Genomic DNA, 72,089 nt, shown 5'->3' on the forward strand with positions numbered 1-72,089 from the left:
AGAGTTTGCTGTTTAATCGCCACATTATTTGTGAATTTTCTAGTTTTCTTTCTGTTATTTTTGCCTGTTCTATTGTGATTTTAAAAAGGCAGTTTTTAAAAAATTATTTATGTGTATATACAGGTGTTCCTATAAGCCAAGAGTGTCAGATCCCCTGGAGCTGTGTTACAGGCAGTTGCAAGCTGCCTGATGTAGGTGCTGGGAATTGAACTCATGTCCTCTGGAAGAGCAGTACATGCTTTTAACCACTAAGCCATATCGGCAACCACCAACAGGTTATTATTATTTTTAATGATTTTAATCTCCTTAAATGTATTATGTATCTTGGAGAATTTTCCATGTGCAGATGAGAAGATGTATATTGAACTCTTGGTGGGAATGACATCATGTTTGTTTCTCCTGGGAATCATTGGCCTAAGGTTCAAGGGCCCATGTCCTTCTCTAGTTGTTCTATCTGAAAGAAGTCTGTCAAAGATTCCTGCTGTAACTGTAGAGCTATTGTGGTTTTTTCCTCACTTATTTTGCTGACATTTGCTTCATTCTGTGGGGTTCTGATACTTAGTAAATATATGTTTATAATTGATATGACTCTATGGTGAATTGATCTTATTAATATTTGACATTCTTTTTTTGTACCAGATGGTGACTTAAGGTCCATATTGTTTGGTATTAATAAGGCTATCCCAGTTATTGTTTAGTTACTATTTATATGCAATATATTTTTGTATTATTTCACATTTAGCATATTTTTATCTTTGAATCTAAAATGAGCGTTTTAAAAAATTTGTTGTGATACCATTTCCATGTGTTTATTTATCTAATTGTTTATATGGAGAGTGGGTTTCACTAGGTTGCCCCTTCACTATTTGATTTTGAATATCTAAGTTCAGATGAATTTCCCACCTCAGTCTCTCAAATAATTGGTACTATATAACCAGGTCACTATTTCTGGATAAGGACTTTCTAAAATCACTGACTTTAAGCCAGGCAAAGTAGCACACTCCTATCATTCCAGGAACTTCAAGGTAGAAACATGAGGGTCAAGAGTTCTAGGCTAACATGGTGTGCTCACTAGTTTTATGTCAACTTGACATAAACATTAACGTCAGTTAAGAAAATCCCTCCATACAATTGGGCTCCAGGGAAGCCCAAAAAGTCTTTCTTAATTAGTGATTGATCTGGGAGGCCAGACAATGGAGGTACCAGCCCTGGGCTGGTGGTCCTGGGTTCTATAAGAAATCAGGCTGAGCAAGCTATGGGGAACAAGCCAGTAAGCAGCGCCTCCCATGGCATTTATATCAGCTCCTGCCTCCAGGTTCCTGCCTTGCATGAGTTCTTGCTCTCACTGCTTTTGGTGATGAACCATTATATGGAACTAGGAGTGAAATAAACCCTTTCCTCCCCAAATTACCTTTAGTTATGGTGTCTCATCATAGCAATGGTAACCCGAACTAAGACTACACAGATCCTATCAATAATAATAATTATGATAGTATTATTATCATATTATTAATAATATAATAATAACAAACAATAGCAACAACATCAGTAATAATAATATGATTTTTACTTTTTAAAAATAATTTATAAGTCAGAACTACCATGTGGAAAGTTTCTATTATGTACTTTTCCTTCCTGCTTGCAGACCATGTTTCCTTTGTCTCTTTGCATGCTCCATGATTTGTTGTTGTTGTTGAAAACTGGACATTATAAACAATATAACATCCCAACTCTGAAAATCAGAGTCTTTGTTGCTGCCTTTGATAGTTTCCTTCAGTTTGCAACTTCTGCTTGTTCGATTAGTAACTTTCTTGAATTTATCCTGTAAAAGCATCTTGTGACCGCAAAGGTCTGCATAGGTAGCCTGGTGGCTGTTAATGATTGGACAGAGTTCCTTAAATGCTAATTCATCTCTCAACCGTTCCCAGGGGCTCTGTGTGAGTCAGGTTTTGGTTTGGTCAACTTCACTTTCCCCTGGCTTAGAGCCTGGCGGTCAGGTCATTCAGAGCTTAGTGCTTACTTAGTGCTCTTAGGTTTTCCCTGGTCACACACACTCCATATTCAGGATGAGGCTGTCTAGATTCCTAGAAAAGTGCCGGAGCGTGAGTGATTCTTGATTTTCTATTATAATCTCTGCTTCAATTACCTGTACCTGTTCTTGACCAACACCTGCAGGGGAAAGGGGCGGGTGAAATAAAAACCAACTAGACAGGTCAAAGGATGGTGACACTCAGAGAAACCTGTCTGGTCCCCTTAGTCCCTCCTGAGGTGTTGGTTTACATTGTAATTGCTTACAGAGCTGCGCCTTTGCATGGTGATTGCAGGGCTGCCTGTTTGCTCTGTGATTGCAGGGCTGCCTGTTTGCTCTGTGATTGCAGGGCTGCTGGTTTGCACTGTGATGGGTTGCAGGGTTGCAGGAGGGGGGAGGCCGGAGGTGGGAAGGAGGGTTCCTTGTGATTCTGGGGCTACTGATTTTCAAGGCTTCTGTGGAGCTGGGGGAGGGGGATGGGAATAGTGTGAGTGCAAGCAGCAGAGAGCACAGGTGTGCTGGATCTTCTTATTCAGTTAGTTCCCTCCTCCCTCCCTTCCCCCTCACTCCTTCCCTCCTTCCCTCCCTTCCTTTCTCTGTCCCTTTCTTTTGATACAGAGTCTCATTACATAGCCCCAGACTGACTTCAAACTTGTGATCCCCCTGCCCAGGTTCTGGGATTACAGGTCTCTTTGGGTTGTTGGAATCTGCAGAATTTTGGGAGATGTCTTGTTTTTTTCTGACAAGTGGCATTTCAGAGGTTCTCACTGTGCCCTTCTCTACCACCACACTAAACAGGGCGTTTTCTGTTTCCCCTTTCTGGGATGGATAGAATTTTCTTTGGCCAATTTGAAAGCAGTGTCTTTAATTTAGCTCTTCTGTTTCTCCAAACTTACCAAGAACCATACTTACATTTCTTCTGTTTGACCAATTTAGAAACTTATCAAGCCGGTGTTTGCCCTTAAGCAAGAGAAGATGGGCTAACAACCTGCATTCTGGTCTCTGGTTTCTATTTTTTCATAACGGTATCGTTTTCAACTGTAATTCTAGAAAGCTGTCCTTAGCTGGTAATAGCCTCTATCAGTATATTTTTTGGGGGCTACATGAAGGTACACACTACCTTGAACAAAATGATACCTTCATGTTTTACTGAGACATTCAAGTCAAAAATAAGATACCGAGGCTGAGAAGGCAGCTTCATGGACACGTGTGCATGCAAGTATGAGCACCTGAGGTCAAATCCCCAGGACCCACATCCGCTGGATGAGGTAGTACACACCTGTAATCCCAGGGCTCTTACAGGGAGCTGTAAGATAGGAGTATAGGGGGATGGTCTGGTGCTGCTTATATTCAAATGCTAAATTCTGCACCCAAAAATCTGGTTGCTCCAAGAAGAATAGATCCTCAATATACCAGCCTTTGTTGTGTAACCCTTGCTCCCCAATTTAAAACTATTGGTTAAATAAAACTGGCAACAGCCAATCACTGGGGAGGATAGAGAGAGGTGGAGTTTGAGTTACCATGCTAGGGTCACAGATAGGGACCATGAGGAGAAGGAGAAAGGAGAGAGGGAGAGAAGGCGCCTGGGGGAGAAGACTCATGACGGACCAGGAGCATGTACTGAGTGAGATGCCTCCCAGGGTGCCAGACTGCTGGAGGAGAAATAACCCAGAGGATTTCAAACAGCAAGTATTTGGGGAGCACATTTGGGGTAGTAGCCAGAGTAGCTTTGGAGATTTAGATTAGGGGTGATCCCCCCCCCCCGTAATTGGGCAGAGCCTAATAAGTAAATATCATAGTTTGAAACACATTCATTTGAAGCTAGACAGGGGTTAAGTTTAATTGACAATATTTTACACTGGTGCCAAAAATGCTGTAGTAAATTTTATTCTGTTCTCCCCCCCTCCCCCCGCTCCCAGCCCCCACATAGACCTTATAGTTCCCAAATAAAACACACAAAACCTCTAGATTATCATAAGCCTTAAAGCACTAGAGCTGGGCAGACATCAGCCCTCTAAGCTGTTTTGTCTACTTCTCTCACTTGCCTGGTTCTGCCTGGGCTGCTCCTACTCCAACAGGCCAGCCCTCATAGCCATGTTCTCACCAGCCACCTCCTCCACAGCAACTTCTTCCCTCCCTCCTCATGGTCCCTGCCTGAGACCCCAAGCCCAGGAACCTTTGTCCTGCCCCATCTTTTCTGCCCAGCCTAGGCTATAGGCATCTTTACTAACCAATCAGGGATAACTTGGAGGCAACCTTTACATATCATCATTTGGTGTACATGAGCCTCATGGGGGCAACCAGATTTTGGGGACCAGTATTTCGCATTTGAATATATAGCAGTACCAGACCAACCCCCTACTTAGGAGAATTTCTGGAAGCTCCCAGGTAAGCTAGCTTAGAGGAGACAGGCTGTGCACAAAAGACTGCCTCACAAAGCTGGAAAATGAAGGCTGACACCTGAAGTTGTCCTCTTGACTTTGTAACTATGCTGTGATACATGCAGGAACACACACACACACACACACACACACACATGTAAATCTAATTTAATTTTTTTTAAAAAAATTCTGGTTTGGGGATTTATTTATTTATCCACTAGTGTACTTATTGAGACGGTGTCTCGCTGTGTAGCTCTGGCTGTCCTGGAACTTACTGTGTAGACCAGGCTGATTGCGATGTTTGCTTCATACTTACATATCCCCCTGCCTCTGTCTCCCAAGTGTTGGAATTAAGGAATGCATCACCATGCCTGGCCTGGTACTGGGGGTTTAAAATAGATCCAACCCATCACCTCCACACTTTCAAAACAACAACTCCACTTTGAAGAGCCTCTCAGAACATTTGCACGTGTAAAGAGTGCAAACTCACAAGGCTCATTGAAGCTGTGTGTCACAGAGAAAGCTGAGAGACCACCTCTGTGTTTACAGACTGCTAGAGTCATGCTCCTTCTGTTGTATGGCTTCTCACATCACACAGGCAGTCTGCACTGAGAACGTTTCTGCTATGGCAATGAGCAAGAACACAAGCTGGTGGGCGTGGCATAAATCCACTCCTGATTTCCCAAACTCTACACATGATACATTTCCTAGCATTGTTCTCTGAGAAAGCCTGGAGTCAAAGCTTGTACACTCGTGCCCAGCACCCCTCACACCTACACTGTGGCCCCTACGTGTCTTTTTCCATGACAAGGGAAAGGGGCCCTGAATCTGACCTACTTAGAACCTGTCTTACCTAGGGCTTTACTGCTGTGAACAGACACCATGACCAAGGCAACTCTCACAAGGACAACATTTAATTGGGGCTGGCTTACAGGTTCAGAGGTTCAGTCCATTGTCATCAAGGTGGGAATGTGGCAGTGTCCAGGCAGGCATGGTGCAGAAGGAGCTGAAAGTTCTATATCTTTATCTGAAGGCTGCTAGAAGAATACTGACTTCCAGGAAGCTAGGATGAGGGTCTTAAAGCCCACACCCACAGCGCCACACCTTCCCAACAAGGCCATACTTCCAAATAGTGCCACTCCCTGAGCCAAGCATATTTAAACCATGTCACAACCTAAGGCGCAAAGGGGCTGAGGTGGGCTCCTGCACCCCAGGTGCTAGAAAGCTAGGAAACCTAGCAATTTTGTGTTTTACACGGTGGATGTTTGCCACCAATGAGGGGATGTGAGTTTGATTCCTAGGTGAGAATCGACTGCTGTAAGTGTTCCTCTGACCATAACACACTCACCTCAGCACCCGAGCTCTCCTTTCTCTCATCACAGAATAAATAATTATAAAACAAAACTGTGTTGATGTCTACAGAACTTGAGGTCAGCCCTAAGGGGCTCCTGATGGTTCAAAGTGAGAAAAATTGACTTTAATGATCATGACAACTGTTAATGGATTCATCCTGAAACATAAAAACATAAAGCTTCTAAATGACCTAAAGAAAGAAAAGAAATTAGCTTCTTAATTACCTCTGGGGGTTGCTAGGATACCAAGTTGTTTTTCTCGACATCAATAATAAAAAGAACATTTATTCTGCCTTTCCTGAACACACTGTGTTTCTAAGTCATCAAACAGTTGATAAGGATAAATTCTTTTCACAAGAATTTCAGTCTGCAGTGGAGGGGGTGGGAATGAGCTAGGTATTCTTTGTGTGGCCACATGGTCACCAAGGAGAACAGCCAGTGTCAAGAAGACATTGAGCTACAGTGTCAGTATGTGCCACTGAGACCCAGGGCTCTCTGGTATCCCTGTATCTCCTGGCCTGATAACTTGGGGAGTACTGGATTCTGTTCAACAAATGTTCTTCTCATATGGTGCATTTATATCCAAAGAGGGGTGTGGTTCTACTGAGGAAGAGGAGTCTGGCAACAGAGGAACTTGTAGGGTGTGATTTTCAATACGCAATCAGCTAAATTCACGTTTCGAGAGATTCTACAGGGCAAACGCCTATAAGAAGGAAGAGGATTTAACTATTATAGCTAAGCTAGATTAAAGGAGATTGTGATGTCCTGGTCTCATCACACTTGGCAGTTTGTAAATACAGCTTTGGAGAGAAGCAAGCATGTCCACAACCCTCTTTGGAAAAAGGGTCTCTATAAAGGCTATTACATAAAAGTAAGGTCACTAGGGAAGATGACCCTGAGTGATCCAGTGTCCTTATAGAAGGGGAGTTTGGATCAGAAACAGATGCCAAGGGGAAAAGGTATGAAAATACCCAGAACCAGAGCACTGTGTCTTCCAGAGACATTGAAGACAACCAGCCAACCCCTGTTGGTGGGACAGAGTTGTCAGAGTGCCACCATCCACCCCTTGAACTTGACAATACCTTTCCAGTTGTTTGAAGCTATCTCATTTGTGGTACTCAGTTACAGCCCTCAGGAACTAAGAGACTGAAGGAAGAAGATAGGTTTTCTGCCTTCTATAGGTTTCCAGGGTCAGGGAGGGTTCCATGCTATGGCCTAGCCTGTGTGTCAGAAGTCAGGTAGGCACTGATAAGGACTAGCTATAACCAAGATCACCTTTGATGAGGCAGTGAGGGGTTGGGACTGTAGGTCCAGGGGCGAGGGGAGGAAGATTACAGCAAGATTGTATCAGATGCTACATGGCAACTTTCTATGTGAAGAGAGAGAAGTTACAGAGGGGTGTGGCTTGAGTTTGAGGAGAGAGCAGCAGCTGGAGGGGCTGCGATCTGACAGACAGTGCTTTCAGTGTAGTGAGATAACAGGGGTGGGTCAGGCGGTTTACTAGACAGCTATTCTACCTCCAGGTACATATTGTTTGTCCTACTGCGATTGTTGGTATTTGATGGCTTACAGGATCTAAAATACCTAGAAGGCAAGCCTCTGGGCACGGGATGGGATGGGGTTTCTAGATTATATTAATTAAGGTTCAAAGGTCTATCCTCTTTTTTTTTTAACTTTGTAATTATATTTATGTACAGAAAACTTAGTGTACATTTAACCCGATTTAGTGGCGAGTTCCTTAGCCTTTGCCTTTTCCAGCTTGGCAATGCGAGCCACAGACTTAGGACCCAGGACGCTGCCTCCCCAGTGGCGACGGATCTCGTCATATCTGTCATTATAATTGGTCCTAATAGCTTCCACCAGCTTAGCCAGAGAACCCTTGTCTTCCGAGTTAACCTGTGTGAAGGCAACAGTGGTGCATGTTTTCCTGTGGACCAGGCACCCCAGCCTGGCCTTTCCCTTGATGATGCAGTAGGGCACCCCCATCTCTCGACACAGGGCAGGCAGGAAAACCACCAGCTCAATGGGGTCTACATCATGGGCAATCACCACCAGCTGAGCCTTCTTGTTCTCCACCAAGGTAGTGACTGTATTGACTCCTGCACAGAGGACAGGTGGTCTCTTGGTTGGGATGTCGCCTTTGCCAGCAGCTTTCTTCTCAGCACGGGCCAGTAGCCTTTTCTTCTTCTCTTGCTTTGTCTCCGGCCTGTACTTGTGGGCAAACTTAAGCAGCTGAGTAGCTGTCTGCCTGTCCAGCGCCTGGGTGAACTGGTTAATGGCAGGAGGGACTTTGAGCCACTCATAGAGGATGGCTCTGTGCGGCTGCAGCCTGATGTAGTGGGGCCATTTGACGAAGCGCACTAGATCTCTTTGGGCTGGATGTCCTGTCCAATGCCAAAGTTCTTGGGCCTCTTCTCGAACAGAGAGTTGACCACCTTCTTGGCCTCCTGCTTCTTGATGATGGTGGTGGCCAGGGCTACCTTCTTCCCTTTGGGCATCTTGTTTGGCTACTGGAGAGTGCAAAGGTCTATCCTCTTTGTGGGTAGTACCATCCTATGGGTGGGGTCCTGAACAAGATAAAAAGTAGAAGGCAAGGCAAGCACCAGTGTCCATCGCTCCAATGTGGACTGTGGATGCAGGGTGAAAGGCTGCCTCCTGCTCCTGCTGCCATGCCTACTCCTGTCATGACTGTTGATAAACCCTTCCTCCCTTAAGTTGCCTTTGTCAGCGAGTTGTCATAGCAACAGGACAAATAACTAAAGCGCATAGTCTTTGGGGATATAGTAGGAAACAAAACAAAGCCAGGACAGTGACTTCTGTGTCACGGCTGGGCTAGGGTTCCAGTCACTACACTGTCCACGAGCACACAGTAGGTATTCTCAAAGCACACAGTAGGTATTCTTGGAGTTGCCGCTCTGGTCTCAGTGAAGGGAAGAATGAAGAGCCCCCAGCCGAATAACAGGCTATAAATTCATATATATATATACATAAAGCGTCTATCTGGGAAACTTCAATGAAGAGTAAGCAGAAAAGTTGCCAAGGAAGGATAAGGGAAGAAGATTACAAAGTGCAAAAGCAGCTGAAATGCTTTCAAGTGATTCGTAATCAGTCGCATCTATTCTAATGACCACCAATTAAGCCGTCTCCTGCCTGCTCTCAGAGAGAACGCACTTGCCCCAACAGGCCAGATGAAACCGCCTTCCAACACCTTCACTACAGTGCCTGGCAGGGATGGTAATTGCTGAGAGAGAGCAGACTGCATATATATATATATTTTTTGTTCCAGATCTTCTTTTCTCTAGAGAAAATTTCACACAATTATTGGAACCTAGGTATGTAAAATAGGTATAGGAATCAAACATGTGTTGATGACAAACCATTAGAAAGCATTTTAAAACCGTTCTTTGATGTATATATGTAATTTTGCCATTGATTAAAGATAAAGGTAAATTTGTATGCTAATGTAATGGATAAGCTGGTTTACTTTTACATAAAGAAATCTTTGAACAGGGTGTGGTGGTGCACACCTTTAATCTCATCATTTAGGAGGCAAAGGTAGGTGGAATCACTGTGAGTTCAAGACAAACTTGGTCTGCTTATTGAGCTCCAGGCCAGCCAGAGCTATAGGAGAAAGGCCATGTCTCAAGAAAAAAAGAAAAAGCTCGGTGGTGGTGACATTCGCCTTTAATCCCAGCACTTGGGAGGCAGAGGCAGGCGGATTTATGAGTTCGAGGCCAGCCTGGTCTACAAAGTGAGTTCTAGGACAGCCAGAGCTATACAGAGAAACCCTGTCTCGAAAAAACCAAAATAAATAAATAAATAAATAAATAAATAAATGAAAGAAAAGAAAAAAAGAAAGAAAAAGAGAAAAAGAAAGGAAGAGAAGGAAGGAGGGAGGGAGTAGGGAAGGAGAGAGAGAGAGAGAGAGAGAGAGAGAGAGAGAGAGAGAGAGAGAGAGAGAAAGAGAGAGCAGATGAAAGCATTAAATCATCAGATCCAAGGCCCTTGTCACAGGATAGAACACTGTTCATGCCTGGTACTATAAACCCGACCAAGAACCTGTGCCAGGGAAGCTCATAGACCCTGGGGTTGAACCTACTGTTAACCATACTGAACTGTCTTCCAAATACTTGTCTCTGCACTCTTGGGTTAGTGCAGCTCTTAGACGACGTCATCAGAGATGTTTCTTTTTGCTAAAGGTAGAGGTTCACAAGTGGTCAAAGTGCAGAGAACCGGTAATGGTAGAGATAACCCTAACTGGGATATCAACATCACAGCCCCTCCCCCAAGGCTTTGGATGGCTTTAGAAGAGCAGGCATAAAGTGAGAGCCAGAGGTCAGCAGGGCTGCTGCAAAAGTATCCCCAGCATGTGGCACTCAGGATGTCACAGTAGTGTAGAAGACCTTCCGCACAAGGCTGGCTCAAGATCAAGCCAATCAGCATCCCAGCAGGAATGGAAGATTGGCTCCACCCCCTCGCTGAGATGCTATTGGCAGTTGATGATGCTGATGAAAGAGAATCAGTTTTCTTCAGGAATGTAGGAGTGTGGCTCCAGGTGGGCCATTGCACTCATGTGCGTACAGGCAGCATCAACCGGATTCAGTGGGTTATTTAAAAAAAAAAAAAAAAAAAGACACAAAGTTGGGAGGTATCTGGGAGGAGTTTAACGAGCATAGTGGGATGAGGACATGATCAAAAGACATTATACACACATATGATATTCTCAAAGCATAAATAAAAATATATTTAAAGAAAGAACTGCATTTGAAAGCTGGGTGTGGTGGCACATACTTATAATTCCATGGCTTGGGAAGTAGCTTCAGGGGGTCAGGAGTTCAAGGTTAGCCTCAGGTATATGACAAGCTCCAGGCTAGCCTGGGCTACTTGAACCTGTCCCAAAGTTAAATACTGTCTAAACATTTGATACTACAGAGCATCTACAATTCTTTCAGAGTGCATAAATGTTTTTTATTTTTATAATGGTCAGTCCTGTGTCTACTTACCATATATACCCAGCACAGAATAGCAAGGGTATGTCTAGGGCCATTTCAGAAACTGTTGGAAATTCTGTCTTAATTCCAAACTAGCATTCATTTAGCAATTTTAAAAAATAAAAATCAAGTCAACAACTTGGACAGCAATTTTTAAAATCAAATACTCTAATGCAGCACAAAGAAAATATATACTAATTTAATACACGGTGAGGAATGGCAAGAGAGAAGTATTAAAAGTCATTGTCTTCCATAATTAAATGTTCGTATAAGAGCCGAAAACTTTGTACATACAGTATAAACACTACTGTTTATAATGTACAATAGTCTCCTATCTGAGCTGAGGTGTCTCAGGCAGTGTTCCTTGGTGTTACATGTGTGTTCAGAACCAAGGTTGCCATAAGGTTGTTGACTATCACACAGAAGAGTGCTCTGAGGAACACCCTAGATTCATTAAGTGTTTGATTTGGATTGACTTTTGGTAAATCACTGTCTCCAAATGTCTAGGGAAAGCTATTTGAGTTAGTTGACTCTATAAGAGACCATAAAGGGGTCAGCTTGCTTTTGGTCTAGCAGAGTGGTTCTCAACCTTCCTAGTGCTGAGACCCTTTAATACAGTTCCCCATATTGTGGTGATGCCCCAACCATAGCATTATTTTCATTGCTATTTCACAACTGTAATTTTGCTACAGTTATGGACTGTAATTTAAATATCTGACCTGCAGGATATCTGATATGGGACCCATATGAAAGGGCTATTTGGCCCCCCCAATGAGATCATGATCTGTTTCACAGGGCTATTTAATAATAGTAATAATAACAATAACAACAATAATTTTATTGTTTTTGAGACATGGTCTCACTCTGTAATCCTAGTTAACCTGGAACTAATTATGTAGACCAGGTTGGCCTCAGATTCAGAGATCAGCCTGCCCGAGCCTGCCAGAGTCCTGAACTAAAGGCGTGCACTGCCATGCCCAGTACAAATTCTCAGTGGCTTGTCCCTTAAATAGAGCTGAGTTCTTCCCCTCTCGCACTCCCTGCCAGAAGTAATCAATTGTGGGGAGCTACAGGCCAACATCCTAATCACACTTTAAGAATTCTCTTCAATGGCTTCCTGTTTATGATGTTATTTTGGGGGTGGGGTAGGCTGGAGGTAGATACTGTCACCAAAGCCTGCTATGTTTCTCTTTCTCAACTGTGCACCTGTACTGATCAATGCCACCGTGAAAGGAGCTTCCTTTGTCTTTACAGTCAGAGGGAGCATGGAGCATGGGCTTCTACACTGCTTCTGGTGACAGCAAAGACCACAAACATGGGGCCATGGACCCAGATAGAGCTTTTGGAGGCAGCACGGACCCTGGCATCACCTCAGTTGGCAGCGCAGGCCTCTCACATCAATATGGCCCCAGGCGGCAGCACTGCCTGAGTATGACTTCAGGTTGTGGCATAGATGAAGGACATCCTAATGATGTTAGGTGGTAATACAGCCACGGACATCAACCTGGATCCTGACTGTATCAGGACCACTGATCCACACCCTCATCAATATCACAGACCACAGTTGGTCCTTTGAGGAGGACCAATGCAGAAAGTGAGCCATTCTTTATCCTGAACCTCTGTCATTGCCCAGACCCCTGTGATCCCGAGGCAGCATGGTGGTATGTTGGGGTGGGGGTGGGAGTAGGGTGGAGCTGAGTCTGCGTCTGCGTCTGTGTAAGCTCTAGGCTGCTGCACACCACCCAGCTTATCCCTCTCTGCCTGTCACCGCAGTCGCATCTCCAATTCCGCCTCTCTCAACAGTGCTCCCGGTTCCGCTCTTCATTCTTTCCCACCCCGCTACCACACAGATGTTCACTGTCGTGGCACCCTCCTGCACTCTTTGTTTTGTTTTTTTGAGGTAAGATATTTTTCAATGTAGCTGTTCTGGAACTCACTCTGTAGCCCAGACTTGCTTTGAACTCAGAGATCCGCCTGCCTCTGCTTCTCCAGTGCTGGGATTAAAGAAATGCACCACGCCCAGCTGAAGAGTAGTTTTCTGCAGGCGCTACAGAGATGTCCAAGCAGTTAAGAGCACTAGCTGCTCTTCCAGAGGACCATAGTTTGGTTTCCAGTATCCAACAGACACCACTTCATTTCTATAGGATCCATTGCTTTCTTCTAAACTCTGGAGTGCGTTTACAAGAGAAGCATCCATTATTCCTGTTGTTTGTCTCTGAGTTTCTGTCTCAGGAGCAAAGACCAGAACTCTTCTAAATCTTTTGCTAGTTGTCTCTTCTCACTTAGCCATCCAGTGCTCTTAGTTCTACTTCACAGCTGAGCAGGTCTGCCTCAGCAGTGTGAGACCCATGGAAATCAGATAGCTACAATTCTGCAATATAAGATCTCTGGGAAAAAAAAAAGGGCCATAAGCAGGGTAGCTGCCTTCCCATTCCTTGGGCAATAAGTTCAGTCACTGATAACTGATAGACATTAATGAAACGGAAAGACAACCACGACAGAATTTTGAAAGCTGTGTCCTTATGAGCAGCCTCAGAGAGCACATCCCTCGTTCTGATTCCACCTGTTTACCTGCCCCATGGCTCTTCAGAGCTGGGACCTTCCAGGGCCAATTAGCTGTGGTTCCTGCTATGCGCTGCAGACTGGTGACTTTCCCAGCTGCCAAGCGACAACTGTCTTAACCCCAAGAAGTAGCTGTCCTCTAGACAGGAGAGGGGACATGATTCCCCGCCCCACCCCACCCTACCCCACCCCCGTGACCAAATCGGATGTAGAATGTTGAGTTAGAATTGGAACCTACTTTCACCTTGTTCCCAAGAGCTCCTATTTGGCTACGGTTACAAGGAAGAAGCCTCATGCTTGATGGAACAAAATACAGTTCTGGCCTTAGAGGACCTAGTTATTCTATGGAAAGACACAATGAGTGAATGGTTCAAAGGCAGTGTGGCTAGTGCTGAACTAGAAATAGTCGGTGTGTTCTAGGAATCACAGTAAAGAAGATAAGGCCCATCCTTAGGTTGGTCGCATTGAGAAAATACTTTTTTCCAAAAGTGATGTGTAAGGTGGGTGTTGATGGATATGTAGGAGTTTGTCTACAAGCACGAGATCTGGTTGTGAAGGAAAGAGCACGCCTACCTTGTGCTTTCAGCACTGGGCTAAACCCACCTCTGTTTATTTTACAATCAAATGTTTTCTGAATGCTCTTTTGTCCACCAGAGCTTTTGTGGAAACAAACAACAAAGAAATGGACAAGAAACAAGGCTATGTGGACAGGCAGGATGTATTCTGCATTGGGGACTTGGGTGTGCACCCCAGAAACTCTGTACAGAGGTATCCAACCACGGAGCACTCTGGCAAGTTTCCAGATGCAAAAGTTAGCATCAGAAATCTGTACAGAGGGTAAGGCTCAGGTCTCAGAAGGACCGGTCTATGGGATGGAGTGAAATTCACTTGGTTTTAGACTTATAGCTATATTAGGAAGAAAATGGGATTCTGGAAGATATTCAGTCTTGTCCCCAAGTATTAGAACCAAAGAGTTTCTGTCCTATGAGAAATGACAGAGCACTGGTGTTTCTATGGAGTTCCCACTATGTAGTAGAGATTGGAGATCCAAAGGATCCTCCGGTAAAGCCTGTGGTGATGGGGATGGAGATGCAACTGCTGAGCAGGGAAGCAGGGTGTAGGACAGCTCTAAGGTCTAGGAGTCAATGATGTTTATCACATTCAATAGAACGGTAAATATGGAAATTGTAAGACCAGCAAAAGCATAGTGTGCTGTATTCTTCCAGGGAGCAGGTTTCGTGGTGAGTATGGGTAAAACTCCAGCACCACATAAGCTGTGTATAAATGGCACATGCCTTAATCCTAGCACTTGGGCGATATAAGGGGAAGGGATCATCTCTGGATATATGAGGAGGTATAGAAGGGTAAAGGCAGGATAGGCAGCTGCAGCAAGAGAGATGGTATGTAAGGTGTCCCTGGCAACACAGAATGCCATGTGTGCAGGCAAATTCCAGTGCTCCAGAGTGGAGCACAGGGGCCAATGGGGAGATGGTCTTCTGATGAGGCAGGAAATGGGGCTAGAACCAGACTAGGAATCAAAGAGTGAGGATAATGGAAATATTGAGGTTTCCATAGGAACAATTTCCATCTCTTGGGACCACACCAGCCACGGTGTAAAGGATGGACTGTAAAAAGCAGCGGTAGATGGTAGAAGTGAGTGCTGGAATCTGTTGCAGGCTTCCCAGGAATGGTAATAAGGGCAGGGTAAGGGGGCAGGGCAGGGGAGGATTAGAGGTTGGACCATGTGGTGATTTGAATGAGAAATGCCCCCATAGGCTCATAGCACTAGTTGGTAGTGCTGTTTGGGGAGATGGTACAGCTGGAGGAAGGATGTCACTGGGGGTGGCCATACTATAGAGTCAGGAAACAGACGGGGATGGATGCTGCTGCTCATCTGTTTTGGTTTTCTAACCATAATTTATCCATACTTGCAATTCAAATGTGTTTCCTGGAAGCAGATAGCACATGTTGCTTTTATTGGTCCTACGTTTTCCGTGTTAACATTAATATATCTTCCCTCTGGCACCACAATCCCAAATAAACTTCCTTCCATAGGTTGCTTTGGTCATAGTATTTGTCATAGCAACAGAAAAGTAACTGATGCAGACATAAAGGGCCAGCAAGGCTTGAGAGAAAGGGGAGACCCACCATTCACCCATGAGATTTTACTGGATCAATATGTGACATTATGCTAGGAAGAATGGCAGAGGGGACCTCTGTGGGTTGGTTTGGAACTGTGACAGTTAGCCTCCATTGTCAACTTAACTAGGTTTAGAATCACTGAGGAGACCTTCCAGTGGGCATGTCGGTGAGGGCATTTCCAGAGATATAGCTCAGGAAGACACATCCTGAATTTGGATACCACCATCGTATGGGCTATGTTCCTAGCGTGAATGAAAAAGGCAAAAATAAATAAATAAATAAATAAACCAGACGAGCATCAGGAAGCACCCATCCATCTCTGCTTCCTGACTGCAGATGCAACGTGACCAGCCACCCCATGCCTCAAATACCACCAGTCAAACCCTGAGAAAAGAAGGAGAGAAAGGGAAGGAGGGAGGGAGGGAGGGAGGGAGGGAGGGAGGGAGGGAGGGAGGGAGGGAGGGAGGGAGGGAGGAGGAAAACCTTCCAAAACCCTCTTCTTCCATGTCTTAGTTAGGGTTTTACTGCTGAGAACAGACACCATGACCAAGGCAAGTCTTGTAAGGGCAGCATTTAATTGGGGTTGGCTTACGAGGTTCAGTCCATTATCATTAAGACAGGAGCATGGCAGCACCCAGGCAGGCATGTTGCAGGAGGAGCTGAGAGTTCTACAACTTCATCTGAAGGCTGCTAGCAGAATACTCACTTCCAGGCAGCTAGGGTGAGGGTCTTAAAGCCCAGAGTGACACACCTACTCCAACAAGGCCACACCTCCTAACAGTGCTACTCCCTGGGCCAAGCATATACAAACTATCACACATCAAGACTCCCTTAATGTCTTTTGAACCAACACACACATAAGGATGTTTAAGGTACTGAACATAGGTGTGTGGCACCCATGAGGATATTTTGGACCAGGGACACACATTTTAAAGAGATTTTGTATATATGTGATATTAAGTACAAATAAATGGTTGTAACCTGTTCTCTTGATCGAAAATATTCCATGTGGACATTTCTGACAATTTGCACAGAGCCCGCTTACATTTTAAATGGCTACACAATACTCTGTTGTATAAATATACCAGTGTTTTTTACATCTAAAATTGTGAAGATTTTAAAAATAAAATATCTACAACGTAGAGTAGAGATCCACACACCTAGGCTCAGTAGGCATACTAGTCCCAGACCATGTTATTCCTGATTGAAGGATTGGGGTGTAGCTCAACCCCTGTTCCTCTTCTCCCCTTTCTCTCTCCCTGCTTTTTAGTGCTAACTAACTAGCTAGCTAGTTAACTAACTAACTAACTAACTAACATGATTTTGGGCCATACTCTTTTACTTTCTGTAGTTGTTTCTTTAAACCATATGTGTTAGAAGCACAGTGGTCCTTGCACCCAAAGATCTCCAGGGAAACCAAGAATGTTAGGCACCCAGGATTGTCCTTTCAAAGGGAAGGATGTATACCCTGCTTTTCCAGATGGCTGGGAACTGGAGGTGAATAATAGCCTGGAAATCTGCAATATCTATTGGGCCAGGCCATATCGAGCTTCCACAATCAGGATCAGAAGTGGTTAGTAATCTAATTGACTTGTATAGCCAGGGACTCCCCTAAGTCCCCACAACCAGGACAAGAGGTGGTTATTAGCCCAAATGACCTCTACAGTATTCGTATGGCTGAGACCAGGCCGGATGCTTCTTCAGGCCCTTAAGCCAGCACACGCAGCCTATCTATAGAACCCATCTTCTTGGAAGAAAGGGCATGTACTTTAACTAAGTTTTAATATAATTATTACTTTCTTATATATCAGAGACTGTGTTAGGCCAAAAGACTGTTTTTCAAGTTATATTGTGTTTACATATGCTGCCAGTAAACCACTTAGCATCAGCCTCTCAAGAAGTTTGATATATTCTGGAAGACTGAAGCAAATCAGGCTGAATCGAGTTTTTACTTTCACCTCTTCATGGGCCATTTTCCTTCCTATCAGGGTACCTGCACCACCACCACCACCCACACACACAAGTAATATAATTAATTTTTTTCCTTCCATCAGAAGACTGGCAAGAGGGCTCAATGGCTAAAGGCACCTGTGACCAAGACTCAGTTCCCTGTACCTACAAAGTGGAAGGCAAAAGTTCACAAAGTGCCCTCAGACCTTTCCACACGCTGTGATTATATATGTGGGCATGTGTGCATGCACACCCCCCCTACACACAAAAAAATTTACATTTTTAAAAATTTAAAATGTCTCCCTACATTGCTTTTCTTTGACCACATCCTTTTGCAATCAACACCACATTCACTATAGTTATCCATCTTTTAAAGAGTAAGATGGATCAACAGTTAAGAGCACTGGCTGTTCTTCCAGAGGACCCAGATTCAATTCCCAGCACACACACCGTGATTCATGACTGCTGGCAACTCTAATCCCATGGATCTGAAGCCCTCTTCTGGCCTGGTACACACATGATACGGACATACATGCTGACAACCCTCCTTCACACGCACATAAATAAATGTTTTAAAAAATAAAGTGAGTGCTCTCGCGATGGAGACTGTCATCACATTATTTACCACAGAGAACAGAGGGTGGCTTGCATGAGTAGGGTCTCAGAGATGAAGCCTGGAGTATCCATCCCTTCATCAGGTACCCCCATGAACTATGGGTTGCAAGCCTTGGGCTGTTTACTCCTGTCCTAGGCTGGGAATGCTGGCTCTGGCTACTGACAGCAACACCTGCAGCCTCTGGCAGAGCAGGTGTTATGTAATGTTACATAATGGCTAGAAGGTTCTAGAAGCTGCTTTGTCATCACTGTTGGTTCACAACAGAAAGGTGCTGGGTGAGGATCACAGAGGAGGCTGGGAGGCTGGGAGGCTGGAGAGGCTGGGAGGCTGGGAGGCTGGGAGGCTGGGAGGCTGGAGAGGCTGGGAGGCTGGGAGGCTGGAGAGGCTGGAGAGGCTGGGAGGCTGGGAGGCTGGGAGGCTGGAGAGGCTGGGAGGCTGGAGAGGCTGGAGAGGCTGGGAGGCTGGAGAGGCTGGAGAGGCTGGGAGGCTGGGAGGCTGGGAGGCTGGGAGGCTGGGAGGCTGGGAGGCTGGGAGGCTGGAGAGGCTGGGGCTCCTCACTTCCCTCTTCGGTTGCGCTCAATTCCTAGACTCCGGGCCCAGATGGCTCTTCCAACAAACACTCTAAGCACTGAGGGCTTTCCTCCTCTGCTTCTTTTCTTTTTAATATTCACCCAGAACTTTCGTGGGGAAAGAAAAAGAAAAGAAAAGAAAAAAAAAACAACAGAAAAACAAACACTTCTGAGTGCTTTCAGTCTCAAACAAAGCTTAATACATTAGTTGGCAGGAAATCCAGGGTGGAATTTGCCATTAATCTGTAGTAAGGCAACCCTTCAAACACCCGCACTGAACAATCAAACACTTTTAAATGTCATTCCTCAACAAAAGCGTGCATTGTCCCTGGAGATGCCCCGGTGGCACTAACCTTTCCAGAATGGGGAGAATAAATCTCTTCACTTCTCAGGTTGAGTGCTAAACGGAACTTTCTAGAGTTTCTCACCACCAGGCCTCCTGCAGGCACATTTCAGCTCAAGGAGTCTCTTAATGGACCAGCTTTTCTCCTCTGGTGGTGTTTTATATGCAGCTCTCTCTCTCTCTCTCTCTCTCTCTCTCTCTCTCTCTCTCTCTCTCTCTCTCTCTCTGTTGGGTGTGTACACATCTGTGCCTTCTTTTCAAAAAACTGAAATTGTTCTTCATGATGCCAAAGACAAGTAGAAAGTTCACCCTTCAACCCCCATGCCTCTCGGCCTCTGGAATGGGATAGTTAAGATTTATCGAGCACTTGTTATGCACCAGAGGCTGTTGTCTCAATCCACAGCACACTACAGGTCTGCTTGCTGATTCCACTCTCTAGACCATGGTTTTGCAGCTGATGTTCCAGTGCTGTATTGCTATTGTTGTTGTTACTTTGTTGCTGTGACAAATGACCCGACAGAGAAGACTCAAAGAAAAGCACTTTCTTTGGGTTCCCAGTTTGGGGGTAGAATCCACCATGGCTAGAAAAGTGATGTGACAGAAGTATAAGGTAAGTGGCTGCCCTGCCCTGTTCCTGGTCAGGAAGGAGGGGGGAAAGGGGGAGTGGGAGAGGGGGAGAGAGAGAGAGGAAGAGGGGGAGAAAGGGAAAAAGGAAGAGAGGGAGAGGGAGGCAGATGAATACTGGTGTTCAGCTCACCTCCCTCCCCCCATCTTTAGTTCAGGACCCTGGTCCATGGGCTGTGGTCACCCGTGTTCAGAGTGGATTTTCCCTCTTCAGTCACATCTCTTGGGGACTACCTTCACAGACATGCCCTGCAGTTTGTCTCCTACAAGATTCTAAGTCTGTCAAGTTAACAGTCAAGATTAATCAACACAATTACTGTATTGATTTAGTAGATCTGAAAAAAAAAAAGATTTCTCTATTTTCATCTACCAGGAAAAAGAACCAAGGAGCAATGAGTGCCCACTGGGGTCAGTGTTATGCCAACACTTCTGTGTTTAAGTTTCTTGACATGTTTTGTACCAGGTGTCTTCTTGACTAATTATATATGAGGCGTCTCTAAGGACTTACCTGTCAATAACAGACAATAACTGGTTGGCTTACTCCTGCAGCCCAGGTGCAGGAGCCACAGCTCCGACTCTCCAGCTTCAAAAAAGGGCTGAGCACTGGGAAGTCCTTAGATTTGATGAGTCTCCTCCATATTCTCCCTCCCTCTCTTGTTTCCTCTTTCCTACTCTCTCATTACAACAGAGAAACAGGGTAGATATCCCAGGCCTCAAACTTGTGACCGTTCGACTTCTGCATTCTAAGTGCTGAGATTACAGTGGGGCCCACTGTGCCTAGCTTCTAACGTAATGACTGCCAGTTTGTTTGAGTAAAGAAAGTATACTTTTATCCACTGACTGGATTTATCCAGTGATTGGGAGAACGTAAAAATAAACGGAAGCACATTATCAGAGGTCAGAAGAGCGCAGCTGGAGGAGGCCTCATGACCTTGAGGATTTCCCTGCTCCAGCTGTCAATCATCTTCTCTGACTCCCACGACACTGGAAAACACACACTCAATGTGACAGGTGTCTGCTGGGTACGCCTATGACAGACAGTTGGGAAAGCTGCCTTCCCAGCCATGGGAATTTGGCATTTCCCTGACTTCGTCTGCTCTTCTTCCAAATCCCCAAAGCATCTAAGTTCAGAGGCCTCCCAGGGAGTTAGTTTGTACATGAGCCAAAGTTACGTAAGGTTATGAGACAGAAGAAAGGCTGCGTGAAGCCGGACTGAGTGTGACACAATCGTGAGGGAGCTGCTACAGGAGGCGGGGGCCCAGCCCCAGCTTGAATGGAAGGGAGGTGAACCTCCACCTCTTTCACGGGAACTGCCTTGGATGTGATCTCAGGCCCTCTCAAGGGACCGGAGTGGAGACCTGGCACTGCTGATGGGAACAATGGGCTCTTGGAGGATATCCTTGGGCAGTGGGCGGGGCTGTGAGGGGTCGTAGCCTCCCTGCTCCACCTGGAAACAGGTCTCATTTGTTGTTGCCAATTCCAGGGTGGAAATGGGGAAGCAGGCAGGTGTTGGAGGAGGGAAGGGTGTTCTAGACCCTACGCTAGGCTAGGTCAGGAATGCAGTTAGGAAAGTAAACTAATCTAGACTCAGCTGGGCTGTCTGGCCAATGATCGGCAGGGAGAGGTTTCTACCTCCCCTCCCTGTGTGCGAATCACAGGCCAGCACACCTTCCCTCCCGGCCTTTTGTGGGGGTGCTGGAATCTAAAAATCAGGTCCTCGTGCTTGTGGGGAACTCGGCCCCCCACATTTGTGCAGCAAGCACTTTACTGACTGACCGGTCTCCACAGCTGCAGTCCTCGCTCTCTAGCCAGGGCTGGCCCTGTCTTTTATGAAGTTGACATTCTTTCTGAAAGCGCATATCCTCCTTCTCTCGGTGTTAGTAGGACTGATGGTTTGTCACAGTGGCATTCCTCACTGGGACACTGCACAGATGGTGGGCCGGCCCCTCTGAAGCTGTGACGTCCCCCTCTCCCCTTGCCGAGGTTAACGGTGATCACCAGCTGGGCTGTTGCTTGATTCTCTCACTTTGTTCGATTTTCTTTCCTTGCAACTAATGGTGGGTGAGGGAAACACTTAAAGATGGTTCAGAATATCGCACTTTCCGTTCAAATATCTCCCCGAGTTTAGCTCCATTGGTGGTTCTGGTCTAACTGTGTCATGATGATAAAAAATTTTCAACTATAGCTCTCTCTCCACTTTGGCCAGCTCATCTAACTTGCCATTTTATTACATCTTTCCTTTATTCATCCATCCATCCATACATCCATCCATCCATTGTTGGTGAAGAGCCTGAAATTCTTCTTTCCACTGATTTATAATTCTTTACTGTCCATAACTGATGGAACCAAATGGAGTCCCTCTAATCTGGTTTCTGTGTCCTTGTGATGTCTCCCCTCCCCCGACCTTTCCTTGACTTCTAGAACACTAGGATATGTTAGGTTTACCTTATCTCTCTCCCACTCAACCCCGAATAAGCCCGCCCTTTCCGTACAGAGCATTGTCTCTGTAGGTGTGACTCACTCATTCCTCAGTGTTTTTTTTTTTTTTCCATTTTTTATTAGGTATTTAACTCATTTACATTTCCAATGCTATACCAAAAGTCCCCCATATCCACCCACCCCCACTCCCCTGCCCACCCACTCCCCCTTTTTGGCCCTGGTATTCCCCTGTACTGGGGCATATAAAGTTTGCAAGTCCAATGGGCCTCTCTTTCCAGTGATGGCCGACTAGGCCATCTTTTGATATATATGCAGCTAGAGTCAAGAGCTCCGGGGTACTGGTTAGCTCATAATGTTGTTCTACCTATAGGGTTGCAGATCCCTTTAGCTCCTTGGCTACTTTCTCTAGCTCCTCCATTGGGAGCCCTATGATCCATCCATTAGCTGACTGTGAGCATCCACTTCTGTGTTTGCTGGGCCCCGGCATAGTCTCACAAGAGACAGCTACATCTGCGTCCTTTCAATAAAATCTTGCTAGTGTATGCAATGGTGTCAGCGTTTGGATGCTGATTATGGGGTGGATCCCTGGCTATGGCAGTCTCTACATGGTCCATCCTTTCATCTCAGCTCCAAACTCCGTCTCTGTAACTCCTTCCATGGGTGTTTTGTTCCCAAATCTAAGGAGGGGCATAGTGTCCACACTTCAGTCTTCATTCTCCTTGAGTTTCATGTGTTTAGCAAATTATATCTTATATCTTGGGTATCCTAGGTTTGGGGCTAATATCCACTTATCAGTGAATACATATTGTGTGAGTTTCTTTGTGTCATTCCTCAGTGTTATGATGCATATACACATGTGTAGGAACTGCTTCCCCTGTCCCATTACAGTACAAACACATGGGGGCATAGGCTTTGTTTTTTGTTCTTAAAATTCATGGACGTTTTAGTGGTTAATTAAGAGCAATCTGAAAACAACAGCAGCAACGATAACGAACTCCTGACAACTCAGAACCACTTGAAACCTGTTACCAGGGCTGGCTGGCTGGCTTGGAGGTTAAGAGAATTTGCTGGTTTTTCTGGAGGAAGTGAGTTGGCGTCCCAGCACCCATGTCAAGTGATTCACAACCTCCTGTGTCCCCAGCTATAGAGGAGCTGACAGCCATTAAAGGTACATACACTAAAATAAACAGTAAAATAAATCTTAAAAAGCAAACCTAACCTGTTATCAGTCATATATGCAAGTCAGTCCACATTATGCTATTGGACTTGGGATGTTCTCTTTCTGGGGTTGGAAGATAACTGTAGTTTCTGGGAGCAACTTCTAATTGAAGACATGTTTGCAAATATACTGTGTGTTACCAGTGTTTACTCCAACAGGCACTTAGGCTCAGTAAGTCTTACGGTGTGTCCTGTTGGAGCACGCCAGCAGACAGCCGACCCACCAGCCACATTTCATTATGACTGGCTGCACTGAACTGCTCACAGCAGTGAGTGGGGAGTTCAAGGAAATGGGTCCTCATCCTCCTTTTGCCCAGAGAGGCTAAACTCTACCCATCTTCCTCTTACTTCAGAAAAAGCAGCAGAGGTAACCACAAATTGTCCTAAATGGGGTCCAGAGGGAACAAGCCCAGGCCACTCCTCCCCAGTGATTTCTTGGGTCCTTCTCTGCGTTTTCCTCATTTTACTGATTGCAAGTGCCTTCTTCTGCAGACGTCTCACCCCAATGTCAGGAGTGCTTAGCCGTGAAGAGAGGCAGGTGCCAGGGTAGAATGGGTGATATTAACATGTTCTTATCAATCATCAAAGGTAGGCTGTGGCAAGGGGGAATTGTACTTCCAAGTCTCTTCTTGAGAAAGACTGAATCATTCCACAGCTTCAGGTAGGTTGCAGATCCTTCCAGACATGTTACTCATGGGAAGCCATCTTCCTCGAGATCACACATTCCACAGGTAGCTTGCGCCCAGGGATTTATCCACTTGAGCACATGAAATCTAACTATTGGCCTGGTAGTGGTGGTGCACACCTTTAATCCCAGCACTTGGGAGGCAGAGGCAGGAGGATTTCTGAGTTTGAGACTAGCCTGGTCTACAGAATGAGTTCCAGGGCAGCCAGGGCTACAGAGAGAAACCCTGTCTCCCCCCCCCCCCAAAAAAAGAGAAATAGAAATCTAACTACTGCTTTTCATTTGAGACATACCTAGGAAATCACTGAGGCCTTCCAAAGTGACTTCCCAGTGCTCAGTCCTCTCTGTTTTGTCGGCTTTTCTCTCTTTCTAACAGTTACCCAGACAAAGAGCACCTACTGAGGAATTTCCTATGAACCACTGTTTGAACTTGTCCCCCAGGATATGAAGCCAGAGGTGCAACTAGTCAGAAAAGGCAGAGGCTGAGCTTAGGAAAGCTTCAAGTGATACAGGTAAATGAACAATGTGTTAGTTGTTTCAGGGATCAACCCATGTGAAACTCAGGGGACCTTCAAACCCTTTGCTAATATTCTGCAAACTTTCCAGTCCTGTGTGGACCCAGAAGAGTCTTTATTAAATGTGTTGGTAATGATGGCCGTTTCCTTTACTTTTATTTAGATTGTGGGTCTGTGTGTTTTGTTTGTCTACAACAAGAGGATAGGAGCAAACTAAGTGAAGCAGAAAGAATGGCAGCTGAAGTGGGGGAAGTCAACTATCCCACCTGTACTGGCTGGTTTTGTGTTATCAACTTGACACAAGCTGGAGTTATCACAGAGAAAGGAGCCTCCCTTGAGGAAATGCCTCCATGAGATCCAGCTGTAAGGCATTTTTTTTCAGTTAGTGATCAAGGGGGGAGGGCCCAGCCCACTGTGGGTGGTGCCATTCCTGGGCTGGTAGTCTTGGGTTCTATAAGAAATCAAGCTGAGCAAACCAGGGGGAACAAGCCAGTAAGGAACATCCCTCCATGGCCTCTGCATCAGCTTCTGCTTCCTGACCTGCTTGAGTTCCAGTCCTGACTTCTTTTGGTGATGAACAGCAATGTGGAAGTGTAAGCTGAATAAACCCTTTCCTTCCCAACTTGCTTCTTGGTCATGATGTTTGTGCAGGAATCCATGACTAAGACAATACCTGAGGGACAGCTTTCCTCTGGAAGACTGGGGTTTCCATGGCAACTGTATCCTTCTATCTTTATCTGGATGACAAGAGTCCTTGATGTTATGTACCTAGTCTCTTTTGGGCACCCATCGTAGTCCATCCCATCCAGCCACCAATACAGCCCTCTTGAGTTTCATACTTTGGGACTTTGGACATGATTCTTATGTTTCTGTACATTAATACATTTTATGTCTCTATATTAACATCTCCTGAGCTCTTACTATGTGTCAAGTCATTATAGCTTAAACCTGAAATGACCTCCATAGTCTCATGTTTCAAATGCTTGTTCTTTAGTTGGTGGTACTCTTTTTGGAGGCTGTGGGAGGTGAGGCCTAGCTGGCAGAAGCAGATGTTTGGCGGTGAGCCTTTGAAAGTAATAGCTAGCCTGTGGCTCCTGCTGCATTGTGTGTTTCCTGGTCTGCTGTGATGTGGATAGTCACTGTCACATTCTTCCTCATTGTGATATAACCTGTTCTGCTGTGTCTTTCCCCACCAGGATAGATTGAAATCATGAGTGAAATAAATCTTTCCTGCTTCACTGGTTTCTATGAGGTATTTTGATCTCTAATATGAAAGTAACTACTATGGGGAATTGGTACCAGAAGTGGGGGATGTTATGCAGCAAGTCTGGTCCCATGCCTCTAATACACCACATCTGCCAGTGTGGTTCTTAGGACTTTGAAACTTGTTTGTGAGAGGAATTTGAAAGTGCTCAGAGATGCAGGATAAAGATCTATGTGCGGTAGGCAAAGCTTAATAGGCAATGCTTGTTGGATTTGGAAAATCAGAATACTGATAGAAATGTGCAGTGACAGCCAAGCTCAGGAGGATTCAGATGGGAACAAGGACTCTATTGGGAATTAGGATAGAGATCACTTGTTTTATATTCTGGAAAGATCGTCTGTTTTGTCCATATCCTGAAAATTTGAGTGGAGCTGAATTTAAAAGTTAGGGTTTAATTTGGTTGGAGGAAATTTCAAGATAGCATATAATTCAGTGTGTGGCATAATTACTGTTACCTGCTTTTGACTAGGGTTAAGTGAGAATCAAAAAGAAGAGCAGAAAGATTTTTTAAAGTGAAGTTTGGTCAAAAATGAGCATGTTTGAATTGGCAGAAGAAGAGTTCTTAGCTCTCAAAGAGATTAGCATCACTAATTAAAGACCAAGCAATTTGCACTAAAATGCATGGGAAAGGTATTGATGTGCAGAAATATGGGAGCCATACACAAAGCATGAAACTCAAAGGAAGACTAGATAATTGGTGCTTCTATAGTGCTAAGTAACAGGAAAGAGGCCTAGGCTTCAGGTAGGAAAGTGGGCATACTGTGCATGGCTAAGGAGACCAGATACACAACATCAAGGGCTGTCTTTTTATGCAGATAAAGGCACCAAACTAACCCCCACCAGACCTGCCCATTAAACTTCGTCTATAGCACGTAATGCTACTTTATTTCACAGCTCCAGAGTCTTCCAAATTCCTTTCATAAACCAGTTCCAAAGCCCAAGCACTACATTGTCAGATTTAGCCATATAACAAGCCCATCCTGGTACCAATTTCCTGTAGGAAAGTGATAGAAAAGGTGCTTTGAAGGCATTCCAGGATTGCCAATTCACTAAAACTCAATCAGGACACTGTATGCTCTAGACATGAATGCTCTAGATACCAGATGTGGAACTACAAACGTCAGCGTTCATGCTGGCAAATTTCAGTCTAGTTTTAGCCCAATCTTTCCTTGCCATCATCTTGTCTGTCCTTTGAGGTTGGTAATGTTTACTCTGTGCTGTGGTATATTAGAGGCATGGGACTTTGCCTTTTATTTTGCAGAGACTCACTCACAGCTAAGAGATTGCCTGAGTCACACAAGAGACTGAGACATTTGAATAATACTGACCTGGTTAAGATCTTGGGGTTACTTTTCCTCTTGCTGTGACCACAAACCTGAGAAGAAGCAACCTAAGGGAGGAAGAATCTATTTTGTCACTGTTTGAGGCAATACATATAATTTATTGTGGGGGGTGGGCATGGGGAGCATGGTGAGACAGTTGGTCATCTTTGCCTGCAGTCAGGAGGCAGAGAAAGATGAACGCTCTGCCCACTTTTTGTTTTCCCCACTTTCATCCTTTCTACTTTTCTACTCTACCATCTCAATGGTACTGTCCATACTCATGGTGGGTCTTTACCTCAGCTAAACCTCTCTGAAATCCTATCACAGTGACATCCAGAGATGTGATTCAATCTCTTAGATGTTTCTAAGTTTAGTTAAATAGACAATACAATGCAACAATTGCAGGCACGCTTGATGTTGGACTAAATGTATTTTGGATTATGGGATGGCTGTGTACCTTTGGGAGTTAGGAAGGAATATTGCATGTTGAATCTGAAATGTCCCCTACAGATTTGTGGCTTGAATTCTTATCCCTCAGGTGGTGGTGCTACTTAGAGAGGCTATGAAATGTGGACAAAAGTGGGCCACTAGGGGTTGTACCCAGCCCTTGGTTCCTGCCATTCACACTGCTTCCTGGTTTACTGTGATGTGGACTGTCTCTGCCATAGGCTGCCACAGCCATGAACTGAGCCTTCCAGCCATGCATGCCTTTCTCACCACCAGGAACCCAAGCCCTCAGAAACCATGAGCCCTTCCTCTCTTAAGCTCTTTCTAGCAGGTAGTTTGGTCAAAGCAAACATAACTAATACATACGTATTTTAGAGGCTAGAGAGATGGCTCAGTGGTTAAGAGCAGTTATTGCTCTTGCAGAGGATCTCGAGTTCCCTTTCCAACATCCACATAGTGGCTCACAACAATCTGTAACTCCAGTTTTAGGGAATCTGAACCCCCTTTCGTGCCTCCATTGACACCAGACACTCCTGTGGTATAGATACATACATACATGTAAACAAACACTGATACACATAAAACCAGTCTAGAAAAGTTTTTTTTTAATTTAAATCCTTTCATATATTCTTTTACTTGTATTTCTAATGATCCTAAGAAGCAGCTACCATTGTTATTCCAATTTTATAGATAAGAGAGTTAAGACTTGACCAAGTTAAGAAACTTGTGTCTGGTCCAAGAGCTGTGAAACTTAGCCACAGGTGCTGCAGACTCCCTCGGGGACAAACAAAGTGGAGAGCGGACAGAGGACAGTTGCTAAGTTCAGAAGGGTTGTGACCTGTCACCAGGTGAGCATGGGGTCTAACCCAAGAGCTTGGCTGCTGTTGGCAGCTGGCAGCTGGGAGATCTGAGGCCGGGCTTTGCCTTGTAAGCTTAAGGCCGCCCTGTGGAAGCGAGGAGCCCGGCTACTGGTGAAGAAGCCCATGGCCCAGAAGCTGCAGACAGTGGCTTCTGCTGCAGCCAAGGGGAACCGGATAGACCAGTTTTTCTTGTCCTTGGAAAAGTTGGTTCAGGCATAAGGGCAAAACTTAAGAGATCAGACAGAGATCCACCCCCAACACACACACACCTTTGCAGGAAGTTGTGAGTGTTGAAGAGGGTGTGAGATTGGGGTGCAAGAGGGTAGGGGTGCCTTGTAAAAAGAGAAGGCTTAAGTGGAGACTCCTCACAGGGGAGATTCCCTGTTTGAGCTCCTCCTAAGTCTCTTGGTACTTCCCCCCCCCCCCTTCAATCATTCACTCAACATCTGTCAAGCACCTATGTGTCAGATGGAGTCTACTTGATCCTAGCTGACCACTGCTCTGTCCTATCTGTTTAAGCCTAACACAACATAAACATGGACGGCCCCGTGGCTTGTTCAAATGTTGGTACCTGGAGTTCTTCATGTTCATGGACAAAGACAGCAGAGTGTGAGAGGGTCTGTTGGCCACTCTCACTTCATGTTCCCTATGTTGGAAGGCTAGATGTCATATCATGTTAGCATCAAGGGCTAGTGCTGAGGCTCTCAGCCTGGGCCCAGGACCCTTCTTTCCCGCCTGTGGCAGGGATCATGAGATAGGTCAAGCTGACTCACCACATGGATCAGAAACTGCTTTGGCTGGGAGTGGGTACTGTGTGCCTGTGGCATCTCACCTTGGTGGTAAAAGCAGAATTGGAAAGGTAGTGCTCAAAGACTGAGTGGACTACATGGCCAGACTCTGTCTACAGGAACGAAAAGGAAGAGAGGAAGGGAGGGAGGGGAGGAGGGAGGACCTTAGTGACCAGCTCTGTATTGCAGTCAGAGACCTGCAAGCAGCTGGGCTAGTAGTGTTGGTCAGAGGCTGGTATCTCCAAGCCTTGCTCCAGGAAGCTAGGGTTCTTACCTCTTTACCCAAGGACTTCCTTTGGATCAAGTCAAACCTCTGCAAGCCCAGATCAACTACTGTGAAGCAGCCAGGCTAAGCAGCCGCACTGTGGAAAGCAGCCTCGGCACAAAGCAGGGCAGGCACAGTTTTGAATCCAGCGTCACCTGCTTGCAGCATAACTTCTCAGAAAAGCATCTTCTGTCAAGCAGCTCGGAACACAGAATCACCGGTAGCTCCCAAGGGCTGGAGAGACCTACCCCTTCCTCCCAAGCTCTGGGATTAAAGCTACTCACCACCACAGCAGGCTTTAAGGTTTGTTCTTGTTTATTTATTTGTTATTCCTCCTGCCTCTGCCTGCTGAAGGCTGGCATTACAGACAAGTGCTGCAGAGTGAGGTAGAAATGAACACTGAGTGAGCAAGTGGGCAAGTTTAAAGCTTTTTGTAACAGAGCATCTCGTAATGGGCTTGTGCAGACTTTGGTGTAAAATCTCCTGTACAAGAGACTAGAGGATGGGCTGGAGGCCTGGAAGCCTCTGTCTTTTTGCAGCAGTTAGAGGTCTATACCGACCTTGCCTCCAGTGTGAGACGAAGCACATGTGCATTAACTTTTGGCAGTGCGGCTCGATTGCCGAACTTTCTACTGAAGAGCCAAAGCTTCTACTTTGAGTTCCTTGGGTGATTACAAACAAGGGTGGGGACCTGCAGGGTTGCAGGAAGAGAAGCCTCTGCAGACCAGAGGACCAACACCCTCTGCTGTTCCTGCTTCAGTCTGACAGTAAGAAAGGATGTACTCAATCGCGTAGTCAGAGCACAGTGAACTCTGGTTCAACACATCATGGAGAGGACACGTGGAAAGGCCTCAGGGATAACTGCAGATGGAATTTAGACCAGAAATAGGTAGCAGACAGTGGTCGCTTTTTGGCTTAACCTAGCTGGGAGGAACGCGGAGTGAACACCAGACCCATGCGGTTCTTTTAATTATGTGCCATTGTTTCTCCTGTTGTAGCTATATTTATCCTCAAATTAACAGCTTTGTAGGGTTCACTGTATATTGTGGACTCAGTCATTCAAATGACAGTTTTATTGACCCACCCCTAAAGGTACTGCCAAGGACAGGTCATATGTGGAAAGGTCCTGTCACTAGGGAACTCACCCGGTGCCACATGGGCAGGCAGGCTGAGCTACTACCCCCTGCTGTGTGGGCTCGGCTAAGAGTTGGATATGAATTTTTTTTTTTTCTGAGTCAGGGTTTCTCTGTGTAGCTCTGGCTGTCCTGGAACTCACTTTGTAGACCAGGCTGGCCTCGAACTCAGAAATCCGCCTGCCTCTATCTCCCGAGTGCTGGGATTAAAGGCGTGTGCCCCCTCCCCCCCCCCCCCCGCTAGGATATGAATTTTTAAAAAACATGTATTGTAGCTTTTTTCCTGTGGGGGAGGGGAGCTTCAAGAAGCACAGTGTAAATAACTGAGCACTTCTCTTTACTTGAGGGCTGACAGCAGCTAAGCAGTAGGCCTCCATTATAATAAATATGTGGAGCCTCAAGCCGTCTCTCTTAACTCTCATTCTCTACCTGAAATCATTCTTCCCATGTCCTCGGGCTTGTTCCCATGCTCTACCTTCTAAAAGCTTCTAGAGTGAGATCTCCTCTTCTCTCTTGAGAGGATATATAAGGAACTGGTTAGGTTCCCTTGTTCACCAGCTTTCTGCTGTGTCCCAGTGAGCAGCCAGCCACCTGCAGAAACCTGACTGTAGGAAAGATCCTGAGGCAGGGGAGAACAGTCAGTCCCGCCCACCCTCCCAGTTGGGTTGCAGGGAGTTTCATTCCTAAAGAAGACCCCCGTCTACTATGCTCCCTCACCCTGCTACCCAGGGATCAACTTCAAACTACTCTCCAGGAATAATTTCCTCACCTTCTCCACCCTGTTGTCTTGGTTTACTGGGAAATAACAACACCCAAGTTTTCAAATACATGGAGGAATGAAACCAAACAACTCAATGGGAGTTTTCTAAAATTGTTCACCTCGTTTCTGAGCGCCTAACACGTGCCAGGCTCTGTGCTCTGCACTGGAAATCCAGCAGCCTGCCCTTGTGGAACCTGTAGGTTAGAGAGACAGAGATGGTTAAGAGGTTTCATAAAATAACATTGAGTTACGGAGGTGCAATGCAGCCTGCGCCTTATTTCTAAATACAGGGTATTATGACTGGGAAGAGCTGACCGAGCTGGAGCACAGAGCAGCAAGAAAACATTGACAAGGGAGATGTTGAAGGCTGTTGGGTGGGGAGGTTGGAGGAGAATGTAAAAAAGACCTGAAACAAGAGGAGCACAGCTTGTTTCAGGATCCAAATGAATGTTGGTGTGATTGGGTTGTATTGTGTTCTCTGAAAAATGACATGTTCAAGTCCCGACTGCTCCAGTTCCTCATAATAGTTTGTTTTCCATTGCTCCAAAGGCCAGGCACATTGTAAAGAGGAGATGTTTATTTAGCTCTTGGTTCTGGAGGTTCAAAGGCATGCTATTGGCACAAGAGAAGGAAATACAATAGCCAATGATATCTCCCCCAAATCCCATGTCTTAAGGGCCCCCATAAGCTCTCATGTCACTACAGGGGACTTCAAGATTCTAGTCTATGAAACTTTGGGAGGCATAGCAAGGTACAGACTTGGAAAGAGAATTACTGCAGATGTAATTAGTTAGGGCATACTGGAGTAGGCTGGGCCTCCTACAGAAGGGCATGTGATGATAGAGATGCCAGAAGAGTGTCAGGTGACAGGGGTCTGAGACTGGAGTGATGCTCACCCAAGTCAAGGAAGGCAAGGGTTGCTGACCAATAAGCAGGAGCTCAGAAGAAGCAAGGATGGGTCTCCCTGCGGTGCACAGAGGACTCGATTGCTGACTGACAGCCTCCAGAAGTCGGTGGGACTTTGTTATGGTGACCCCAAGAATCAGATCTGTGATATGGAAAGGGGAGGGGGGATGGGGAAAGGTCAGGTTGCCCCTGCTCAGGTTGGTGCTCTTCACCTCCAAGCACTGAGGTTGCACTGAGGAGCTTAAACAGGAGAGTGATGGCGCCTCACTTACATGGTACAGCTAGCATCACTCTTTTTTTTTTTTAAAGATTTATTTATTTATTATATGTAAGTACACTGTAGCTGTCTTCAGACACTCCAGAAGGAGGAGTCAGATGGTTAAGGATGGTTGTGAGCCACCATGTGGTTGCTGGGATTTGAACTCCTGACCTTCGGAAGAGCAGTCGGGTGCTCTTACCCACTGAGCCATCTCACCAGCCCCAGCTAGCATCACTCTTGCACTGTGCGGAAAGAGGGGAGTAGGGGAAAGATGTGCCGCAGGCTGGGCCCCCAGGAGGAGGCTCTAGCAAGAGCTGCAGCTGAAAGAGCTCTCACCATCCTGCTGGGGACCCCTGGCTGATCCAACCAGGCTTTGAAACTGCCGTCGTGGCCAGACACATGCATGTGATACCCCATGAAAGCTTGACCAAGTGAGGTGGCTGTAGGTAATAGAAACAGGCTGGACCCACCACAATAGGCAATAGGACCAAGATGATGATGACCTCAGCCAGTTTGTGGCTCTGGAGACCCAGAAATGAGGATTGAGATGTGACAGGACCTGGTGGGGTCAGTGTAGTAAGAGGGGCATGTTGTAGGAAAAGGAGTGTCAGTGATGGCTCCCAGATTTCGACTTTGCCCTCCAGGGGTGGAATGGACCTCTGTAAAAGAGCAAACATGAGGCAGTGGAAGATGGCAGGTTTGTTAGGGCATGACTTATTGAGAATACACATACGTGCACATGTGGGAACGCATACATATAGGTGCGCGCGCACAGACACACACACGCACACACACACACACACACACACCACTTTTGGTTACGTGCTTGCATCTCACTCTTAAACAGACCATCTAGGGGTATGGAAATGGTGCACTGGGTAAGAGTGCTTGCTTTGCAAGCATGAGGACCCGAGCATCCACCCAAGCTGGTAATGGACCTGTATTACCCGCATTCATGCAAAGAGCAGTGTGTGCCCACATGTGCTCATAATCCTAGTGCTGGTGGGGCAAAGACAAGCAAATTGCTGGGGCTGCTGATCACCAGTCTAGCTGGAAACTGTCTAGTTCCAGATTCAGTGAGAGACTCTGTCTTAAGGAAATAAGGTGGATGGTGAGAGAGGAGATGCCTGATATTCTCTTCTGGATCCCACACACACAGGCATAGATACACACATCTAAACCTGTGCCTGCACCCCTATATAACACACATGCATACCCATACATACCACACACACATCCACACTACACACACATATATATTCACACTACACACACATATATATTCACACTACAGACACATATCCATATACACTATACACACACACACACACACACACACACTCACACACACAAATACACATTACAGGCACACATCCATACATACTACATACATACACACACATCCACACTACAGACACACATCTGTACACACTACACACACACACACATCCACACTACAGGCACACATCCATACACACTACACACATCCACACTACAGACACACATCTGTACATACTACACACACATCCACACTACAGATATACATCCATACATACTACACACATATACACACCCATAAACATTACACATACACATCTATACATACCACGCACACACACTTTAAAAAACATCTTGTGTTTCTCACTGTGTGTTCCAGATTTTGCCTTCTTCTGCTCTAATTTGAATAGGTTCTCACAACAAACATGATAGAAGTGGTAAGTTTAAGCAAAAAGATGTGTGCAGGTAAAAGATGTGTGCAGGTAAAAGATGTGTGCAGGTATGATCAGTAAGAACAAGCTTGGCTATGTCATAAGAACAAGCATCCCTGGACTCCCAGGCCTAAGTTTTACACAGGCTTATTTCTTTCTTGCTTCACTGTGCGTTTGCCCTCAGAGACCCAGGCTTCCTAGCTTGCTGACCTTCAGTCTCCAGCCCAGGGCAGCACACTGAAGGGGAGTGGGCATAAGTTCCCACCATCAACCAAGAAGCTATCTCCAGGTGACATCTGCTTGCAAAGGAAAAAAAGTTTTTTCCAATGGGGTCTCCCTTGGTATATAAACCACACTTAAGGGTAGGCCCTATGCCCAGCAGGAGATAACCTACACGTAGTGGACTCAATTTTTCTCATAACACTTTGGGCAATTTTTGTCTTTTTGATCTTTTGCTTGTTTATTATGGTTTGCGATTTTATGGGTTTGTGGTGTGTGTGTGTGTGTGTGTGTGTGTGTGTGTGTGTGTGTGTGTGTGGTGTGGTGTGGTGTGCATGGTGTCTCTTTCTTGTGTTATTCTTTTTTCTTAAAATTCTGGGTTTTTTGTTTTGCTTACCTGTTTGTTTTCTAAAGGGAGAGAGAAAGAAGTTGTGGAGTTGGGGAGGATTGGGAGCAGTTTGGGAGAGAAAACTATGATCAGAATATCATACATATGAAAAAACATTTTCAATAAAAAATAGAAATTAATGTGCAAATCAATGTCAACAGGTGCATGTTTTTTTTTTTTAATTCAAGTTCTTTCCTTTGTTTTAGTTTCTTGACGTAGGGTCTCTTATGTCACCAAGTCTGGCCTCAAATTCACAATCCTCCTGCCTGAGTCTTCTAGGTGCTAGGATGCTAGGCGTTCACTTTTGTGCCCAGCTTCAATCAGGCTTTGGAGACAATTTTCAGCCCGAATAACTTTTATTTTTCAAATATTAAAAAATTAAACTACCATATGGTGTACTACCAAGCTACGGAGGATTGCTAGCAGAGGTGATTGCCTTTTAAGTCTAAGTGCAGCTTTATTAGAAAGACGAAGAGGGCCGTGTGTGATCTTGAGCATCTAGCTTGCAAAAGAAAGGATCTGAAGAGTCCCAGAGACGTCCTGGACTCTATTTGCAGGCATCATGGTCTTTCCGCAGGCCTCAGAAGTGAGATGATTTTTAATGAGACTTCAAAGGAGGAAGCCTTACTGATGTTCCTTATCATGCAAGATAGAGTGATTCCAACAGGCCTAGGAAAATATAGCCTGGGGAAGCCAAGACTCTGAGATAACTATTGGTTTGCCCAGAAGAAGGAAAAGGAGCTGCCAAGATGTCCTTTTGAGCCTGTCTTCCTCAAGGCCTCATGCTCACACATGTCCCGTGTTGTCACCTGTACCTCACCAGCCCTCTGAGCCACCAAGCCCAGCAGCTGCCCCAGAGGCAAGCTCACCCATGGTCTTAGGTTCAGCCACCGCACTGTTTGAAACTAGATTATGTCTAAATCAGTGCCTGCTCTAATCTTTGGAGATAAATATCACAGGTAAACTTAGGGTTTACAGTTAGTTTAGGGATGACTTGCCGGATTGGGTACCCCTTTTAGGCCCCTCCCAGTCTACTCAGAGCCTGCAGGGAGAAGTGCTACAGGAGCGTTTCACTCTTGGGATGACAGAACACCTTGTCTTGCTAGAGGTAGTTTTAAAATATAGCCAAGGCTCCATTGGATTTGAGTTTCTGGATGTCAGAGACTGAGTGGTATAGCTTCAAAATAATTATTGCGTTTCATCTATTTATTTAATGTATGCATATGTGCACATATCACAATGTGTTTGGAGGACATAGGACAACTTGCAAGAGTTAGGTCTCTCCCTTCATCATGTGAATTCTAAGACTGAACTCAGACTGCAGGCTGAGAAGCAAGCATGTTTACTTGCTGAGCCATCTTGTTGGCCCAAGTGCTGTCACTGTTAAAAATTGATCAAGCTTCGAAGAGTCAAGAGCCTTTTTGTTGTTATTATTATAATCAAATGTAGTCAGGCTAGAGACATAACTCATGGGCCAGCAAGTGCCTAACATGTGTAAGCATGTATCCACATGTATCCACCGGGATAAACATTTTAAAACCACATTATTCAGGGCCAATAGAGATCATTGGCATTCTTTAGCTCTCCTGGAGATGGGTGCTAAGGCATTTTTTTCCTATATAAGTCATATTTCAGAGAAAGGGAGAGAATTAGAGAGAGACCATCTCTGAAGGGGACGAAATGAGAAGGACCAGGTCTACCTCCTGCTTAGAAGACCCAAGAAAAGACAAAATACGTAAACATATAAAGGAATAGTTTTGAAGACAGATAACAGACAATAGGAGAAAGAGACATAAGATGAGTCAGCTTAGAGCTACATGGGCCTCCCTAGTCCTGAGCTCTGCAGGTCTCAGGTAATCAGCAGGGAGGATGGGCATACACCTCTGAGGGAAAGACCCCAACCTGAAGGAAGGCCATCCAAAGCGCTCAGTGAAATGGCTCCCGGTGCGCATAGTTCCTTGTCCATGAGCTCTGCAGGAGTAATGCATAATTCTCTGGGCTTTGAGCAGAAGGTTCAAGGTGTTGTCTTGGTAGCAAGTAGTTAGCCCAGTGCGGAGCACTGCTCCAGACCCTTCTGCTGAGTCACAGAGGGAAGATGTGAAAGCATCAAACTGTTTCCAAAGAACAAACCCAGCTCTAGAATGTTCCTCTCAGGGGGCTCGTGCTGTTCTTGCAGAAGACCTGAGTTCAATCCTCAGCATGAAAACTCACAACCGTCTGCAACTCCAGCTCAAGGAAATACATGTGGCACATACACATGGACAGGGACTCTCTCTCACATACACACACACACACACACACACACACACACCACAAAAGTTTGAGCAGTACTGGCTAACTGAATTCTTATGTCCCTTCATTCTCTCATTCTAGATTTCTGAAAATTATTTCTTCTTTTCAAGTAAGTACCTGGAATTATATTCAGAATTATTTCCTGGTCCCAAATTCTCCTAAGTGGATTCAGTTAGGCTCTTTCGATGCATACAGTATTTCTACTCTGATTTAGCAGCATAAACATTCAAGGATAATTGTTACATCTTACACACATCCAGAGGCTCTGTTCAGACTGCACAAGTCTGCAGAGAGACCTGAACCTCAGCACAGCAATGGGTTATGGTCTATGATCATGACCAAAATGGGCACACCATCTCCTATGAAAAGGAGCAGCCAGGAGAATCTGCCATCCAAGTAAACAGGTCTCTCTTATCTCAGTCTGCAGAAATTGTGGTGGCCGTGCCTGGTCCCCTTAGAAGACTGGCCCTCCTAGGTTTCATGAGGAAAGCTTTTGGGTCACTGTGGAGAGATTTCCAGTCCCTGTACTTTAAAATGGCCACTCACCTGCAGCTGGAGGAAGACAAAAGCGCCCTTTCCGTTGGTGAGGTGGTTTCTGCTGCACGTGCTGGCTCAGGTGTGGGAAGTGCTGGACCTCCAGGGCAGACAGGGAGCCTGGAGCCAGTTCAGAGCAGAGATGTTCATGAGGCCAACCTATCAGGGGAAGATGGCAGGCTGAGAGGTGGCTGCTGCTGGAAGCTGGGCATCTATGTGTGGCATGTGAGGCACTTTCACCGGAAGGGACTTGACTAAGAAGGGAATTCAGTTTACTGAAACCCTGAACAAAATTAGTTGCCATTCCACTCTTCTTCTCCTTCCTTCTCCTCCTCCTCCTCCTCCTCCTCCCCCCCTCCTCTTCCTGGCAGTGTGGGCCTTCCCAGGTCCATTTGGTCTATGAAACTCGAGGAGTTTATCCCAAACATCCCATTGACTTGCATAAACTGCTTTTGGGCACATACTGTGTAGAGAACCCCTGCCTTTAACTCAGGCATTCTGCAAACATGTATTACTATTGCCAGAGACATAGACCCAGTTTTTAAAACATCAAAATAAATCATGGGGTGTTATGGGCATTTCCAGATACTGCATGTCACACATTTATACACCAACTAGACTTTGGAGAAATAGGGAGGGAAGGAGCTTGTCTGTAGGGTTCACTGGACTTGGTGGATCTCCATGTGGTGACAGATGAGGGTCAAATGCCAGCAGCGGTGGTGGTGGCTGCGGCAGCAGCGGCAGAAGCAATGGCTGCAGGGCCCCACTCCTCCAACCTCAGTCTGATCCTCAGTTACTTGTTCATAAGTTGAGTTTTGGTATTTAGATACTACTGGAGGATCTAGGGGATAGAGCAACACATGCAATAGACAGCAGAGTTAACATTTCAGGAAGAATTGCAGAAAGCAAAGATGCATCCATCAAGTACAAATGTAACACAATTTCAGATGACAATAAGCACCACACTCTCCCACAAAATAAAATAACAGAAAAAATCATGTACTGCTCATATTCTCAGTCAGTGGGTCTCAGTCATGTGTCTATGTGCCTGTGATGTCACTTAATTAAATCAAATATATATAAATAAGTGGAGGAGGAGGAGAAGGAGAAGGAGGAGGAGTGCATCTGCTCTTTATATATGTTAATTGCTTCTCCTTTGAACGCAGTAGTACATATTAAAAGCCCATAACGGGACTCTGTGAGAATTGGAACATTGGATAGAAAGTGCATGTCAGGCACATTATATATACATTACATTTCAGCTGAACATATACATTACACTTCAGCTGAACATATACATTACTCTTCAGCTGAACATATACATTACACGTCAGCTGAACATATACATTACACGTCAGCTGAACAGCAAACAGAAGAGTGCTGGGTAGAGATCAAGGGAATGAGCCATAAGGGCCCAGGAATGTGAGGACAGCCAGGACAGGAATGGTGGTAGCTCATAAGAAGCCACCTCTGCAGCTCCAGGAACAGTAAGTGGGGAGCAAGAGTGGGGTCTAATGAGAGAAGAAATGGAAGTAAGGAAGGAAGTGAGGCAGGCTTGCAGCTTGCTGTGTGGCTGTTGCTCTGTGACTGGAAGTGACTTTTGAGCTGGCAAGGTGACAGCCTTTCTCCTTCCCCCATCATGAGCATCAGAGACAGGAGTGGAAAGTCAGCTGAGGGAAGTTGAGACACCTGGCGTTAGTCACTCAATTAAGGAGAGAATTCTGACACAGTATAAACCAAGTGACCAGAAGGTGATTCCATAGACAGTGAACCTGGCATGTGTTGGCTACGTGGATTTAACTGTTAACCAGTAAAAGCAACACAAAGTGCAGCAGTGACTTGTCAGTTTTCTCTACCCAGCACTAACCAGAGCCCGGCTGCTGTGGGCAGCTGATGAGTCAGGGCAGAGGAGAGTTCTGGTATACCTGCAGGAAGCCCTGCAAGCCAAGGAGAGAGGAAGGAGAGAAGAGAAGATTAAAGGGGCAGCTGACATTTTCTTTGGCTCTCTAAGGACTCACAGGGGAAGGAGATATCCAGATAAACACAAACACACATGCAAACATGTGTGCACACACATATGCATGCATGTACACACAGACACACACACTCTACAACTTTGGCAAGAAGATAAACAATAGAACCGCTTAAAAGCTGTTTAAAAGGCTGGGAATATAACTCAGCTGTTTACATCTAGTAGCCTAGCACTCACGAAGCCCTGAGTACCATCCCCAACATCACACAAATCCAAGGATGGTGGCACATGTCTGTAATCCCAATACTCGAAAGGCAGAGAGGAAGGAGGATCTCTATGAATGCAAGGCCAGTCTAGTCTAAATAGCAAGTTACAGACCAGCCAAGACTACACAGTGAGGGGAGGAAAATGAGAAGGAGGAGGAAGAGGTCATCTTTGACTATATATGTCAGATTCAAGGCAACTCTAGATTACATGAGACCCTGACTATAAGTGAATAAATAAAATAAGGTAGAATCATCTAAGAACTAATGCTAACATATAAGAACCAAATAATAAGTAACAGTAGAAAAATAGATTAATCAAATGGCAACTCAGAGACTGGGAGGAAGTATTTGCAAAGCATAAGAGACTCACATCAAAGTATGGAAGAATAGTACAACGCATCAAAGGGTAAGTAATGCCATTAAAAGTAGGCAAAGGGGGTTGGGGGTAGTTCAGTGAGAGAGTGCTCACCTGGCATGCACGAGGTCCTACATTCAAATTGAGGCAACAGCCAATCAGCCAGCAGGAACAATAATGGGCAAAGGATTATGGTAGACATTTTTCCTGTAGAAAAATATACAAATAAGTGGTCAATAAACAGATTAAAAAGATGCTCAGTATTAGTCATCAGGGAGATGCAAATCAAAATTATAGGGAGGTAACCTAACTTCAGACTCTCTAGACAAAAGATAACCAAGGACAGATTAACTTGTGCTGGTAAAGATTGGCAGACACTGGAACCTTCTTACAGGAAGATGGACATAAACCAAGCGTGGTGGCACACGCCTTTCATCTTAGTGCTTGGCCGGCAGGGTGAGGAAGGAGATTCTCAGTGAGTTTGAAGCCAATCAGTGCTGTATAATAAGTCCCTGCTTAAAAATTAATTAATTAATTAAAATTAATAAATGAGCAACAGATTATGTGTATATATATATATATATATATATACACACACACATATATACATAATGTGATAAAGTCAAAACTGCAGATTCAGACCACAAAAATATTTTTAAACATGAGAATAAATAGAAGGAGGACATGTTCTGAGGTTTGATGACAGCCGTGTCACCTTGGGAACATCTTCTGTAAACGCTGAACTAAGTACTTTAAGAGGGTGAATTGTGTAGCATGTGAATTGTGTCTTAATAAAGCTGTTTTTTTTTTTTTAAGTGCTCTAAGAGTCCAGAACAAACCCCGAAAAGTAACTCTTGGGTTTTTGGCAGAGGAAGTCTCCTGAATGGAAAAGTGAGGCGCCTTTAGTTACAGATCAACCTTCATGGGAAATGCTTGACGGAAACTTTATGGTGAGCTGAGCCCTTTCCTGTTGGCCTCACAGAATCTTTCCACACTCCTTGGGTCCCAGGAGGCAGGCATCAGTGTGCACATCTCAGACCTGAGGGACCTGGGGTTCAGGGAGTTTAGGGGTGGGTGAGATGATCCGATTGTCATTCGTAGAGTTGGAAGGCCTCGCCCGCCTGCCTCCAAAGCTGTCACTCCCCGGAGTCTGGTAGGGCAGGGGCCATGTTCAGGCTTGCTTGCTGAGACATCTTTCTTTACTGCTTGCCAGGGTGACTGGTAGATGAATGAGTAACAGGATACTACTCTTTGAACTCTGCAATTGCATACTGCAAAGCACGGCTTGTCCTACAAGAAGGAAGGTTTTAGAAGGATGGTTTGGAGGGGAGACACATGCTAGATTACAGCTCAGTGGGTGCTTATTGGAAGGTGTGTCTCCAAAAGTTCTACTGACTTGATCCCTCTCCAGGTCAAGACGATGCCTGAGACTATATCAGAACAGGGGGTGTTCCATTTCTCAGGAGCATCTAGATCACCTCAATACCAACATCTCAAATTTCCTTTTTTTAGCATCTGTACCTGGATCATCTGAGTTTGACCCCTAGCATTTATATAAAAAGCTGGGTGTGGCAGACTACCCTGTAATCCCAGCACTTGGGGGTGGGGGTGGGGTAGGACACAGGAAGATCTTGGGGCTTGTTGGCTAGCTAATCTAGCCAAACTAGAAAGCTCAAGGGAGAGAGAGGGAGGGGGGAAAGGGGAGGGGAGGGGAGGGGAGGAGAGGGAAGGGGAGAGAGGGGAGAGGGGAAGGGAGAGGAGAGAGGGGAGAGGGGAGGAGAGGGAGAGAGGGAGAGAGAGGGAGGAGAGATGGAGGAGAGAGGGAGGAGAGAGGGAGAGAAGGAGAGGGGGTAGAGGGAGAGGGGGGATGGGGAGAGGGGGGATGGGGAGGGGGAGAGGGAGAGAGGGAGAGGGAGGAGAGAGGAACTTTGTCTCAAAAGTAAGGTGGTGGAGAGGGCACCTGATACTGTCCTCTGGTCTCCACACCTACCTACATTCATGTGAACATGCAGCTTCCCACAAGAGAACATGAGCACAAAGATGTCACAGACTCATGAAGGAGTCTCGAGCAGACAGCAAGGGCTCTTTTCTGAGTCCTTCTGCCTAGCACATGGAGATGGCTGCTGGTTGAACTTGGCTGGTTGAGTTTGGTTGTATTTCAAATGGTTGGGGGTAAAAAGCAGCAAGGATGTTCCAGTGTGTTTGCTTTTGGAGATTCCCACTTCTCCTTGGGCTGAATACTAGAGAAGTTGGAGTCCCATCAACCTGAATGTATGTTCCTGTCATGGACTTAGGTGTCCTCTCTGAACCCAAGCTCTTTATCGACCAAATGGGAATCTTATGGGGGCTCCTATGAGAAGCAACATATCCAAGGCCACAGCCAATAATGGTGGAACTTGTATCAATGCTGAGTCTGATTACACTGTAGAGAAGAGCTGTGTAAACAAACCACAGGCAGGATCATTGTAGACACATCTCTAGGGCTTGGGGTTGGGAAAGAGAGACAGAAGCAGATGAGGTTATATCTCCCATTAGTCAGGGTAAAATGTACACTGCACACCCCACAGAAGGTTCAGGTTGAAAGAGTGTTGCAGTCCTGCAGAAGCCCCTGAGGTAACGGAGATGCTGCTCAAGTGTGATGCATCCTTGACCAGGCTCCCACTTCACAGCCTAGGCTGCGTTGGGGCCGCACCAATAAGGTTCGGGGGTTTTGTTCGTTTGTTTGTATTTGTTTGTTTGTTTCCTTGACCACTCCCCTTCGGGAAGCTGCATGGATCAACAACATTTCTCTAAATCAGTGGTTCTCAATCTTCCTAATACTGCAACCTTTTAATGCAGTTCCTCGTGTCGTGGTGACCCCAACCCTGACATTATTTTCAATGCTACTTTATAACTGTAATTTTACTACTGTTATGAATTATAATGTAAATATCTGTGTTTTCTGATGCTTTTAAGTGGTCCCCGTGAAAGAGTCATTCAATCCCCCAAAGGAGTCATGACCCACAAGTTGAGAACCACTCTGATCCAGCAGGAATGGGAGGTTTTGGGAGAGGACTGTGGTTAGAAATAAGGGCTCAGGCTTCAAAATCAGACACCCCACGACCACCACCCACTGCCATTTAATCCTGGCCACCTTCATTATTCTGTGTGACCTTCAGCCATGACCTTAGGTGCCTGGTGCTAGATTTCCCATGAGTGTAGCTTCCTTTTTCTCTCCAGTTCTGACCCTTTCCCCTCACTCCCTATGCAGCTTCTTAGAGATATTCTGAACAATAGAAACCATATTTATTTACAGTGTCCAACACACACTTTAATTTATGCATATGGTGTGAAACTATTACTGCTCTCAAGCCAGTGAACCTACCCATTAGCCCACATGGCAACCTTCCTTTGGGTGTACGGTAAGAACAAGTCTCAACCATCCAATGCAGTACTGATAGTTACAGCCCTGTTTTATACTAAGAATACACTGGTCATGCATCACAGAGGCTACATCACCTCTACCCTCACATGCACCATTTGTTTTCTTGAGCTGTTTCTGTTTTGTTTTGTTTTGTTTTTATGGTTCTACATAGAAATGAGATCACATGCTATTCACCTTCCTGTGTCCAGCTTATTGCATGTAACACAATATTCTCTAGGTCCAACCATACTGTCACAAGTAACAGGATGTGCTTTAAAAAGACTGTGTGTGTGTGTGGTGTGTGTGTGTGTGTGTGTGTTTGTGTGTGTGTGTGTTTGTCCAGATGATCCCTTCCAGGGTCATTGACTTCACAATAGTACGTACCAAAGCAACATCAGTTCAGTAGAAACCATATTACACATTTTGAGTTCTGATCTTGCCCCCAGCTAGTGATATGTGGCCCAGTCTTCAGTAACAGAGAGCCCCCGCTCCCAAGAAGTCACAGAGCACTGCTTGGAAGAGACACTGACTCTCCACAGAGCACTGTGTGGCTGAGTGAGAGGTTGGCCGGTGTACCCAACACATTGTTGGCTACGACGTGTTCAACCTAGGCTGTGTCTGCCAGGACTCTGCTCCATCAAAAGTCAAGCAAAACAGCTCACAACCCATCTCTCCTCCATGCCCTCATTTGAAGTGCAGCCCCATCTACAAGACGTGCTCCTTACCATTCCAGTCTTATCCCCTTGGCCCAAGACCCTGATGACACTTTTCTCTCTCCACCAGGCTCCTATCCCTCTCCAGCCCTTGGACCGACCGCAGTGCTACAGTGACCCATGATGCCATGCAGCTGAGTCACCCGGAGATGCTGCTGTACATCAAAGGGCAGAGAAGCAGGTCCCGGGGAGTCTCTAGCCCTCCCTGCACGTCATCCCTTTGCTTGTACAAGCACATCCATCTCACCTGGTGATGTCACTGCCCTGGATTCATATGAGCCACAGAGAGCAGCTGATGACAGGACTCCTAGGCAAGGGAGGGGGACTTCTGTCTGATGTCACTTCAAAGAGAGGTGATTAGGGACAAATAAAGATGAAACAGGCTCCCTCCACAGCCCTTATGAGTAGAGATAAATATGAAATCTTTGATCAATAATTCCACTCATAGCAAACATAGCATTTGATTCATAAATCCTTGCCTGGTACTTTCTTCCCTCTGGGCACTGTTGTAAACAGCTTATGCCAACCTGTCTTGTTTAATCTTTCACGTCAGCTCCACAGAGGTAAGTGCTCTGATTCTCATTCTTGAGGCAAGGAAACCAAGGCAAAGAGAGGCTAAAAAGTGAGCTTGAAGTCACACAGCTAGCGAGCGAGTGGCACGGCCAGTTTGTGCTCAGAAGCCGCATGTTATTTGGCCAACTCTCTTGAGTTAGATCTTGCTCTTGCCAGCAGATGTATCATCCTCTTGAGGTCCACAATCTCTGGTGCTTACAAAGTGCCCCAGATTCTCCAGCCCTAAATGTGCCTCTTTGGCCTCTCAGCTCGGGTGCTGCCCTTGAGTGATTTGCAGGGCAGAGAATCATGGCCTGTTTTGGCCAGGTTTTACCATGACTGTCTTGTGGATGGATGAAAATATTTCCACAAAGCACTGTATCCATAATAGGATTGGAAACTGAGGGTGTCCATGAAACCATACTTCTTCCTGCTGCTTAGGCTGAAGCAAGCCGGGGCATTCCATCCATCCCTTCTGGGACATTGTGGCCGTGGAAACACACATGCTGCCCAGCCGAACACTAGAGAGGATGGGTGGGTGGTGGGGTCGGTGAATCACGGCTATAGCATGAGCAGAGGAAGAGATAGGCAAAGGGAGTCAAGGAGTGGACAGGGCAAAAAGCAAGCTGTGGGAATGGTCACTCACAGAGGAGATCCCAAGAGAGCAGGGACAGGAAGAGCGAGTGCTTGGGAGGGTTGACACCTTAGTCAAACATCTATGGTTCACAGTGGTCCCCACTTCTGCCTACCCCACAGTGCATACTTCACACACACACACACACACACACACACACACACACACACACACACACAAGAAGACCTCCTTGTGGGAAACAGGTCACAGTGGATACAGGGATTCAAATCCTGGTTGAGGAGTGGGGTAGGGTTTGAGGAAAAATTGATGAGTCATCAAAAGAAGCAGATGGCTTCTGGAAGTTTCTCAGTCTCCCTTTCTCTTTCTTTCCCTCTGCCTAAAGTCTTATGCTTGGGCTATTCTCAGTCCCCATGAGTTCTTAGCCCCCTTGACCATTTCTGCAGGTCCCTTACAATGCTCCCTCTACCCTGCCTCACTGTCTCTACCTGGGGATGGGAGGCACTGGTCGTGTGAGGTTCGCTTATGGACTAGAGTTTTATGTGATCTGTTTTCAACTTGAAAAGAAGAATAACAATGTTCTTATCTTTGTTTTCCAACTCCAGGTGAGTTTTATAGGTAAACCTGTGTGTGGCTCTCCTGAGACAAAGGTCACCTGGTTCCACATAGTATTGGAAGAGGGCAAAGAGAGAGGATAGAATTTCTGGCTGAAGCAAAGGGGAGGCTGCACCTCTCACGTTCACTCCAAAGGAGACAAACTCTTTCCTAAGATGAGATCACCCAGCATGCTCAGCAAGGTGCTAAAAAATAATTGCCCTCAATGAAGACATACAAATAAATCATTGTGCTTGGCAGCCAAATTCTGAGTGTGTCGGCAAAACATGCAGGGAAAGTTCCCCTCCAGCTACTGAGCTTGGAACCCAGCAGTGCTCTGACCTGCCCAGGGCACTTGGAGCTGGAGCCCTCTGGGACACAAGCGCTGCTGCTGGGGAGCCTACCTTTGTGGCACTCCTCCCTTCCCAACTCATTCTTGGGACAGAAGTGGAGATCGTGCCCCATCCAAGCATGGTCTCGGCAGGTGGGTTCATCAATACCTCTTCAGTGGGGGCTTGCATAGGATGGTGTTGTCATGAAGTAATGAAGTACCCCCACCACGGGCTTCATATTTGGAGTGCTGGAAAACAAGCCCATCTGTTCTAAGCATGTGTTCTACCTCTGAGTTACACCCCTGCTAGGTAACAGTTTGCGGGGAGTCTATATAGTCACCGCAAATAAAGTAGATGATGACATGATTTCATTCGAGTCTAGCTTGGTGAAGCAGTGAGTTTAGCTGGGGTTATCTACAGAAATGTAAACAGGGAGTTACTTACAGGAGAGTGGGCAACTTAAAAATAGATACATAGCTGAAGAAAAGGACCTTTCCTATCCCCCAGTAATTGTTAATAGATTACACATTCTCAAGGAAGGGAAAGGTCTCCTGTGTCTTGAGCCCTCCCCTTCATCAGTAAGGGATTGTTAGTTAGTGGGTCTGAATTTGGGAGGGTCTCATTACAGCTTTCTGATTTTGAGACAGCCATGGTTATGTTGTGTTCAGAGAACAGAGTTCTTCAGTACGTCATCCTATTCTTTCTCCCTGCCCCTCTTTCATCAATGTTCCCTGAGCCTTAGAAGAGGGCAAAATAAGTGTTATACCAGAAGACACATTTTCCGAATGACAAGGTCCATTGCTGAGTAGTGAAAATTCTCCCCCAAGAGCCTACGTAGTCCCCTCTGGCACTATCAGTGCTAGCCAGTAGGAAGAGAGTTTCTAGCTCAGTCCCAGACTGATTCTTCTCGTCCTCCAACCAAAATGTACAGTGCCATCAGAAATAGAGACTTGCCATCTAGTCCGGTGTATAGCCAATAGCAGTGGTGATAGCTTAGACTGGAAGGGAAGATCAGGACCCGCCCAGCCAATGATCTGTCAGGAGGTAACCCATCCTTGGCACTGGAAATTTCATTTTTTTTTTTCTAAATCTATGAGTATGCTTTCTCTCCCACTCATCCAGTGCCTTTTGAGTTTGAATTAGTTAATCAGTGTTTTTACATTTATGGGTACAGGCAATTGTGGTATTTTCCTCCATCACCCTGTTGAGTACTATCTGTACTTCATCCAAGCCTAAAATGTTTGCATGTGCTGACTTCCATCTCTCACTCCATTAAGTGTAGATGTATGTCTTTCAAGTGATTTTCTGAATCAGAGGAAAAAAAAAAACCCTCAGAGGTTAGCATTATACAATGTACCTACTCTTCGCAGGTGAACAGGAGCTGTAAAGACTACTGCCATCTAATCCAAACAAGTTAATTGGTCTCAGGATTCAGCACCTAAGGGGAGCCAAACAGAAAAATTACCAAGGTTTAGTACAGGCTCCAAAATTCCTATCCGTGTGATCGGTTGCTTCCTCCCTTTGGAACTCTTTAGCAGTGTTGGGTTCAGTGTCATGGGTTTGCTTATTTAGCTCTTCTTAACCCACAATCATTCTCCAGAGGCTCACCAGCTTTCTCATTCTGAGGACCTCCCACTCACTGTTCTGAGTCCTCTGTATGTCTCTCCCCATTGTAGACAGGCCTGGAGGGAAAGGACTGTTCTGAGCTGGCTGCCAAGGGGAAGCAGGGTCCTGCCACCCCTATGGCTCCAGACACTGGGTCTGACAAACTCCTGACCAGTACTGTGGCCTTTACCTTTCCATTGGCCATGCCTAGCTACGGAAAGGCCTCTGGGTGGGTGAACAATCTGTACCTTTGGGGGAGGAATGCATACAGCATCATCTAAGGGGATTGTTCCACATGTCTGAGACAAGCTTAATCATTTGTACTACTCTGTTTCTATAGCTAACCAGTGATGTCTACTTCCCCCAATGCTTCTGGAAGCTTCCAGGAACCGACTTATCTGCCCTAGCATCCACCAAAGCCCAAATATCCTTTATATTAGCAAGACACCAATAGATCCATGATTCAACATGGGATCTCTGGTACCCTATGAAGGCCTTACTCATGGGCATCCTTGGCCACCCAATTATAGAAGTGCTTAAGGCGGTTCCCATGAGATCTCCTTCCTTCATAGCAGCAAGTTCAGCCATAATGAAGTGCACTTCTTTCACAGAACCTTTAATGAACAGTTGTTTAGGCTCTAAAGCCTTCCAGAAATGCACAGCAGTAGGCTTGTGTCAGTTTCTTCCCTAGGAACTCAGAAACACGGATCTGGTCTCTCTCTTTTTTTTTTCTTTTAGGAAAGGCCCCTTTATCTGATCTTTCATTTTTCTACCCCCCTTGATTGCACATTATGAGCCTAGCTGTCATGCTAGCCTGACCCACCACAGGGTCCAGTAAAGCCACAAGAGCCTCAGCACTCCTAAGGTCCCTGACAATTCACTTCTTTCTTAACTCTCCCTTGAAGATGGTCTGTCCTGCCTAGCAAACAGGGAATTAAACACTGCCTCTCTCATGCTCAGCTCTTCAGAAAAGTCCTGCTTTCTGTCTTGTTTTCTAATTCCCCTTGGCTCTTCTAAGTCTGTGTGCTGGGATTGACACTGTTCATCTTGCCTAAGATTCTGCAGCCTGTATCTCAAGGATGGATGAGTAGACACTCGACACTCAGCTTCTCAGCCTGGGGCCCACAGCCTCCTCCATTAGGCTGAGAGATGCTTCCACCTCTTGTCGAAAAGGCCTTCCCAATTTGATCAGTTCAAACAGAGGACTCCTTGACTGTCTGGATTTTCTCTACTGGACCATCAGCAAAGCTCTAGCCTACTTGGAACACAGAATCCCCATCCTCCACATTGAAGGTTAGACGTGAAAGGCAGCTTTTGCCACGTCTACCTCATCATCTCCCTCCTTAATTGGTTCTCTCTGTCTTTCCCTGCTTTTCTGCTAAATCAGAAGCTATAGGCCACACAAAGCAACCCAGCTTACTCATGGTCCCATGCCTCCTGTGCTACTTTCAGGAATTGCAAGTTATTTCTGAGCCCCTTTAGCTATCATCCCTTTAGCTAGGTCATCCCTGTGGTCTTATGGCATGACACCATCCATCAAAGAGGCATGCCACTTTATACCACATCAGAAAAGATAAAAGATGTGATGGTAGGGGTTTTTCCATTTTTTAAAAAAATAATTTTTCATTTTATGTGCATTGGTGTTTTGCCTGTGTCCCTCTGGAAGAGCGGCCAGTGCTCTTAATCACTGAGACATCTCTCTAGCCCCTAAAAAGTGCATAGTCCAGGCTGGCCTTGAACTTGTGATTCTTCTGCTTCCACCTCCTTTAGCAAATCCTACCCGTATGTGCCACCATAACCGGTGTGCTGATTAATTTTTATTGTCAATTTGATACAATCTGAGTCACTTGGGAAGGGGAACCTTCAAATGAAACAGTCTCAGCTGTGTTTCTTATCATGAGTGGCAGGGGCAGAGCAACTGCAACTGCAGTAAAGAGGCACACTATTTCACGCCTCGTGGGGAAGAGCAGCACATCAGAACTGGTACCCCTGACACTCCACCCTCAGATGACTTCACTTCACTCATAAATCTCACACCCATCCCAAGGCCATGCAGCTGAACTGCACAAACCCATCTTGGCTTCTGCCATGCCTTGTTTCTCTGCCAAGCATTCTGTGAGTTCCTCAGGAGTTTCCAGTCACTCCAAGTAGAGAAGGCAACAACAGACCCAAGAAATGATTCCGCCCACGTCTAGCTTGTTGAACCAATGACTTTAATTAGAGGTCTTTATAGGACAATAGCTGAGGGATAATTTACAGGTCAATTTATAGGCAGCCACACCACCCAAGAAGAGTTGCCCCCTCTATCCCTCCCAGCAATTGTTAGTTCCTTATGTATCTCCAGAAAGGGGGGAGTACCCATAAGCCGCCTGAGAGAATCTCAATAGAAGTGATCTTGTGCAAGCCATCATGGCTGCTCTAGTTTCAGGATGCCAATCCTGGCATCATGGCTGGAGAGCAACCTGTGTATCGCAGCACCCTCCAGTCTGTGGACCTTGGGGTTATCATTCTTTCCAGCTAACATTGGTTTTTAATGGGTGTGACTTTGCTGCAAGGACAAGTCTTTCCCCTTCAGGCCACACCCACTCAAATCAGTGGGTAGAGTTTTGCATAACGTTATGAATGTGATCACACACACACACACACACACACACACACATACACACACAGAGTTCCCACAGGCTTGCAGGCAGGAGTGGGGCAATGCTTCCACCTGGACCCATCACACTGCTATAGTATGTATTTCCTTGGCCTCATTTAAGGCCCTCATGTTACTTTTGCCAATATTAAATAATGGATTAGTCATTACTTTGATTGACACAGCTGACAGAGATAAAGGGTTGCCTGTCATCCGACAGGAGAGAAGAGTGTGTAGGTTTAACTTTGGATCTGTTTCCTGGGAGCAATCTTTAGTCGGTGAGTGGTTTTGCTGACTTCCTCCCAAAGGCCTAAGACAATTGTTGGCATGGGTGGAATGGGCCACAGACGATGGCAGGCTGGCTCTTGGGACTAGAAAAGGAATACAGACAACCCCTTAAACGGGTCAGCACCACACGGTGGGGGGGGGGGGCTGTGAGCAGAAAGAGAAGGACTGGGTTCCAACCACTTGAGGTAGGGAAAAGGCAAGAAGTCATATTGAAGTAACAGGGAAGGAAGGGGGATGAGGGGGGCACATTCTTCTAGTCCCTTCTTAGCTGCCTGCTTCTAGGTTGCAAGATGCCCTTGAGAGCTGAGGTGGGACTGTGTCTGTGCTGGGAGCTGCTCGGAGCCAGAGTCTGTTGCTCCATCTATCTGGTCATGCTAGTTTCTTCTTTGGCTTGGAGGACTTGACTTAGGATTTCCCTGGAATCATGTCCTGAGCTGCTCACACCCTGCATGCTAGAGGAGCAAGGGCACTGGGCATTTCGGCCACCAGCTCCTATCAGTTGGTGGCAAGCTGCTGCTGCTGCTGCAGGGAAGGGAGGCTGCTGCTTCTCTGCACCTGGCCTGCTCCAGGTGTGTGCTTGCAGCTGGAGGAAGCCTCGGGCACCAGGCCCAGGTGCTGCACTGGGAAGCAGGCTCGCAAGCACAGAGATGGAAAGGGCAGAGCCGCTACAGGTGAGACACTCACAACCTCTGCCAGGGTGGTTTTGGCGTGCAAGTGGCCCGTAGCCAGAAGAAACAAAACTCCTGGTGCAATCACCTGGGGCTTTTAGACAGGCCCCTTCAGGGTCTCTGGTCTCACTGAGTCACTTAGACACAGGTGGGGAAAGAAGGAAAAACAACAAACAAAAAGAGACAGGTGGGGGTGGAGGTGGGGGGGGGCAGAAACAGATAGAAAATGAGACACGGAGACAGAGAGAGAGAGACCGGGGAGGGGGCAAAACATACCACCCACAGGAAAGTGAGTGTGGAACAGGAGGTCAGCAGTGCTCAGATTGGACAAGAAGTGGGTCCTGTGAGTCCGGCAACTGGTTGGCACTGTGCAGCCCAGAGTCAAGCTCACAGCCCTCGTGAAGGGATTGTAGGATGGGGGCATTCAGCTCAGGATACTCCCCCCACCCCAGGTTTCCTCCATTCCCCTCTTCCTTGGCTAGGTCTAAGAAGATGTACAGAGATCTATTATGGAGGGCTACGCCATCAACATCTCTATGATGGGCCACCTAGCAAGAGACCTCAATAAAGCAACAGAATCAAAAAGTCACCCCAAAGCCCTGGGACTAAGAGTATCTCCCAGTGTGACACAAGTCACCAGAGTTACCAGGGATTCTGTTCGTGGTGAGTGACAGATATCCTCATTCAATACACAGGCAACATGACAACCTAGCATGAGAGTCTGGGAGAGTCAACACTGATCACCTCTTAGATTTCCATTTGAGGGCTCCAGGACATCGAAGCTGGCAGTATGAAATGACCCAAACATTTGACCAATAAGCCTTAAGGTTGAAGCCACAGGTGTCCGAAGTTCTCATAGGTATACATGCATATATTACATAATATAGACTAAATTATGTTTTATGCATCGATTTTGGATAAACTTGATGTTTAAGGTGCCATGCATATCTGTACCCTGCTGGAATTCCCAAAGATTAGAGAAAATAGATCTGGCAAATGTTAATCTCTCCAGATTTACAAGTAAGAAATGTGAATGGGGTCATTTAGGAGAGGTGCTGAGATAAAAGACTGTCAGCGTCCCTGGAAGTGCCTTGGTGTGTCCATTTCCTGTTACATCCACACCCAGGGAGGGGCTGACAGACACTGGAAAAACACAGAGCAGAAATCTCAGTGACCGGGAGCTGCAGACACTGTGAAGCCACCTGGAATTGTTAGGCCCCTGGAGTTTGGGGGGGGGGGGTTCTGAACAGAGACAGCACCTCCTTCCAGCCCCACACCCTACAAAGTTTAGGGCTAGAGGACGTTGAATTCTCTTACTAAACCAAGGTCCAGAAAGTGAGTGGGAAACAGACCAGCTTTTGTGTAAAAGGAAGCGTGCAGTTTTCCTTTTAGGATGGGGGAGGGGGTTGTTAGAGAGTGCTTGCCAATGCGCTCAAATTCCTCCGTTCGAAGCTCAGCACTGCATACACTCAACTGTGTGGCACACATTTTGTAACTCACAGGTAGAGTCAGGGGGATCAGAAATTCAAGGTTATTCTGGTTACGTAGAAAGGTACAGCCTGGGCTACATGGGACCCTGTTTCAGAGAACAAATGAAAACAAAACAAAACAAAACAAAACCCACCCTCCAAGAAGATGACAAGGACTGATGGAGCCGGAGCCTGCCCGAGGGGACCTGACAGGAGAGGCTTTCAGGTGATGTTGGGTGAGGTTTCTGAAGGACTTGCAGTGACTAGGAGGTGAACCCCACATCCAAGAGCCTAGTGGCCTGTCCTAGAGTGTGCTGTGAACACCTGTGGCTCCTGGAGAGGTAACAGGAGAAAGGAGATTTTCTGCAGTAAGAGGTAAAGATGGAGGTGCATACTCTACCCCGCCTAGCCCTAGAAAACTAAACAGCAAGGAGGAGGGAAAGCGAAGTCGGGAGGAAGAGAGGAGCCCTAGTACTCCCACCCCATCCTCACCCTCACACCCACTATGGGTCTCTGCTCTGGGCTCTGAGTATACACAGCAGTAGGAGGGAGGGCCTTTGACATGAATGTGAGATTAAACATGCCAAGTTTTTGATCACAGCAAATCCTTTAGGTCCACAAAAGTAGCCAGAGAGTCCTGAGGGGAAGGTGGTGTGGCTGAAGGAATGGATGACAAAGCCTAAACGACTTTCTGTTTGAACAACCGTGGACCGGTTTGCAGAAGCAGAGTTCTGCATGGCGACAGGTCTTCGTCACTGATGCATGGCGGGGGCTGTAGGTGTGTGTTTATAAACACAATTCATAGTTTATTCCACAGTGTGGGTTCATTTCTTAGCGACAGAGTATGTGTTGCCTTTAATTTGTGGTTCTTGGTAACATATCCTCCTAGGTATTATTCAGAAGGGGAACTTCAACCAGGTGGACCAACCTGAATTACAGTCCCTACCTGGGGTCTCGTGGAGCAGAGCATCAGGTACAGCAAACCTAAGCGGACTACTGTGCTTCTGTTTCTGCTGCTGCTGGTGTGTGTGTGTGTGGGGGGGGGGGGCTTTGCATCTAGAGGAGAAGAAGCCATAGGCCTTGAGTATTTAAGGGGGAAACACCCACACCTTAGCTCTGATGTGTTCATTAGTAGACACAAACCACCTTGGCTCTTCAGGAATCCAGGTGAACTTGTCCCCCACCCAAGCCCGTTTGTCACACCTTCCTCTCCCATTCTCTTGCCCTTCTCCAGCTCAGCTCAGATTAGAATTGCCATTGCCATTAATTATTGTTAACTATTTCAAAAGTATGCAAATTCTGGGGCTGGGGAGATGGCTTTGTGTCTGCTGAGCAAGCATGAGGATCCGAATTCAGATCCCTAGATCCCAAATCAAAGTTAGGCATGGATTTCACACGCCTGTAACTCCAGCACGGGTCAGGGAGGGGTAGGGACAGATAGATCCCAGGAGCCTGCTATTAGCCAGTCCAGGCAAAATGGCAAGCTTTTGGTTCAGTAAGAGGCTGAGATACTGTCTTAAAAAATAAGTTGGGGAAGAGATAAAGGAAAGGCATCCTGATATCAATGTCTAGCATTCTCACAGGCCCACCTACAGAGGAGAGTACACACACACACACACACAAACACAGACACACAGACCACACACACACCAAAACAAAACAACACAACACAAATACCAAATCTCCCTCCAGTCCCAACTAAGATCTATCACAATTATTTTCTAGTGTCTCTTTATGGTTCTTATGCATAGTTAAGATCTAAAAGTACCGTAATGGATGTCAGGCAATGGTCATGTTACCTAGTTAGGCAGATAGAGCAGTGCTCTCTGGAGCCCAGCTCCGGGCTGCTGCGGCTAGTCCTGACAATGCCTAGGGCCCAAACTCTGTCCTTTGTACAACCATGCCTTTAGTCTCTCATCTGACCCTCTTGACAGTGCTATCAGCAGCAGTCACAAATGAAATACTTAAATATCTAAAATAGGTGTGCAAATCAAACATTTACTGATGATAAATCATAAAGTAATTTATTTTAAAACAATTCTCTGGTGTACACGTAATTTTATCACTTATTAAGGACAAAACCAAATTTGCATACTAATGAAACAGGTGTGTTTATTTCTATGTGGAGAATTAAATTGTGGCTGAATGTTCGGTTCTTCAGAATGCAGAGAGTCATCAATGTTTTTTCCTGACATCTTGGCTTTATAATCGTGAATGCTGAAAACATTGCTTTGCGTAAATATGTGGGACTAAATGGCAGTTGTGTGTTCAGAGTCATGTCAGAAAGCAGTGCTATTTTTCTTCCAATCTCAAAATGAATTAGCTGAACAATTTAAAAATATTTTAAAATTGTATGTGTGTGTATGTGTGTGCCCATGTGTGTGTGTGTGTGTGTGTGTGTGTGTGTGTGTGTGTGTGCTTGTGTACACGAAAGCAGGTGTCCTGGGAGGCCAGACGCATCAGGTTCCCTGGTGCTGAAGCTACAGGCAGTAGCTGTAAACTGCCTGATACAGGCCCTGGGAATTGAACTTGGGTTCTCTACAAGAGTGATACATTTATTCTGTGCCCGTAACTGCAGAGCCATCTCTCCAGCTCCATTGAATGATATATTTTGAGTTTTGTTGTTGTTTGTTTTTGTTTTCAAGACAAGATCTTAATATATAGGTCTAGCTGTCCTGGAACTCACTATGTAGACTAGGCAGGCTTTGAACTCACATAGATCTGCCTGCCTCTGCCTCCTGAGTGCTGGGATTAAAGGCATGAGCTACGATGTATGACTGATTTTCTTTTAAAGAAACTCAGATAAGCAATTCCAACAGAATTTTCTAAAACCACATATCTTAACAGAATGCTACCTGATGATATATACACCGAGGAGGGACTGAAGGTAGGGAAATATTAAAATTGCCTGTTTCCTACCATTAAATCATCCTGTCTCTATAAGAGCAGAAAATTATTCATGTCTTTAATCCCAGCAGAAGCAGGTGGATCTCTATGAGCTCAAGGTAAGCCTGGTCTCTAGAGTGAGTTCCAGGCCAGCCAGAGCTGCACAGGAAGACCCTGTCCAAAAGAAAATAAAAGGAATGGGGTGGGGCAGAAAATCCAGCAAAGCCCTTACAGCTGGAGTCTCAGCTGAGGACTGAGTTACCTTTGTTCCAGGCTGAGCCTATTGGCCCTGACTGGCATAAATGCATAGGCAGGGCAAAGTGCCTATGCTGTGAGTTCAGAGCCCAGTCTGCCACATAGCTGGGTGATATAGCTGGAGTAGTGTTACTATTGACACCTTGGCTCCCTTACGTGTTTGACTTTGAATTGTTTGTCCATCATACATTCAAACACACCGTATTGTTGCTAAGTTTTACAACCCCTACACTCAGGACCCACCATTTGAGAAGCTGAGGTTTACTGAACTACTGCAACACAAAGAAGGCACGCCCTGGGCATGAAACTTGGAGCACCAGCAGGATGGCCCCACACCATCTTGTGCTGAGGATGGAGAGTGTCATGATGGGGATAATACTCATAGTAGTTGATGTCTCCAACTTGTTAGCACTGGGGAGTCAGAAGACCACACTGTCCTTGCACTGGACTCTCCCAATAGACTTCCCAGCAGGATCCTCAGCTGTGGCATCCTCAACTGCCTCTCATGTGGCTATAGTTGAAATTTGTTCCAGATAAACACTGCAGGAGTTAACATTATTGAGACCAGAGGAACAAGATCCTCTGAACTTGTTTTGTGTCTTTTGGTCCCAGGCTTACGAACTTAGCAGATCCGTCCTTTCTGCTTCCGATCTCAAGGGATTGTGTGCTGTGTCAATAGCCTCCAGGATCAAAGGCAGATCCGATCTCCAGGCTCCTTGTTCTTTATCTCCTTCATCTGTGAGGTGGACAGAAGTGTGTTTCTAATGGGAAGTGTAATTGGAGCTTGTCAAGGCCTTGGAAGGCTGGAGCTAAGTCAGTTTGACCGAGCAAACAGCTCAATCCCAGCTCAGCCCCACCCATGAGCTTGACGGAGTAGAATAGGAGGGCATCTGACTTTCATAAACTTTGCCCTTGCCCAGAAGAGCCTTTGGTTGGCTGCCTCTCTCACTTTTGTGTTCCCACCCTCGTTTCCTCTGTCCTCACCTCAACTCCCACCCTTCCCTACACTTTCTCTTCTCCAAGGCTGGCATTTCTGTCCAGAGCCTCTAGTCTGGAGTTTTGAGTAGTTCTTGTATCTTTGGTCCAGGAGATGGCTGGGCCCTTCAACCATTCTGCCCAACACCTGAGAGTATATGGCCTTTGTCATTCTACCCCAGAGCCCTTCCTATACCTCTTTGGGTTCTATGTGCTAGCTGGGAAACAAGCCAAGGCTGGGTGGAGTAGAGGCATCACTGAAGATTTCCAGGGAGCAATGAGAACTGTAAACAAAAAGCCAAGGTCTGTGCCCTATCCCCCCCATCCCCCACCCCCACCCCCCATTCCCTCCTCTTCTCACAAGATTAAATCACCTTTCACCCATTGTGTGTTATTGGTGTCTGTGTGCTGGGCATTGAGCTAATTTACATGGATGGTCTCACCTAATTTCTAATTGTAGTTGAGAAAATACAGATACATAAACATGTTAAGGTTATGTTTCTTCCCCAAGACCACGCCACTAGCAAGAGCTAGATTCTTTTTATTTGGTTTGGTTTGGTTTGGTTTGGTCTTTCCATGCAGTCCTGGCTGTCCTGGAACTCATACTGTGCACTAGGCTGGCCTTGAACTCAGAGATTCCCCTGCCCCTGCCTCCTGAGCGCTGGGATGACAGCGTGTGCCACCATGCCTACCTAGGAGTTAGATTCTTAAAAGTCCATGCATCTGTACTAGGTGGAGTGGAGCTAGAGAAACTGTTCTAAGTTAACGAGGGATTCACTCAGCCCAAAGGAAACAGGGGAAATATAGAGATAGGAAAACAACTTCCAAACTCATCCTGGCCAGTGGGCAGGGCAAGTATAACCAAGCACCCAGGTCAAGGGGTATGCAAATAGATCTGTGGGCTGAGGATGGGAAGGAGACGTCAGCCTGGAGGAAGAGCCAGAATCTAGGTCAGGAATTCGACCTTGGCCACTGGCTAAGATGCAGAACAGGGTCTGTGCTATTATCTAGGGAGGAGGTCACCCCTATGAGAATGCAGAAGACACCTAGGTAAAAGGCCAGTCTTTAGGGTGAGCCAACACATGATAAGGTACAGGGTAAGTGTCATGTGACAGAGCATGGAGTACATGCAGGTGTCCAGAACTACTCCTGGCTCAGTTGTTGCTGGATCTGAAGAGACAAAGGGATAATTAGAGCAGGAGCCTCCCCTCCACACTGGATCCAAAGCTGAATAGCAACTGCATCCTGAGCCACAGATGGAGATCACTGGCAAATGTTCTGCCTCCTTTTGGATGAGGCCAGGCACTGGGAGGCATGGCCACTCCCAGATTAAAAAGCCCAGAAGGGCAAGCTATAGGGTAAGGAAGTGGGTCCTGCCTGCTAAGTTCCCTTTGGAAATTTTGTCTATTACTAGCTAACAGATGAAGCCTCTGTGTTCCTGGGAGAACAGACATTGAAGTGGGATTAGCTTAAGGAGAGCCCAGACCATCTCAGGAGATAAAGGAAAGTCTAAGATTTCCCCCTGCTCGTTGCCTTGTTGGCTGAGACTTCCTTATTTCATGGTGAGTAATAATTAATAATCCAAGAGGGATGATGACCAAACAATACAAGTTAATAGATACTTGTCACCAAATGCTATATATTATTGGATACTATTATCATTTTCAGTGATGGAGAAAGTGAGGCTTCAGAGATAATGGCTAAGTCAAGGGTGTGTATAATAGATCATGACTATCAGTCCCAGGATTTGAACTCAGGTGTAAACTAACACTTATAACCAAGGTCTGTTCCCTGGAATTACAGCCTAGGTTGCTGAGCCCACATATAGATGGGTTAATCTGCTCTTCAAAGGAGCCTTCCTATGAGGCCCAAACAGACCTATGGTTGCATTTGCCACTTCTTGTTGCCATGACTAGTTATCTGATATGAAGCAAATTAAAAGAGGAAGGTTTTATTTTGGTTTACAGTCTGAGGGCATACAACCCATCACAGACAGGAGAGTATGTCAGCAAATGGAGATCTGTGGTGTCAGGGATGTGTAGCTGGGACTCCACAGCCCCTCACATCTTGGTGGAGAAGGAAACAGAATGGACAAGATGTAGGCTTGGTCTATAAAATTCCTCAAGGCCTACCCCAAGTGGCCCACTTCCTCCAGAGATGCTCTGCCTTCTTCAGATTCAGACCTCAGTAAAGGGGTAATAAAGTTCAAAGGAAATCAAGCATTAGATTCCCAAGACACACCAGAATTCACTGAAAGGTGTTCTAATATGACATCAAGGCCACGAGCCCATTGACTGGAAATGAGTGAAGAACTGTAGCCCCTTGTGTGTCCTAGGCATGAGCCTCCTTAGAAAATATGCCCTAGGCATTCTCAAAGCAACGGGCTTGTCTCTGTGATATCTCTAGTCTTGTCTTCAGTCCGTCATACTGTTCAAGATAAATGCTTAAATGGGTAACCACTCTCAGAGTTGGAGAAGCAAAATTCTGGTTCTAGAATGGATAAATTAGAATAATCTCCAGGGCAAACTTAGGTCTGAGGAGACTTTTTCTCCCTAGACACAAAATTCTTTGCACATATTTCAGAAATTTGTAGATAGAAGAAAACACAGGGAACCCTGGAAGTGGCTTGTAGCAAACCAGGTCTCATCCCAGGGTTCAAAAATTACCAGGGAGACAGACTAGCAAAAGTGAAGAACTGATCAAAACTTGAGGCAGAAGACCCACTAACACTGTTACAGGATGGTGACACAAGAGAGGATGTGTGCTCAGAGGCAACTCTCTATGATGCTTGGAAGATGAGGTTTGAGTGTAAAATGTCCCTTACAGACTCATGAACTTGGTGGTACTGTTTGGGAAGGCTGTGGAACCTTTAGAATGGAGAGCCTTGTTGGAGAGAGTGGCTCACTTGAGGTGGGCCTTGAGTTTTACAGCCTAGCCCCACTTTGTGTCCTTTATCTGCCTCCTGACTGTGGATATGACGTGGCCACTTGCTTCTCTCTTCTGCCTTCTACCATGATGGACTGTATCCTCTTGGAGCATGAATCAAAATTAACTCTCCCTTCTTGTGGGATGTTTGGCCACAGTGAAAAGTAACTATGACAGAGGAGAAACATGTTCTTGGGAGAGGGAGTTGAGGAGGAAGTTGGGGTGCAGGGTACGGGGAGAGACAGAGAGCTCTGCATGGTGCTTTCTCTATTCTGCTCCACCTGTGAGCCTGCTTCTTGCCAGCTCTCCCCTGGCTCAAAATCTACTCTATGGCTGTTGCTCTGTGCTGGGAGTCACATTATGGCCCTGGGAAGAGAGCTTTGCTCCTCCCTAATTGAGTGCAGCTGAAAGCAGCTTGCTTCCTTATGGAGAACATGGCCCTGAACACTTCCTACACTGACTTCAGGGCTCCCTCAATGCCCACTCCCAGCAGCCCTGCACCCGTTAGCTCACTCTTCACCCAGGACTGTGGGTCTTGCCGCAGTACCCACATAGCCTTCTCTGGGCCAGTTGTTTCTCCAGGTGTTGAGCCTGTTATGGGCCAGATGTTTCTCCAGGTGTTGGTCCTTCTCTGGGCCAGATGTTCTGGTGTTCTCCAGGTGTTGAGCCTGTTATGGGCCAGATGTTTCTCCAGGTGTTGGGCCAGATGTTCTGATGTTCTCTAGGTGTTGGGCCTTCTCTAAGCCAGTTGTTTCTACAGATATTGGGTCAGATGTTCTGGTGTTCTCTAGGTGTTGGGCCTTCTCTAGGCCAGTTGTTTCTCCATGTATTGGGCCAGGTGTTTTGGTGTTCTCCAGGTATTGGGCCTTCTCTGAGCCAGATGTTTTTCCAGGTGTTATCTCAGCATCCTCGGGCCCTGTAGGCTTTGTCCCTCTTATTCCTCTCATTGTCAGGGGCAATGTTGGATTCTGTTCAGGAGCAGAGTACCAAGGAAAAGAAAATGCCCAGGGTCAGCTCTTTCTTGCTCTTCTTCTTTCATTGCTCTTTGCTGACATTTTTCCCCTTCCACTTCCCACCCCACTAATCCTCCCAGTTTATAGAATTTTCCAATTATCTGCTCAGAAGTATCACACCTGGTCTTTTCCTCTCATTTTCCTCTTCCTCCTCCTTTCCTATTCCTACCTGGAGCTCCTGACTACCCATACAAGAGTCTGGATATTGGGGAAGACAAGTCACGGTGCCCAGGACAGGTATTAATAGGAATAAAAGCTACAGGATGGAGTGAAAGAATTTGCAAGCTCAGCATTTTTGTTTTATTTTGTTTTATGACTATCCTCATATAACTTGATTAGTTCATTTGTTAATTCCAAGACAACCTGGCTAATTACAGACTGTACTATTCAGGTCAGGGCACATGCAGGTAGTCACCCTGTGGAGGCACTCTCCATATTTGAAACCTGTTGCTAATTCCAAGCAATCCAGGCCTTGTATTGCTCCATAGACTCCTGTACCTGCTCTTGGGTCACTCACTGAGAGGGAGTTGTCCTTTCTACTTCTGAGTCATTTCAGGGCATCCGTGTCACTGGTGGGATCCAGAGTGCTTGAAAGATTAACAAGTGCTAAGACCCTGGAGAGTCTTACCTTGACAGACTCCATCTCAGTGAACATGCATGGGATAGGGCAGACCCTCAACTGAAAGATATGCTTAAAGATCACACGGTTTGGAAAACAATTCTGGGACCCAGACCTTGAGTTGGTCTCAGGCCTGGGCAGGACAAACGCCTTGATTTTATCTTGGCATTGAAGAGACGCCTGGCTGCCTCCTAGTCAGCCTGGGTCCTTGCCTGACCCACTTTTCAAGACTCTCTGGCTGCATTCTTCTCTGTGTGTATGCGTGTATCTCTTTCTCTGACTCTCTCTGTCTCTCTTTGTGTGTGTCTTTCTCTGTCTCTCCCTGTCTCTCTGTCTCTGTCTCTCTGTCTCTCTGTCTCTCTGTCTCTCTCTCTGTCTCTCTCTCTCTCTCTCTCTGTGTGTGTGTATCTCTGTCCCTCCCTCCCTCCTCACCAATTCTTCTATGGTTTGTAAAAACTCAGAGATGCCTCCATGGTTAGGAACACTTGCCGCTTCCAGGAAACACACCTCAGTTCCCAGGGAACCCATGGTGGTTCACAATTATCTGTAACTCCGGTTCCAGGGACACCCTCTTCTGGCCTCTGTGCGTACCAGCCATATGGCACACAGATACACGTGCCAGCAAAACGCCCATATACATACAAATTTTAAAAGTTTAATCCTGGTGTGGTGGTGCACATCTTTAATCGTAGCACTTAGGAGGCAGAGATAAGTGGATCTCTGTGAGTTCAATAGCAGCCAGCTCTATCTCAAAAAAGAAAAAAACCAAACCAAACCAAACCAAAACAAAAAACCTTTTTTAAAAAAGAGAGAGAGACTTAAACATTCTAAATATTGCTTACCCAGCATTCCCATGTCCCTAGTCCACAGCAGTAGCAGGACAATCGTGCTGTGCACCCAGATGGAGAGCCACATCTGTGCACAGCCCCTGTTCCTTCTCCCGATAGCCCTCTCCTATGCCGTGACTGTGCAAATCATTGGCCTGGCAGAACCAATGGAGTCCCAGGCAAGGCTTTCCTTCCCACCTTCCCTCCTGTTACAAAGCACTTCACTCTGTGCCTGGGGAAGTGTGGGTCACATGATGTCTCTCTGTTCTGTGAGAGCCCCCTCAGAAGAGGGTCCCTGGCCAGGCACCTCAACACTTGGGAAGGTGAGACAGGAGGACTGAGATCCTGAGACCAACACAGAATACATTGCAAGACCCTGTCTAAGCAAACAAATAAATAAGATGGTGACTGGATTCCGTGCTAGGCTAGATGCCTGCTGGGATGGCAGATGGAACAACTGTAGGTGGGAAGGAGAAGAGGGCAGGGGAGGGAGGCTCGATAGAAGGGAATGTCTCTAGTCAGGTGAAGTGGAGTGGACTGTCCATTGCTGAAGGGAACCCCAGGGCTTCCTGATTTGCCCATACCCCTGACACCCCAAGTTTCCTAGCACTGGAAGTGTGTCTTTTGCTACCAGCTCTCTCCCTCATCAGGGCTGACTGCTCAGGACCAAAGGGTTTTCCTCTTTTCAGGAGGACAAAACAGTTACCAATACTGCCAGTCACAACAGAATGGAGGGGAGAAGCTGGGGGCTTGGAGGACTGGGAGACTATCTGGGAAGTCTGGACAAATCATAAAGGAGGAATCATTCATAGAGAGGGCTGGTGAGAGGGCTCAGTGGGCAAGTGTGCTTGCTGCCAACACTAATGACCTGAGTTGGGTCCCAGAAACCCACACGGCACATGGAGAGAATGGACTTATGAGAGAAACCCAAGTTGGAAAAGGATTCAGTGTTCAGAAAGTTGTCTCCTGCTGGGGTGGAGTAGGTGACAGGGCAAGGTCCTGAGAGCAGGCTCTGGTTACCAGTCAACAGCCAGCAAGACACCAGGGACACCATCTCACACTACTAAAGACCCAGATTCTGTCACCAACCAGGAGAGCTTGGGGACACATCCTTCCCATTCAAGCTTCCAGATGAAGACACGACTGCCAGATTCTTCTTTCATCCCTATGTGACCCTGAGCAGACCCGGCTATAAGTCACCGGACTCCTGACCTACAAAAACCGGGGTGGTAAACTGAGGTTCTAAGGGGCTACACTCTGGTGACTTGCTACTCAGCAATCAAAAGCTAAACTTCCAAGGCTAGTCTCAGTGGGTAAAGGTACTCGCTGCCCAAGCCTGACAACATGCGTCTCAGAACCCACATAAAGGTGGAAGGGCAGAGCTGACTCTACACAGTCATCCTCTGATCTCCACACACCTGTCATAGCACACAGATGCCCTCCCACCATGCACGGACACAGACACTCATAATAGTAAATGAAATTTTTAAATGTCTTAAAAATTATGCAACCATCAACTTTTCAGAATAAGAATATATTTCCTGTTAATGTCTGGTTTGCTTGGGGCTGTTAGGGGCCATGTCCCACGGTACTGCAAGGTTATCAGCTGTTAAGTATCCTGCAGAGAAAAGTTTTTGAGCTAAGCTTGGAAGGGCTGGGTGATAGGTGCAACTTAATTCCTTTAATAAATACTGGTTATCTATTACTTATAGATATCGACTATGTCAGTCATGGGCCGAGGCTGCGGTAGTAAATAACTCGATTAAAATTATCTGCTTTGATAAAGCTATGTTCTAAAGAGAGAGGCACTAAAGATAACTAAAGGGCATGAAGACTATAACCCAGAAGTATGGAGAACTGTAGGATACGGTGTGCTTGAGGAGGGCAGAGGCTGTTAGGTATGGGGTTCCCTGGCAGGCTGAAGTGGGCATCGAGAGGAGTCTTGGAGCTGAAACCTAAGATGAGAAAGAAGTCAGCTGGGGCTGGAGAGATGGCTCAGTGGTTAAGAGTACTGGTTGATCTTTCAGAGGACCCAGGTTTGATTCCCAGCTCTCACACAACAGCTCACAACCATCTGCAACTCCAGTTTCAGGGGATCTGACGCCTTCTGGTCTCTGAGACTACTGCACACATGTGGCACACATGTGGCACACAAACATAAATGCAGACAAAACACTCATACAATTAAAGAGAGAAGCCAGCTATGCAAAGAACTAGACATCTCAGCTACGAGAGTGAAGAAATGGCTCAGTGGTTAAGAGCACTGGCTGTTCTTGCAAAGGGCCTGCGTTCTGCTCCCAGCACCAGGATGGTGGGTCACAACCATCCATAACTCAAATTCCAGTGGACCTGACTTCCTCTTCAGACCTTTATTAGTCCCAGGCTTAAACATGATGCAGGACACTCATAGACATAAAATAAAATAAATACTCCTAAAAGGACATCTTTTTTCCACTTAAAAAAAAAATCTCAGCCACAGCACCTTGGAGGCTAAGGATCTTGGGATCAGGTCCAGCATGGAATACACAGTGAGATCCTACCTAGAGGAAAAGAAAGACAGACTGGAGAGAAAGCCCAGTGGGCACAGTAACTTTCTGTGAAGCCCAATGGTCTGTGTTCAGTCCCTGGGATCTACGTGGTAGAAAAGAACCAACTCCTGAAAGCTGTCTCCTGACCTCCACATCCATGTCATGCCATGTGCATGTGTATACACACTACACACACACACACACACACACACACACACACACACACACTCAAATAAGATTTAACGAGAAAGAGAGAGACAGAGGGAGAGGGGGGGAGAGGGAGAGAGAGGAAAATCTCCCCAGAATCCTGGAAATCCATTGAGGTCTCAGTATTCTAAATGAACGAGATCCAAGAGGCCAGCGTGGTTTCAGCCTGGGCTCCCAGCCCTGGGTCTTACCCTAGGAGCCTAGCTCCCACTCCCTATTCCTGCCTCCAGTGTGTTCTGTGGAAGCAGGTGAGACTTGAATCTCAAAAGTGTTTTCTAGGTGACACTCCCAATTGTGGGGAGATTAGATCCCTGCCAGACAGAAAGCGCTCTGTTCACAGTGCTGACCCATGATCCCCTGGGAGAGCTTTTCTTAGAAAGTGTTTGTTTTCCCAGGGGGCCTGGGCTATCTCAGCCCCACCCTATCTGGGCAGTCCAGGTTCTTCCCCGAGTCACCACAGGGCTCAGGTTAGTACTGGATTGTGTGGGCAGCTTCTCTTGGCTTCTATCTCTTCACGTCCTGTAGTGAGACGTCTAAATTCTTGGGAAGAAGATCTTGGGTGACAAACTGCATATACATATCCCTGAGCCCTGCTCTAGTGAAACACACCTCACTCAAATCCAGTGACCCACAAGGTCAGGCATGACCCTGTACAGGGAACAGGAGTTCTGGCCCCCTGCAGCCTGTAAACAGTGCTGTCTCATCTCCTGCCTGCCTCTGTCCTGTGCTGCAAGGGTAGCAGAGTCCTTCAGAGTCACACAGACACCCCGGCCTTTATGTCCTCTTTAAACATCTGTCCTTCAGTCTAGGGGTGAACATACTGGGGGGGGGGGGTCCTGGACTCTTAAGGGGCTCAGACACAGACAAGCATAGAAGTGAGTAGAATTTTGTGCAGGGAAATCCAAGGTTCTGGGGCTTGAGTTCTAGAACGGGGCGTGTAGCATATCTGTTTGGCTGTGCAGCTTCCTCACCCTGTGTGGCAAGGAGCAGAGCCGGCAAAAGTGGAAAAGTACAGGTTCCCTTTGCTTAGACCTGAGGATGCCGCTGTTTGGAACAAAGCCTTTCTAGTGCCTTTGTATAGTCCTGTCTCTCCCAGGTTTCCAAACAATTACATTCTTCATAGAACTTTACTTATGTTTGTTCTCATACATTATAAATGTATAGAGAAGATGCAAAAAGAGCTTAATGGATTCTCACTTGCTTTCTCTCTTTCTGTAAACACAAACACTGCCGTGCTTGCAGTGACTTTTGCTGAACCATTAGAGAAGAAACAGCAGACATGTTTACCTTCGAATCTCTCAGTATGCACTCTCTCACCATCCCCTCCTGTGTGTGTGTGCATGTACGTGTGTGCATATGTGCGTGTGTGTGTGTGTGTGTGTGTGTGTGTGTGTGTGTGTGTGTGTGTGTGCGCGCGCGTGTGTGCCAGTTCATGAATGCACAGCACTCATGTGCAGGTCAGAGGGAAACCTTGGTAAAGATTCTCAGGGTAGTTTGTTCAGAGGTTTGGTTTGAGAGAGTCTCTCATGGCCTGGAACTTTACCAGAGAGGCAGCTTATCTAGCTTGGAAGCTTCCAGGGACCTGCCTGTCTCTCTCCCACCTTGCTATTACAACCAGGGCTACTACTCCTCAATTTGGGGTTGGACTCTCAACTGAGGTCCTCACACTTTTCTGACTGAACGATCTCCCCAGCCCTGGTGTGCACTTCCTATGGACAAGGGCACTTTCTCACATAGCCAGAACACAATCATTAAAGCAAGGAAATTGAACTATGGGAGAAAAGAACTATTGTGTACTGTATATTGTGTACTGTGCCCGTTTTCTTCTGCTGGCCCCTCCGCTTCTGCCCTCCTCACCTGCGCTGTGTGCAGTATGCTAACTTGAATGGACAGCATTCATAGATTTTTGTCAGTTTTCCCAATGAGATCCTTTAAGCGTTAAAAAGAATGTGGCGTTTGGTTGTTAAATTTCTTTGAATTCTTAATTTACAACAGTGAATAAAAATTCCTGCAAAGAAACTGTTTGACTGAACAAAAGCTCCTGGAAGGCGTCGGTATCTATAGAGACTGATGGACAGATTGGAATTTTACTACTATGAAGAGACGAATTTTGTAGGTTCAGAGGTTAATTGATTACTTTATCTTGGGCTACTTTTAGCTTCTGGAACAGCCATTTCCCTCCCAACTCTGAATCTTAACTAACTCCTCATGTTTTTTATATATATATATATATATATATATATATATATATATATATATATATGTAATTTATTTATTTATATAATAAATAAAAACATTTTAGACACTTAAGTTAGCAGAACACCAGCTTCCCCCAATCCAAGAAGTCAGCAGAGAGCATCTTGGGCCTAGAGAAAGGCTTCTCCCATCTTGATGTTTCTTCCTCTCTGGTGTACCCACCAACATACTTTAAATTTGCTTTGATTTATGGCTTTCTTTGTTTTGTAAAACTAGAAAAACTTCGTGAAACTGCTTCCATGATGGGACATGGAATTTGGGGTAACCTAAATCTGTGTTCCCTGGGCCATGGCCTCTTATAATGGCTCCAGAATAAACTATCTCTTACTCCCTTTTAGATGAGAATTTTTGTGTTGGTATAGCCCTCTCTCATAGATCTTTGTCTCTTGATATTGATCATTTGAAGGGCACAGGCTATTGTTTTTTACAGTGTATCTCAATTTTAATGGTCTGATGTTTCCCCATGATTGGACCCAGGCCATATATTTGGGACAGAGCACTTCCTGAGTGAAGCTGTGGTCTGCGGATTCTCACCAGGAGACCCATGACGTCACTTTGCCCTGTGTGCTGATTTAGGTAGAGTATTAAATCATTAAAACATCCTGCTATTTGATATTGTTTGGAAAAACGTTCTTCCCCATTATGTGGATTTTTTTTTCTTTTACAATTGCTCTGTCTGAGCTGAAGAGATGGCTCAGTAGTTTAGGGAGCTGACTGCTCTTCTGAGGGCCTGAGTTCAGATTGCAGCACCCATATGGTGGCTCACAACTGCCTATAACTCCAGTTCTTCACATAGGCTTACACATGTGCACATCATTTTAAAAAACCTTTTAAGAAACAATCACTTCATCTTACAGATACATACTACAAATATGTATTGACTTCAATTTTTTCAATAACTTTACTTATAAAATAACAAAAATCAGGTCAAATTGATTTTAGCAATATATTTTGTTTAACTCACATATCTGAAGCATTATCATTTCATCATGTAATCAATACATGATTACATGTATTAATGTAATAATTAATTAATAATTAATGGGGGTACTTAAAACAAATTCACATTCTACCTTTCCTGTTTGTTTTTGAGACAGGATCTTACCCAGCCCAGGCTATCCTCCACCTCACTACGTAGCTGCTTCTACCTCCTAAATGCTGGGATCACAGGCATGCACAACTATATTTGATTAACAGTCTGGGGATGGAACCCAGGGCCTCACACATGCTGAGAAAACACTCTATGCACTGAACTACATCTTTAGTCCCTGGTGCTATGTTTTCAGAAGTCCTGCATCTATTGCTTGCCTACAGTTCACCTCAGTTCAGGACAGCCATATGGCAGGTGCTCATTAGGTACACGCTCACCATGGTGAACAGCTGTCTAATTTGGACCTTGCTTTTTAATGTCCTATCATGGCTTTAACTAACTCCCCACTTTTAGAAGCTACAATCCTTGTCAAATATTTGTCTTTAAAAATAGGGATTTGGTGGAGAGTCTTGATGTTGATTTATCAAGCTTACTAATGTTGTGCCAGTTTTAGAGCTCTTTGAGTGGCCACACTGCTTTTTTAAAAGGCTGTATAAGACCCCCAACTTGTAACAACACCTGGCTGTCACGCAGGGTTCCAGCACTCTCATCTTCTGCTGTTTTAACCTTGCAAGGGAGCTGCTAGCTGGACACCTCTGCTGTGCCCGTTTTCTTCTGCTGGCCCCTCCATTTCTGCCCTCCTCGCCTACCCTGTGTGCAGGATGCTAACTTGAATGGACAGCATTCATAGTCTTCTTGGATATGGGTTCCTGTTTGGCACTGTAAGTGGAGAGGACTGATGGGAAGTGAGTGAATGGGGCAAAAGTGAGGTCAGGCAATAACTTTCCCAGGATCCCTTGCACCTCAGTGGTTATGGCTTGGCTATGTCCCTCTGAGAGAGATCACAGCTCCCGTCACAGCTTCTCCTTAGCAATCCCTTCCATGGCTTCCTGTACCAGATCTTGCCTTTTGTGACCAGGGCAGATCAATGCTGCCAGAAGGCATTAGCCCAAAGGTGCTGTGTTATCTCAGAGAGGTTGCCTTCCTCTCCTCCCATCTGAAGTGCTGAGCTCCTTTTCAAACTGCCCTTTAATTGCAGTGGGAGCAGTGATGACTTCCGAGAGAGGACCTGAGCGGTGCCATCACAAAGAATGTGTGCAGAAAAAGACAGCCAGGGTACCACCAAACTTAATTCAAAGCAGACATACTTGAAAAAAGCATAAGGAAGTGGCATTCATGTCTATAATCCCAGCACTCAGGAGGCTGAAGCAGGAGAATTGCCTCAAGTTTGAGGTTGCTCAAGGAGATACGGTATGTACGAGGCCAGCTAGGGATACATAGCAAGATCCTGTCTCAAAGCATGAACAAACCCCCAACAATAGCAGCACTGATGGTGATTATGAAAACAGAAAGCAATAGTAAGTCAGGCAGAGCGGCCCTGCTCTTCTAGCCTCTAGCCCTGAAGGTGAAGAAGGACTCCTGTGTCTTTCCCACCCTTGCTGTTCCAAAGGAAAGCAGCTTCCCCCATCCCGTCTCCTCCTGCCCCAACTATACCTCAGAAGAGTACAGTCTGTCTGTGTCTCTGATCTCACAACCCATGACACTGAACAACTGCCACTTCCCTCACAGACAGTTCAGCTAGGGCCGTTGGTTCCTCACATGCCAGCCTTCCTGTGCTGGACACTGGGGTGCATTGCTGTTCTGCCTGGCAGATGAAGGGAGGAATGCACAGAGGTGGCAGCAGCCTCCTCCATGACTCAAGGCCAGATACGGTCTCCAGAAAACCTACTGTGTGCAGATGTGAAGCAGGACACTGCAAAGAAGTGACTTCAGAGTGACCTCTTGTCCTGCCTCTCAGTGTCGTGCTGGCCATTTGTGTGGTTGTACTATGCACCAAGTGGGCTAGGAGGGTAGGTTTCATGCTCTCTGTTCTTATCATAAAAATAGGTAACCTCCATTGGCCATCCTAGTAAATATGTACAAAGAAGCTAGACATTAACTTGTTTGGTAAGTTAAAAGAAAGCATTATCCACTTTGTATGTTCATGCATCATACAATCATGGGTGAGTCAGATCTAAGATGAAAAGGTTTCAATAACAGTGAGATGAGGAGGCTGGAGAGATGGTCATCAATTAGGAGCAAGTTCTTCTCATGCAGAGCAGAAGACCAGAGTTCTGTTCCCAGCCACCCATGTCAGGCCATTCACAGTAGCTGCAACTCTAGTTCTAGAGAGTCTAGTGCCCTCTTCTGACCTCTGTGGGTATGCACACTCCTGTGCAAACGCATGTGTACACACACTGGCACATATGCATGCATGTGAACAGGTATATATATTCAAATAAAAACTAAAATCAATCTTAAAATATAAAAAAGGAATATGATGGGCATTTTCTAAAGTTTTGTTTATTTTTATTTATATGAGTACACTGTAGCTGTCTTCAGACACACCAGAGGAGGGCATCAGATCCCATTACAGATGGTTGTGAGACACCATGTGGTTGTTGGGGATTGAACTGAGGACCTCTGGAAGAGCAGTCAGTGCTCTAATTAACTGCTGAGACATCTCTCCAGCCCTGTGATGGGTTTTTTAAGATAGAGAAAACCTTATACATGACGGAATTTGGATTCAGCAAGACCTTTATTAAAACATTTGCTAAGATGCCAGTGTTACAGCTGAGGACAGGTAGATGCAAGGAGCTGGTCCTAAGAAAGAGGGAGGCAGGAGGAAGAAGGGTGAGTGTGATGATTAGAATGACAATGGCCCCCATAGTATCAGGACTGGTACTATTAGGAGGTGTGGCCTTGTTGGAGTAGGTGTGGCCTTATTGCACAAAGTGTGTCACTGGAGATGCTCCAGCTAACACGCCTGCTGCTTACAGCCAGGCCATGACGGGCTCTTAGTCCTCTGAAACTGTAAGCTCAAAGCACCTTTTTTTGTAAGTTACCTTGGACATGTGATTCATCACAGCAACTGAAAAGTTAACAAAGACAATGAACGATGAGTGTGGTTGAAGATTCCTAGGCGTGAATTCTGAGTGTTTGACCAGATAAGGACCAGAATGGTAGGATGATCTCAGGCAGGAGTATGGCACAACCAGGCTGCAAGGAACCTTGCACACACACATATATGTTTCCCAGCACTTGAGACACTGAGGCAGAAGGATTCTCAATCAGTCTAGGCTTTATAATGAGCACAAAGTCAACCAGAGCGTATAAGAGGATTTAAAAGTTGAGGAAAAAAATCTCTTAAAATGTAAAAACTACTAAAGTTATAACAGAATGAACGGAAACAGGAGTGCTACAGAGAACTAAAGGGTCCCGAAAGCCCTAAGAAGAGACAGTGGATAATGAAGACCAAGAAAAAGAGAAATAGCAAGCAGAACAAGTGGATAATGAAGAAGAGAATTTGTGAGCAGAACAAGATCAGCCCGCAGTGGGAGGAAGGCAGAGAAGCTGCTGGGCTCAGAGTAAGACAAGAGCCAAACTCTACGCGTGGAGATGCAGAACGGATGAAGGAAAAAGGTGGCCCTGAACTTCATATGCATAGAGGGTAACCTCA

General features: G+C 46.0%; 2 long non-coding RNA genes and 1 pseudogene across 7 annotated transcripts; 1 reads left to right on the forward strand and 2 right to left on the reverse strand.

Moving 5' to 3' along the window:
- On the reverse strand, window positions 7,434-8,279 carry Gm5599 (predicted gene 5599; annotated as a pseudogene).
- Gm33586 lies at window positions 18,742-46,275 on the forward strand. Of its 6 annotated transcripts, XR_869880.1 has the most exons (8): window positions 18,742-19,545; window positions 23,031-23,166; window positions 23,805-23,947; window positions 24,278-24,413; window positions 29,385-29,665; window positions 40,972-41,105; window positions 44,342-44,624; window positions 46,021-46,275. It is a non-coding gene; the product is annotated as a predicted gene, 33586 (long non-coding RNA). The 6 variants fall into 6 exon arrangements; XR_378431.2 differs by lacking the exon at window positions 18,742-19,545 and having other exon boundaries at window positions 22,809-23,166; XR_869882.1 differs by lacking the exons at window positions 23,031-23,166; window positions 23,805-23,947.
- Window positions 29,671-40,358, reverse strand: Gm33527. Its single transcript, XR_378430.3, has 5 exons — window positions 40,270-40,358; window positions 37,575-38,403; window positions 32,152-32,303; window positions 31,375-31,449; window positions 29,671-29,736 (listed from the first exon to the last, which is right to left on the reverse strand). It is a non-coding gene; the product is annotated as a predicted gene, 33527 (long non-coding RNA).
- Window positions 46,276-72,089: the final 25,814 nt, after the last annotated feature.

Source organism: Mus musculus, chromosome 7 (genome assembly GCF_000001635.26).
Source record: "Mus musculus strain C57BL/6J chromosome 7, GRCm38.p6 C57BL/6J".
NCBI classification, from domain to species: Eukaryota; Metazoa; Chordata; class Mammalia; order Rodentia; family Muridae; genus Mus; species Mus musculus.